Below are 70,545 nucleotides of genomic sequence, written 5' to 3' on the forward strand. Positions count from 1 at the left end.
GGTAAGCATTTTATGAGACGGGAGATGTATATCAAGCTGACCATTGAAACCCGAAAGGGCTGATTGTAGCTCTAAGCTATTCTGGAGGCACCAATCAAGGTAGTCTTTAACTATCGGAATGATAATGGATTTTGGCTCTTCTCCGGCCATTTCTATAATTCGTTCTCTACCCTTCCTAATCAAATCCGAAAACATTTCAATGCGGGTAGCAAGTGTCTTTGTCGGTTGGTGAGGTAGAAACACCCATTCTAATAGCAGCAACAGGTCTGTTGTGTTGGAGTCCCATTGTGCAATAATAGCTAAAGGTTGTGGATTCTGGTTGCATATGTAGAGCTGAATGGGTAAATTTTCTGCTCGCCGCTGGCATTGTTGGGCAGAGATCTTCTCCTCTATACGGTTTAGTGCCGCCCTGGCTTCATTAGTCAGCCGGTGGGGCGCATTAATATCAGTGTCCCCTTTTAACAACTCGAACAGGGGTGCTACTGTATGGTTGTCAATTCTGCATTGCGTTCTTATCCAATTTATATTGCCTATAAGCTTCTGGACATCATGGAGCATGCGAATTTCCATTGCAATGGCTACATTTTGGGGTTGAATACTTTGCTGCAGTATCTTCCAGCCTAAATATCTCCAAGGCGCCTCCATTTGAATTTTCTCTGGTGCAATTTGTAATCCCCATGTCTGGAACTCCTGCCGTAGAACAGGCAGTACTTCTTGCGTTGTCTGTCGGACTGGAGAGAAATATGTCATCCATATAATGATAGATGTATACGTGCGGGAATCGTTTGCGTACGGGGCGTAGTGCTCCTGCTATGTATGTTTGGCAAATTGTTGGGGAATTTTTCATCCCTTGGGGCAGCACAATCCAATGATACCTATCCATTGGTTCGGTCTTATTGATTTTTGGGACCGAGAACGCGAATTGAGGAGCATCAGCAGGGTGAAGCGGAATAGTAAAGAAGCAGTCCTTTAAATCGATAATCACTATATTCCAATTTCGAGGGATCATAGCAGCAGAATGTAATCCGGGCTGGGGAGCTCCCATGTCTTCCATTGCATTGTTTATTTTATGTAAATCATGAAGTAATCGCACCCTGGGGCCAGGGTCAGGGATGTGGCCAGAAAGCTTCCCAACCTGGTTCGCCCCTCTGACTACTACCCTCTTTTGATAGTCCAGGCTGGCAGTGATGATATTGAAGAGAGAAGCCTAAAGGCTATCAAACGGGACTTTAGGGGACTGGGACGGTTAGTGGATGGAGCGGGAGTACAGGTGGTGTTTTCGTCCATCCCTACAGTGGCAGGGAGGGGTACAGAGAGGACACGGAAAGCCCACCTGATTAACACGTGGCTCAGAGGCTGGTGCCAACACAGAAATTTTGGGTTTTTTGACCATGGGGCACTTTACTCGGCACCCAGCCTGGTGACCGCAGACGGGTCCCTATCTCCAAGGGGAAAACGAATCCTAGCCCAGGAGCTGGCAGGGCTCATTGAGAGGGCTTTAAACTAGGTAAGAAGGGGGACGGGGATGAAATAAGGCTTGTTGGAGCTGTGCCAGGGGGAACAATGGCAAGGCCTGGGGAGAAGGCAATGGCCCAATTGAAGTGCATCTACACTAATGCACGCAGCATGGGTAACAAACAGGAGGGGCTGGAAGCCATCGTGCAGCAGGCAAGCTATGACTTGGTTGCCATCACGGAAACGTGGTGGGACCACTCTCATGACTGGAGTGCTGCAATGACTGGCTATAGGCTCTTCAGAAGGGACAGGCAGCACAGAAGGGGTGGTGGTGTGGCTCTCTATATTAGAGAGTGCTTTGATGTTGAGGAACTTGAGGCTGGGAATGATAAGGTTGAGTCTCTGTGGATTAGGATCAGCGGGAAGGCCAACAAGGCAAGCGTCCTGGTGGGGGTCTGTTATACACCTCCGAACCAGGATGAGGAGATAGATGAGGAGTTCTACAGGCAGCTGGCAGAAGCCGCGAAATCGTCAGCGCTTGTTCTCGTGGGGGACTTCAACTTCCCAGACATATCCTGGAAGCACAACACAGCCCAGAGAAAGCAGTCTAAGAGGTTTCTGGAGAGCGTGGAAGATAGCTTCCTGACGCAACTGGTTAGAGAGCCTACCAGGGGAGGTGCCCTGCTAGACCTTCTCTTCACAAACAGAGAAGGACTGGTGGGAGATGTGGTGGTCGAGAGCTGTCTTGGGCAGAGTGACCACGAAATGGTAGAGTTCTCTATTCTTGGCGAAGTCAGGAAGGGGACCAGTAAAACCACTGTCTTGGACTTCCGGAGGGCTGACTTTGAGCTGTTCAGGACACTGGTTGGCAGAGTCCCTTGGGAGGAGGTTCTGAAGGGCAGAGGAGTCCAGGAAGGCTGGGCACTCTTCAAGAAGGAAATCTTAATGGCTCAGGAGCGGTCTGTCCCCATGTGGGGGACAGAACTAGACCGGCCTGGCTGAACAGAGAGTTGTGGCTCGAGCTTAGGAGAAAAAGGAGGGTTTATAATCTTTGGAAAAGAGGGTGGGCTACTCAAGAGGACTATAAGGATGTTGCAAGGCTGTGCAGGGACAAAATTAGAAAGGCCAAAGCTCATCTGGAGCTCAATCTGGCTACTGCCGTTAAAGATAACAGAAAATGTTTTTACAAATACATCAACACAAAAAGGAGGACTAAGGAGAATCTCCATCCTTTACTGGATACGGGGGGAAACTTAGTTACAAAAGATGAGGAAAAGGCTGAGGTACTCAATGCCTTCTTTGCCTCAGTCTTTAGCGGCAAGACCAGTTGTTCTCTGGATACCTGGTACCCTGAGCTGGTGGAAGGGGATGGGGAGCAGGATGTGGCCCTCACTATCCACGAGGAAATGGTTGGCGACCTGCTACAGCACTTGGATGTACGCAAGTCGATGGGGCCGGATGGGATCCACCTGAGGGTCCTGAGCGAACTGGCGGAGGAGCTGGCCAAGCCGCTTTCCATCATTTATTGGCAGTCCTGGCTATCAGGAGAGGTCCCAGTCGACTGGCAGCTAGCAAATGTGACGCCCATCTACAAGAAGGGCCGGAGGGTAGACCCGGGAACTATAGGCCTGTTAGTTTGACCTCAGTGCCAGGGAAGCTCATGGAGCAGATTATCTTGAATGTCGTCACGCGGCACTTGAAGGGCAACCAGGCGATCAGGCCCAGTCAGCATGGGTTTATGAAAGGTAGGTCCTGCTTGACGAACCTGATCTCCTTCTATGACCAAGTGACGCGCCTGGTGGATGAGGGAAAGGCTGTGGATGTGGTCTACCTTGACTTCGGTAAGGCTTTTGACACCGTTTCCCACAGCATTCTCCTCAAGAAACTGGCTGCTCGTGGCTTGGACTGGCGTACGCTTCGTTGGGTTAAAAACTGGCTGGATGGCCGGGCCCAAAGAGTTGTGGTGAATGGAATCAAATCCAGTTGGAGGCCGGTTACTAGTGGAGTCCCCCAGGGCTCAGTGCTGGGGCGGGTCCTCTTTAATATCTTTATCGATGACCTGGATGAGGGGATCGAGTGCACCCTCAGTAAGTTTGCAGATGACACCAAGTTAGGTGCGTGTGTCGATCTGCTCGAGGGAAGGAAGGCTCTGCAGGAGGATCTGGATAGGCTGGAGCGATGGGCTGAGGTCAACTGTATGAAGTTCAACAAGGCCAAGTGCCGGGTCCTGCACCTGGGGCGCAACAACCCCAAGCAGAGCTACAGGCTGGGAGATGAGTGGTTGGAAAGCTGCCTGGCAGAGAAGGACCTGGGAATGCTGGTTGATAGTCGGCTGAATATGAGCCAGCAGGGTGCTCAGGTGGCCAAGAAGGCCAACAGCATCCTGGCTTGTATAAGAAGCAGCGTGGCCAGCAGGGCTAGGGAGGTGATTGTCCCCCTGTACTCGGCTCTGGTGAGGCCGCACCTCGAGTACTGTGTTCAGTTTTGGGCCCCTCGCTACAGGAAGGACATGGAGGTGCTCGAGAGAGTCCAGAGAAGGGCAACGAGGCTGGTGTGGGGTCTGGAGAACAAGTCTTATGAGGAGCGGCTGTTCAGCCTGGAGAAGAGGAGGCTCAGGGGCGACCTCATCGCTCTCTATAGGTACCTTAAAGGAGGCTGTAGAGAGGTGGGGGTTGGTCTATTCTCCCATGTGCCTGGTGACAGGACGAGGGGGAATGGGCTAAAGTTGCGCCAGGGGAGGTTTAGGTTGGATATTAGGAAGAACTTCTTTACCGAAAGGGTTGTTAGGCATTGGAATGGACTGCCCAGGGAAGTGGTTGAGTCACCATCCCTGGAGGTCTTTAAAAGACGTTTAGATGTAGCCCTTAGTGATATGGTTTAGTGGAGGTCTTGTTAGTGTTAGGACAGAGGTTGGACTAGATGATCTTGGAGGTTTCTTCCAACCTAGACGATTCTGTGATTCTGTGATTCTGTGATTTTCTGCTTTTCTTTTTGATAACATACATGGGTGAATTCCAGGGGCTGGTTGTGGGGGTAATGTGTCCCAATTGTAACTGTTCTTGGAAAGCAGCGACCTTTTCCGCAGGGAGTGGCCATTGATTCACCCGCACAGGATTATTAGTCCTCCAGGTGAGTCTCATGCGCGGTCATTCATCAATGGCCGCTATCGAAAATTTTCCGGAAAGCTCAGGGTGAACTCGCCCTGTCCCATCACATCCCTACCCAGGAGACCGACAGGTATGAGGGCAGCATACGGCCGGATGTTATACAGCGCGCCTTCATGAGTCTTAATGGCAAGCATATACTGGCTCTGAAAAGTACCAGAGACACCACTGACTCCCACAAGGCCTTTTGTGGTGGAATCTAACGGCCAATCTGCGGGCCAATCCTGAAGAGCAATTACTGTGACATCTGCCCCGGTATCCATTAATACGGTTATTTGTGCGCTCGAGGGGTCGGCCTTTGGGTGATAAAGTGTTAGGGTCAGTGTAGGTCTCTTGATGGCGATGGCCAAGGCCCAAAAAACTGATGGGGGTCCCGTTGATCCAAACCCCGCGCCGTGTCGTTCACGTGTCTCTGCTTGTGGAACTATGGCTTTACATAGTATTAACTGTGCAATTGTAGTCCTCTTGGGTATGAGCATTGGAGGAGAGGGAGTCCATGCCATTGCTTGTATTATTCGTTCATAATCAGCGTTGATTACTCCAGGCAGTACAAAAAGACCCGTTAGTGTGGTGCTAGACCGCCCTAGCAAGAGGGCGCTGCATCCCTTCCCTATTGGTCCCTGTACATTCAGAGGTATTTTGCGGACCCGAGTGTCCCAAAGGGTGCAGCTCGTTACTGTGGAGACATCCAATCCGGCGCTTCCTCGGGTTTTGGCTGTGAGGGAATCCATGGTGACGTAGTCGGTGGGATCGCTGGAGCAGTGGGCGGCTGCGGTCGCAGCCCGGTAGTCATCATCGCCCGGGGCGGTGACTTCCGCGAGGACGGCCCGCCCACGACGGAGGGCTGGGGCACTTGTGTCGTCGCGCGGCCCCGCCCTCCGCTTCCCGTTTCCCTGCCACGGTTGTAAAGGTCGTCCCTCTGCATTATGCGTCGAACGGCACTGGCTAGTCCAGTGCCATCCCTTGCCGCACCGTGGGCAAATAGTGGGAGGGGCAGAGTTACCGCGTTCCCCCCCCGCTCCTCGCTGTGGGCATTCAGTGGCAAAATGCCCCGTGGCTCGACAGCGAAAACACCGTTTACGCCCGATTTTAAGCGCAGTAGCAAAAGCTCCGGCCAAAGCGGCAGCGTGATGTTCTATGGATCCAACTCGATTGCAAGCCTCTATCATTTGTACCAATGTAGTATTAGCAGGCAGGGCTTGGAGTATTTTCTTACAGTCTGTGTTTGCATTTTCCACTGCCAGTTTTAGTATAAGGGCCTCTTTGGCCTCGCGGATGTCAATTTGTTTGTCCAAAGCGTCTCGCAATCTATCAGTGAATTGCATATAAGGCTCGGTAACTTGTTGCCTAATGCTGGTAAATGATGGCTCGACTTTTCCAACTTCAGGCAACTTCAACATAGCCTGGAAGGCCAGAGACGCGGACTGCCGCAGGATGGCATCGTTGAGCCTAGCCTGCAATCTCGGATCAAGTAACGGACGGCTCAGTCCCCATCAACTGTGGGATCCCGGCTCCCCGGAGGGGGTCGCCAGGCTGCCGGTCCATGTTACCCAGGGTGGCTAATTCGCATGCTTCTTTCCATTTTTGCTCCCAGAGTAATTTTTGTGTTGGTGTTAAAATCATCGCGGCTATCTGATGGCAATCGTACGGCACCAGCAATTGACCAGTCATAACATTTTCTACCGGTGACTGAGTAAATGGTGCGTGTAATCCATATGTAGTCACAGTCTTTCTTAATTCTTTAATTAGGTCCCATTGGAAGGCATTATATTCATTTGGACCGTTGGGTCGCACCTGCACCGGGAAAGCCATTCCTACCGGGTCCCCGTCCTTTAGCGCTTCCCGGCGCACCAGCTCCCATCGTTCCCGCGGGTCGAAAGCTCGGGCCCCCAGGGAGGCATTATTGGGGGCAGGCAAGGCGGGAGCCAAGGGGGTCAGCGGGGAGGGGTTCTGCGGCGGCAGCAGGGAGGGGCTCTGCGGCGGCGGTCCGCGGCCCTCTTCCTTGTCATCCCCCAGGTCTATGAAATTGCACTGCTCTGGTGACCTTGCAGGCTCTGATCTCGGTTCGGCTGCTGTTATTGCCTGGGCAGCGGCGTTCTGTACTTCCTTTTCTGCCTGCCACGATCTTAAAGTCTCAGTCACCAGCCGCCATGTAGTCATCACCTCAGCAGCATTAGTATCCCCACTGGACGCTGCTTCCCATATTTTTTCCCCCGCTTGTTCCCAAGGTTTTACATCAAATACTGTAGAAGCCATTGAGGGGAGCCCTTGTTTTCACAAAATTTTCAATAATAGCTTTATCTTAAACGAATCATATTTTACTCCCCTTTCTATTAGGAGTTGCTTTAGTAATTTCACTATAGCCTCTTCCTCTGCCGAAAGGCTAGCTCCCATGATTAATGCCCAGCCTCTCACCTGACCTCCAGGTGATGTCCCAGGGTTGAAGCTGCAGTCCAGCTGCGAGCTTGATCCGTTCGGCTGGGTTCCGTTCAGACTCTCGTACAGCGCTGCTCCTTCCTGATCACGTCGAGGTCACCAACTGAAGGCACGCATGACATGGACTCCTGATGGCTCTTGAACAGGAGAACCTTTATTGCCATTTTTCACCATTACATATACTTTCCCCGTAGCCCCACGCGCTGTCCATGCGCCCGAATCTGTCTTACAATTGGTTAGAGACCCTCAGACAAGCGCCTTGAGCCAGCCAGCAATTGGCCACTGCCCAAAAACTCATCTTTAACACTGTAGCCAATTTACTTTATCTCGACCTCGCTCAAGTTTTTGGTTCTACCGCTGTTTTCCTCATTATCTCTAATTCAGGGACATGTGAAACAGCGCGAAGCTACCTGCGAATTCCTTTCCCACAAAACAGCACAAAGCTCCCTGCGAATTCCTTTCCCACACTGAACCGTTCCCGGAGCTGGGGCAGCCGGGGCTTGCCGAAGGGAAGGGGCCACAGTGCTGCACAGCTGCAAGAGCCCCCAGGTCTGGAGCAGGGCCACTGTGCCATGGAGCCCCCCTTGCCCTGTGTGCTGTCAGCAGCTGTGCTGTGCCCCAAGGCCAGGTCAGAGTCGGGTACCCCCCTCCTGCCCCATCCCAGCTGGCCCCAAACCCTCATGCTGCAGGGTTGGTTTGGAGCCAAATTGGGGGGGAGAAGTCCCAACAGCCCCGTCTGCGAGCATCCCCGAGAGGAACACACCATGGCAGAGCCCTCCTGGGACAAAAGGCCCCTGACCCTTTTGTGTGTCCCCCCCCCCCCCCCATTCCCAGCATGCTGGCATGGGCTTGAGCTGGAGCAGTGGTTGTGCAGCCCGGCGCGGCAGGGCAGGCCGGTACTTACAGCTCTCTGGCTTGTCCTTCGCACGCTGCAGCAGTGGAGCCAGCAGTGTGGCCAGGGACTCTGCAGAAGCATGGGTGCAGTGAGCAGAGAAGAGCTTCAGTAAGTGAACCCTGAGGGGTGCCGGCCACCTCTTGGCCAGGACAAGCCCCCCTCTGGCTGCCCCAGCCTGCAGGTACCTGGCAAAGCTGGCAAGGACGGAGAGCAGGTGGTGAGGGCTGACCTGCACCTCCCGGGGGGTGGCTTCACCACGTCTGGAAGAAGAGGAAAAGGCTCAGGCCAGGGAGCGACGGACCCTGGGCAGCACCTGTGGAGCCCATCCGGCTCTGGCACCCACCCAGCAGCCGCTGCTTGCCAAAGACGGGCCGCCCAGCCACCTTCCAGATGCTCTTCATGGTGCAGTAGTGTGGGGGCAGGCAGGGCGAGTGGTGGCTGGCCTGGTGGCGTCTCCCGCTCTGAGTGGAAAGCCTGCTTGAGCGCCTTCCATTTGGAGCGGCACTGGGCCACGCTGCAGCCATAGCTGACTGCTGCCAGCCCCTGGGAGATCTCCCGCCACAGCACCTTGTTGGGCCGCGATGTGGAGACCATCAGCAGGGCGGCCTCCCCTGAGCCTCCCACCAGCACCAGGAGGCTGCCGACCTCTGCCTGTGTCCAGGCTCACCCACAGGGCATGCTGTGGAGGGGGCTGGGAGGGTGGGCGCCGGACAGGGCTCTGCCCCGGGGTTTGGCTGCGTGCTCCCAAGGGAGCCCCCTGTGCCCGTGCTGGATCCGCACCTGGGGCTGCACCGGGGACCACCAGGAGCTGCACAGGGAGCTGCTGGGAGCAGCCGGGAGCCACAAGGAGCATGTGCAGCCCCAGGAGGAGCTGCTGGGAAACGTAGTCCTGGATGTGCCTGCTCTGCCTGGTGGTGGGGCAGGATGAGCATCCCTTGGGGGGGCTGGGGGATGCTGCCCCCCAGCCCCGAGGGTATGGCAGGTGTGCCCATCAGGATGGCTTCCCATCAAGGCTCAGGGAGGGGACAGAGTGCCCCAGCTCCCCGGCTTTCTAGGGCTGAGATGCAGCTGCAGCCCCATGCAAAAGAGGTGGCAGGAACCACCTCTGCACACACACCCCGCTGCCCTGCTGCTTGAGAGCATACAGAGGCTGAGGATGCAGAGACAGTCCCCCTGTACCCTGATGGTGCCAGGGTCCCCTCAACCTGGTATCAGCCTCAACGCAGCTGCCCAGCCCTGATCCACGCCTGAGCCAGCAGCCGGCACTGGGAGGCATGGGGTCCCCCCATGCTGGGGGTCCCGCCTGGCTGGGGCTCCCCTTCTCCCTGTGTGCCACCAGTGCCGCGGCCCCCCAGGGCTGTGACCCAGCTGGTGTCCCGGGGGCCCCTCCAGGAAGTGACGCTTTCCATTTCGTGTCCCACTCAGCTGCCAAAGGGGGCTGGGAGGGGGTTGCTGCTCCCCCCTACCTGCGGGGCACACAACCAGAGACCAAGGGAAGGATGGAAGAGGAGGTGACTTACGCAGATCTGTGCTTGCTCCCTGTATGAGGTAATGGCACACTGTACCACCCCCTGACCCCCCCACCCCCACCCCGAGACAAGGGGTTAGAAATTAGAGGGCGATTGATTAAGAATGAATATGTAGGCAACACTCATTGCTTAATGTGTGCTATGTTTGCGATGTACTGTGCTTGTGCTGCACTTAGGCCTTGAGATAACAGGAGCCCCTGGGACCCCGAGAACCAGATCAAACCAACATTATGGTTAGACTGTGACCAAGGGCTCAGAGATAAAGAGGACTGTTTGTAAAAGGGCAAGATAAAGAATGCCAAACTTGCAAGGCCTCGAGATAACAGGAGCCCCTCGGACCCCGAGAACCGGATCAAACCAACCTTATGGTTCGGACTGTGACCAAGGGCTCAGAGAGCATGCTCAGGGAGATGAGGTGAAAAGTTCAACTCTAATGAAGACGTCTTATTTCATCCCAATGACCACCTGGACGACCACCAGAGAGTACTACGCAAGCGCAGAAGGACTGATAAGATAATCCACCATGTGGCAAAGCACTGGGAAATGGTCTAGGAGAGATATCCGTATTTTAAAGCAAGACTTATGGAATATAGACCTTATTCCCCTCTCTCTCACGCACATGCATGCACTTGTACCACCCTGCTCCTGCTCCCCCCCCCCCAGACCCACGCTTGTGTCCCCATGTGCCCTGGCCAGTATCCCATCAGGGTCCCTGGGGAAGGTGTAGCATCAGCTTGAGAAACAGCTCGGAAGCCCTGAGATGTCAGGGGAAATGAGGGTGCAGTGGGGAGCCCTGTGGCCATGGGGGACTGTCGTGGTTTGACCCGGCCGGCAGCTAAGCACCACACAGCCGTTCGCTCACCCTCCCTCCTCCCTCTCTGGGATGGGGGAGAGAATTAGAAAAAAATGAAAGCCTGTGGGTTGAGATAAAGACAGTTCATTAGGACAGAAAAGAAAGGAAAATAATAATAATAATGATAATAGTACTACTAATAATAATGTGTACTAACAAGTGATGCACAATGCAATTGCTCACCACCCGTTGACCGATGCCCAGCCTATCCCCGAGCAGCTGGTCCCCCCACCCCGGCCAGCCACCCCATATTAATTGTTCAGCATGACGTCAGATGATATGGAATACCCTTTTGGCCAGTTTGGGTCAGCACCCCCAGCCTGCCCGCTGGCAGGACAGAGTGAGAAGCTGAAAAGTCCTTGGCTTAGTGTAAGCACTGCTCTGCAACAATTAAAACATCAGTGTGTTATCAACATTATTCTCATCCTAAATCCCAAACACAGCACCCTACCAGCTACTAGGAGGAAAATTAACTCTATCCTAGCCAAAACCAGGACAGGGGGAAATGGGGGAGCCCTGAGGCCATGAGAGGAAACGGGGGTACAGTGAGGATTCTGAAAACCGTGGGAGAGATTGGGGAGGCTTGGGAACATGGGGGAAATGGGAGAGCTATGACACCAGGGAAGGAAGATCTCGAAGACCGTGGTGAGACCAGCAAGTGGGGTGCCTGTGTGCTTCCCTTGAGCTTCAGCCACCACTGCACAGTGCCCTTGGGCGCTGTCACCACAAGGAGTCCTGCCCAGCCTCCTGCTCACGGGTCCCCTGGGCCATCCATCACGGCTGCTTGCTCTCCTGTTCCCACCAGATGATTTCTCTGTGTCCCAGAGAAATGATGATTTCTCATGTCCCACAGATGGTTTCTCTGTGTCCCATTTCTCTGTGGCTGGTGGGAACAAGAGAGCAAGTGGCTGTGCTGGACGGGCCAGGGGGGACCTGGGACAAATGTCCTTGGACAAATGCCCATCTCTGCCTGGGGGTCCCAGCTCTTCTCAGAGAGCCCCTGGGATGCGATGAGGTGCAGGATCTCAAGGTGCAGCCTGGAAACCCCCTCCAGGCGTCATCAGGGCAAACAGTTCCACCCCCCCGGGATGCTCAACCCTGCACACTTGGGGGCATTGCCCAGCTGGGACAGGGTCAGCCCCACACTGACCTGTTCCTGCCTCGCTCAGTCCTGCTTAGGGGATTTGGGTCTTTGCCCTCGCTCTGCTGTGCCCCATGGCTCAGCCCCATGCTGCCGTGCACCCAGGGTGCTCTCGGGGCATGGGAGGGGACGTGCTGGTAGTGCTGGGGCCACTGGGAGGGGGCTGGATCCTGCAGCTGTGCCTCGCTGGTCCCATCTACCATGGCTCAGAGCCAACTTCTGCTTCTGCAAGCACCGGCATCACTTTGCACCCCGAGACAGGCGACCACTGTGAGAAACCAAGTTGTGTTTTTGCAGTACAATGTGTTTTTGCAGTGGAAAATCCACTAACCTTGCATATTCAAAAGTGATTGTGCAGGCATGACAGTGGCATAGCAGTGGGGAGGAGTATGCTAAGCAGATAAGGGGAAGGTCCCACTGTCCCAAAATAAGGAGGATAGCTAAGAAAAACAGGATGAGCAGTATGAAATCAGTAAAAACAAAAATCACGGGCCCTCTAGTCATGAGAGAAGAAGGAAAAAAAGGAAAAAGAAATTAACGGTTGGTCAAATAAAACTGTACATATATGGTATTGTAATAAGGGTCGAGTAGGTTGTGAACCTGTAGTACTCAGCCAATGAGGAAATGGGAGGAATCAGGTGTCAGGTAATAGGGAATATAAGGTTATGATATACTTTTGTTGTGCGCTCCTGCTTGCAGGACGCCTGCCATTGCAACTGCGAATAAAATAGCTTCACAGAAGATCCTGTCTGAAAAAAATTATTGAGATTTTTCTCACACTGCTGGGCAGTGGGAGCACCCCAGAGAGCTGGGTGGGAGCCAGCAGGGCTCAGGACTTGCCCAGCACCTGCCCGCATGGCCCAGAGTGTGCTCTACACCAACCTGAGGTTCACCAACAGGCCAGGGGGCCATGGCATGGCCAGCCAGGCACTGGAGGCAGGTGAGAGCTATGGAGCTATGGGACCCCCGCATTGCCCTGTGCTGTGCCCAGCCTCATTGATTCCATGCTCCCTGCCTTCCTCCTGCAGCCCTTGGCATGGATGAAGCTGAGAGCCCCTACGAAAACATGGCACCGGGGCCGGCACCTGTGGGGCTGGCTGGGAAAGGGACCTGGAACAACCCAGGTAAGTGCCTGGACAGGGACGGGGCACCTGGGGAGGTCCTGGTGTTGGTGGTGGGTGGTGCTTCAGGGTGCTCCCCATCCCCTCCTTGGCGAGAGGAAGCACCCATGCTGTGCCACTTGTGCCACCCTGCTGCCACCACAGGGCTGGACCAGGGAAGCGAGAGGTAGCGGTGGGTGATGCTCGCGGCCATTTGTGTCTTGCAGGGTGCTGCATCTCCGTGGGGCTGCTGGTAACCTGCCTGCTGCTGCTGGTGGCTGCTGTGGTCCTGGGGGCCTGCTGTGAGTGGGGACAGGATGGCACCAATGTACGAGGACGGGGGGAGGAGGGCCAGGGTGGGTGCCCCAGGCAGATGCCCGTGTACGTGGCTGTAGGTCCCTCTGCCCTGTCTGCCCCAAGCTGGCCAATGTCCCTCTTGCATCATGGGCTTCTCCCTCACCTGCCATCAACCATCTTCTTGTTCTTCCTTTCTGCTCCTGCCCTTGCCCTGCTCTCCCTGCTCCCTCCCCATCCCACCCTGTCCTGCTCTCCCCTGCCAGGCCCATGCTTCCCTGCCTTCCTCATCCCTTCCCACTCAGCAGGGACACCTCCCTGCCCTGCCTGCCCAACACACGGGCTGTCCTGTCACCACACCCTGGCTCACCCCGCCTCATCCCCAGACTGGCAGGTGACCCTCTGGCTGCGGGACACATCCCTAGAGCAGGCGTACGAGCGTGGCCACTTCTCGCAGGAGGCACAGGTGTGGGAGCAGAGCCTGGAGCAGATGCAGTGGGAGCTGGTGCAGGCACGAGTGGAGCTGCAGCAAGCGTGGCAGGAGGGCAATGGCAGCCGGCTGGAGCTGGGCAGACAGGAAGCTGAGCTGGCGTGTGTCTCGTGAGCCCTGGCCAGTGCCAAGAGGGAGCTGCAGGACGTGCAGGGGAAGCTCAGCGCCAGGGAGAGCACCATGACCCTGCTGCGCTCCTGCATGGCTATGCAGGAGCGATGGATCAGCCCCAGCACCTCTAGGCAGCCACAGCATTGAGGCACAGACACTGTTTTTTGGGGACAGGGTGGTTTGAAGGCTGAAGCTCTGCCAGGAGATGCAGGCCCCCACCCCCCGCCCCCAGCATCTGCAGCCTGGCAGACGCCTGAGCTGTGCCCCCATCCCCAGACTGCTACCCCTCAGGCTGGCTGCTTTACCGCGGCAAGTGCCTCTTTGTCTCGTTGGAGAAGAAGATGTGGGATGACAGCAGAGCAGAGTGTGAGAAATACTTTCAGCTCCTGGTTACCAAATCCTGGAGTCGCTGGACCGTGCCGGTACAGAGTGGTAGCCGAGGGCCCCACTCGGAGGGGCCAGACCTGCTGAGGCATTGGATGGTGCAGGGTCATCCCCGGAGCGTGGCGTGGTGGCACAGGGTGCTGGCACCCCTGGGTTGGAACAGGGCACCAGAGCTACTCAGCTTTGGTGGGGAGATGAAGATACAACAGCCTCTAAATGCCATGGAAAAGCTGCAAAAAAAAACCCTTTTGCTCCTTCTCCAGAGCTTCCTGAAGAATGTGGACACTGTGTACTGGATCGGGCTGCAGAAGAGCAGCCTGGTATGGCTCTCTGGAGGAAGGGGAGCCAGGCAGCAATGGGATCACAGATGCCTGGTTCTGGGTGGATGGCTCACTTTACGAACAGTACCCATGGCATGGCCGGGCTAACACCTCCTGCCCAAATCCCTTCTCCTCCAGCGAGGCATTAAGAAACATTTTAAATCGCACCAGTACCCAGTGCCTGGTGTGAGCACTGGGCAGTGGTGTGCTGACATGCTCAGAGGCCATGCAGAAGGAAAGCCGAGCTTCAGAGGGCTCATGCAAGCAAGAGGCAGCAAGAGAGGACAAAGGGAACTACAGGTTTTATTTGGGATCTAGACAAAGTGTTTGAGCACCACCCCTATCTCCCACACGCCTCCCTGGTCCTCCTGGAGGGGGGAAATCAGAGCTTCCCACCCGTGGGGGTATGGGGCTCCTCCCCGCCACATGCGTCACCTCCCTGGCACGCCACCGCTTCCTCTTGCGGTGTCTGAAATCGATGGGGAGGAACAGCTCTGTCTGGCCGGGTGCCCAGCCCCTGCTTGCCGTGTCCTCGGGGAGCAGGGGGCTCTCTCTGCCACCCCAAAATGTTGCTGGCTCCAGCTGTCGGCAGCTTCAGCAGGGGCTGGATGGGGCAGTGACAGCCCCGACGTGGTGTTTTGCCATACAGGCCATGGTACTCGAAGCTGAACAAGTCCTGTGCCATAATAAGCCGTGGGAACATCAAACCAGCGCCACGTGAAGGTCCGGATGACCTGCACCTCTGGATCTGCGAGAAGGCGGCAGGGCTGAGCTCCCCTTTCGAGTGACAGTGGCCGCTGGCCCTGGCAGCGCTGCGGTGAGCTCAGCCCGAGTCTGCCCAGCCCTGGGGTGTGCAAGGAGGGGCAGCAAAGGTGGAAAAAATGTGGGAAACACCATCCCTGGGAGCTGGCCTGGCCCCACTGAGCATATACCCCTCTGCTTTCCCTCACAGAACCTGCAACCCCCTCTGCTTCAGCCCTGCTGCGCCCCAAGCCGGAGCCTGCCCCATGCGCATCAGCCCCCTCCTGTGCTGCAGAGCCCTGCCCCAACCCCGGCTGAGGCGCTCCAGCGGAGCAGCATGTCCCCACAGCTCAGCCCCATGCCCGCATGAGCGAGCCCCCACAGCCAATGCTGCCGCCCTGCAGCAGCCCCAGCCTGGAGGCAGAAGCAGGGGCTGGCATGCCTCAAGCCTGCCTCTGCCAAGGTGCCCACTACACAGACTTTTAGGCTGGAGCCATCCTGGCAGCAGCTCGGCGCCAGGTTTCAGGCAGTCCAGGCAAAGCCTCGGAGCCCAAGGAGGGAGCCAGCACTGGCACCAGCATTTATTTTTTTTTGATTTTTTGCTAATTAGGGAGTAGAGCAGTGACCTTTAGGATTGCATTGTTTCAGTAGCAAAAACAGTGCCAGCACTTGCAGTGAACGTGAGACAAGTCACCAGGACTTTAAATAGTTGCTACACGTGCAAAATGGCCCTGATTTACGTTCAGCCTGGCAAGAGCAGAGGAAGTCATGTTCAGCTAGGCAAAGATGCTCTCAGCTTATTGTCGGGTCGTGTGTGCCATACTGACGCAGTGAAAACTCAATAACCAAAGTTATTAAGCAGGTATTCTTTATTACGGCGCTGGGTGTGTGTGGGATTGCTCTGCCTAACACACACACCTTAAGGGTTACTGGCAGTGTGCTTATATTAGTGGGACAAATACATATTCATTTCATTTCCCGTAAGTCTCTTGCGTATTCATCAGGTCTCTGAAGAATCATTAACATTGGTTCCTGACCCTATTCGCATGTGTACTGGAGTCCTTGGGTAGGTTCCTGACCCTATTCACATGTGTACTGGAGTCCTTGGGTGGTCGTCCGGTATACTCTGGTGGTCTTTTGATGAAGGCCATAAGTCTTCCTCACTGCTAATCTTCTGGCCTTTCCTGTCTTTGACAGACTTCAGCAGTCAAGCCAGTTCTTGCTGGTTCCCTTATCTATGCATACAGTCTTTTACTCCCCTATCTTTGGGGTCGTTAACATACAATTGTGCTAGCTAAGACCTAGGAATCAACATCCTTTATCTTGTTCCCTGTCTCAAGTTCCCCCTTTTCTTTATCCTAAGGCAAATTATTTTGCTTATAGCACTCCTCCTTGATTCAAAGTTTTCATAAAATTCTTATCAGTTTCTACATGGTGCTTGATTCGGTTACACTTCCAGGTTTCATAATCATTTAGTCCTTTTATACAGCACCAAAATGCACACTGTACTAATACACAGGTTAAGAATACTAGTATAAGCAAGATCAATATTCCTACAAACAATTGCTTAAGCCAATAAAAGTTGGGTAACCAAGAGGTCAGTTTGTTCCATAATTCTCAAAAACCCCACGAGGTGTCATCTTGAACTACCTTATGTAAGATCTTGGTCTTTTCCAAATATTTTTTGAGATCAGTCTCAATTCGTCCTGCCTCATTTACATACATACAGCAACAAATATTTATTAAAGTGCATACTCCCCCTTGGGAGGCTAATAAAAGGTCTAGTGCCTAAAATGTTCTTATTGATTTGTTCTAGTTGCTTGCCCAAAACTATAATATGTTGTCATAAATACTGGTTTCCTACTTGTGTTAGATCTTCTCCTTTGTATGGCATTTGGTAAGGCCTGCCATACAATATCCCAAAGGGGCTTAGTTTTTCCTTGGTCCTAGGCCTTGTTCTAATTCTAAGAAGTGCCATGGGTAGTGCCTGATACCAATACATATTGGTTTCTTGACAGATTTTAGCAATCTGTTGTTTTATCAAATGATTCATTTTTTCAACTTGGCCACTCCCCTGTGGCCTATACAGAGTGTATAATTGCCAATCAATCCCCAGCACTTTGCTGACTTGTTGGGTCAGTTCTGCAGTGAACTGCGGTCCCCTGTCAGATGACATTACTGAGGGTACACCAAATCTTGGTATAATTTTATTCAACAATACTTTGGACACTTCTCTGGCTTTGTTAGTTCTACATGGGAATGCTCCTGGCCATCTGGAAAAGGTGTCTGTTAGTACCAACATCCCTTTTCTTGGGAGTTTGAAAAAAATCAATTTGCCACTGTTTCCCAGGAACATTTCCCTTCTCTTTTGTTCCCATTTGGGGTTTGATTTCTGTCTGTGGGTTATTTTTAAGACATACGACGCATTGTTTCGATACCTGTCTGACAATGGTATACAAATTAGGTCCTATCCATTTTCTACTTAAAAACTGTTGTAATATTTCAGCTCCCCAGTATGTTTTATTATGTTCTCCAATTACCATCTAATATAATATGGTATCACGATTCTCCCACCATTTATTTGTGCTAAACCTGTAGGTAACATTTTCCATTTACATCTTCAATTAATTGCTTATCGATCTTAGAATATTCTACTTCATTTTCTAAGGCTTTTGTTAATGCCTGGTTTTCTCTTCCTGGTACTAGTGCCAAAATTTGACTCTCAGATGCCCGTTCTGCCACCCCTTTGGCTCCTGCATCAGCCAATCTATTTCCTCTTCCAATATCAGTATCCCTTGTTTGATGCCATTTACAGCGCATAATGGCAACTTTAATAGGCAGGTATACTGCTTGAAGTAACTTCAGTATCTCTTCTGCATGTTTAATCGAGGATGATAAGAGTCCTCTCCTTCCAAATTGCCCCGTGTGCACGCACCACACCAAAGGCATATTTCAAATCTGTCCAAATGTTAATTCTTTTCCCCTTTGCCAGCTCAAGAGCTCTTATCAAGGCGATGATTTCTGCTTTTTGGGCTGATGTTCCAGGGGAAAGAGGCTTTGCCTCAACTGCCTTATTAAGCGTTGTTACCGCATACCCTGCGAGGCGAACTCCCTGGCAGATGAAGCTGCTGCCATCTATATACCAATCCTCCGCATCTTCTAGGGGTGTATCCTTTAAGTCTGGTCGGCTGGAGACTGTTTCCATGGTCTTGATGCAATCATGAATGGGTGATCTGGAAACTCTGTTACTTAAGGAAAGAGGCTGGGTTCACAGTATTAGTGCCGAAAAAATTTATTAAACTAATAGTCCATTCTACACATTCCTTTTCTTCTTTGGTAGCTATCAACAGGTCATCTACATATTGCAGCAGTGTCCCCTTTTCCTGAAGGGGTTTTCCAAGCTTCAAGATCACAGGCTAGTTGTTTCCCGAATATGGTGGGGCTATTCTTGAACCCCTGTGGTAACACAGTCCAAGTAAGCTGAGTTTTTCATCCTGTATTGGGATTTTCCCATTCAAAGGCAAAGAGTTTCTGGCTTTCAGTTGCCGCGGGCAGGCAAAAAAAGGCATCCTTTAAATCTAGTACCGTGGACCAAACTTGACTCTTTTCTAATTTTGTCAAAAGGTTATAGGGGTTGGCTACTACAGGGTATAAATCTTTTGTGATCCTATTGATGGCCCTTAAATCCTGGACTATACGGTAGGTTCCATCTGCCTTTCTAATTGGGCCTATATGGAGTATCATAGTCTGACTCACATTCTACTAATTGTCCATATTTAAGAAAGTTATTAATTATTCCTTCCATTCCCCTTCTGTCTCCCACCTTTAGTGGGTATTGCTTTTGGCATATCTTGGGAGCATTTTCCTTTAAATCATTTTTTTTCCAAGTACTCTCCCAGGTACTCCTGTAGCCCAAACTCCCAGATACACTTGGTTCAGTTCTTGCTGGTTCCATTATCTATGCATAGTCTTTTACTCCCTTATCTTTGGGGTCGTTAACATACAATTGTGCTAGCTAAGACCTAGGAATCAACATCCTTTATCTTGTTCTCTGTCTCAATACCGATTAATTAGTATGTAAACCACTTTGCTTGAAGAGCACAGGGCTGTTAAAGGCAGGTGTTTTGGAGGTGCACCACTCCTCTGTCTTGTCCACTGGCTGAACCTCCTTTGTAGCAAATAAAGAGACAGCTTGTCTGCTGTTTGCTTCTGCCTTTACCACCCCGACACAGACCTCAGGACACAAAGCCAACGATCCCAAACCAGAAACTGGAATTTCACTAAAGCTGCCTTAATTGAGGTTGCCACTTGGGAGGCACTGAGCCAGAGCTGACTCACGGTCCCCAGGGGACACAGCCAGACCAAGTCCCTGTCACCCTCGGGGTCTGGACTCCCCACCCTGCTCAGCGCATTCGAGAGACACATGTGGCAACCTAGCTCGCTGGGACATTCATTTTTATTGAACACTTTAAATAAGCTGGGTATATATTACTAGCAATTATTACTAACAATAATAAAAAACGCAAGAATTTTACATTCACCAGTGCATTATGCGGGAGGGAGGAAAGCTGGCTCCCATCCTTGCTGGGTGTATCCCCCCTTGTCCCCCTGGCTACCCAGGAGGCACTGGGAGGGGCACGGGGTGCCCGCTGCTGGTGGGGGGCAACACAGATGTGTCCCCGCAACCCTGGTGTGGTGTTGGGGCAGGAGGGTGCCCTGCGTGCCAGAGGGCTCAGCGTCCAGGGAAACCCAAGCGGTGGCACCCTCCCCCCGTGCTGCACCCCCCCTAACATCACTACTCCGCATGCCCCTGTGGGGGACTAGGAATGTTCCCCACACTTGTGGGGAGGCAGTGGGACATCCCCCCCATCCCCTGTCCCAGGGGGCTGCAAGAGCCCACTGAGGGGTGAGCCCTTGGGGATAGGGGATGGGCCCTGCCGCCTAGGGCAGCGGTGTTATTGCACTTCAGCCCAGCCCCACTGGGACCCCTGCAAGAAGCCAGCCTGCCCGGGTGCTGCCTGCAGCCCCCCCCCCCCCCCCCCCCCCCCCCGAGGCCAATCCCATTGGAACAGGCACCTCAGCATTGCCATCATGGCCACCAGGTGAGCAAGGACAGACTCATTGGAGGGGGGAACAGGACACAAAACCCCAGGCTCACAAAGCCACCCCACATGCAAGGGGAGCTCCCAGGAGCACCTGGCTGCAGTTGTAGTCCCCAGCACTAGGACTGCGCTCCTGGCAGCTTCAGGCTGGGCTCTGCCAGCATCAGCCCCCGGGGTTTCTGGAGGCGGCCATGGTCGTGGCAGAGGAGGCTCTTGGCCTCGCAGTTCAGGTTCTGGTAGTGGGGAGGGCTGGGCGCAGGCCGGTGGCAAACAGAGGTGAAGCTGAAAGGCCCCAAGCAGCAGCCGGGGCAGGACAGCACCTCGTCCTGCTCCAACGCAGTGCCAGTGCTGTGCCCGGGCAGCATGGCCACGTGCTCCGTCTGCTCCAGCGCTGCTGCCGCACAGGGAATGCTGAGCTGGGAGAAGCCACTCTCCAACCTGCTGCCCCCGGCCAGTGGCTTGCTGACCACCACATGGTTGTTGTTGATGAGCAGCCCATTGGGCACCCACAGCTTCATTTGCCAGGGCCGGGCACCTGAGGCCGCCGTGTGGATGAATTTGCTGGTGGCATGTGCCAGAGCACAGACCTGCAGCAGCTTGGGACTGTGGTCCATCTGCTCCTCCGCTGTGGGACTGGGGGGGAGGCGTGAGTCCCACTTCCCGGCTCCCCAGCATCCTCCCGGCTCCACTTCGGGCTGGGGGGCTGGGCAGGAGACTCCACGCCCAGTGCCAGGCCCCCGTGGCAGGGCAGCTCAGGGGAGGTGGGCAGCGAGTGGCACTTGTGGGGGGCTGAGACAGGCACCAAGAAGTCACACTGCACCTCTACGGCTGGCTCGGGCGTCATGGGGGAGCAGAGCTGCAACGAGGCCGGGGGCGGGCAGGTCAAAAGTAAGCGAGATGACAGACTTGCTGGGCGTATCAAAAAGCTTGATCTTCCCCCCCTTCAGGTCCTCACGCTGGGAGAAGGGGTTGATGTGCAGCGGCGTCTCCTTTGTCCTGGCCCCGCCACAGGGCTCAGGCAGCTGCGGCAAGGTGGGCAATTTGGAGGGGAACATGTCGGACTGGCTGCGGGACAGGTGCTGGTCCGGCTGCAGGTGCTGCGTCCCCAACTCGTGCAGGGGCGACTGCTTGGCGTGGCTGGCAACCCTCCCGGCTACCCCTGGGCAGGGGCACAGGACCGTGTGTGTGTGTGTGTCACTGGCGCCCTGGGTGTGCCCAGGCACCATGGGGCAAAACAGGGAGCAGCCCAGGCAGTGAGAAGTGGGGCTGCTTCCTACAGACCTTCTACCCCAGCCTGCTCCCCAATAGCTGGTGGGGTGGTAAAGGGGCACCCCCCCGCCCCCGGGACACCCACATACCATTGAGAATGGGTGCCATGCTGGGCACGGGCAGGCTGTCCCTGGTGCTGAAGAGGGGGGCCCCAAAACCCTCGGTGCCTAGCTGGTGCTGCAGGATGCCCTCCAGGCACTGTGTGATTTCCAGGAATGAGGGGCGGGAGGTCTGCTCCATCTGCAGGCAGGATGGGTCCCCATTGAGGTCTGCAGCCCACCCCCCCAGCCCTTGGGGTGCACCACCTGGAAGCAGCTCCAGTAGGCAGGGAAAGGCATCCCCGATGGGACACCAGGATTTGGGCATCCCCGCAGCAGGGGCTCACACTGCAGCAGTGGAACGCCATCTGGAGGAAGGCCGCTGGGCAGTCAAGTCCCACCATGGTGTGGAAAGCAGTGACATCCAGGCCAAAATCCTGTGCCAGGGAGATGGGGAAGAGTGAGGCCAGGTGCCACAGGGCAACACGCCATGGTTGCATAAAGGAAGGAGGGACCCTGGGGTAACCCAAGCAGGGGGAAGGTTGCAGGGTGCTGGGACACAGATCCCTCCTGCTCTCTGCCTGAAGGCACCCACCCTCCTGCCTGGGCTGATTCTGGGCTCCGAGGACAGGTTACGGGCAGAGAGAATCCCTCTTGCTGCCAGGAGACATTGGGGATGTGGTACCCCCACCCCAAGATGTGGGGTAGCTCTCCATAGCCTCTGCCACAGGCAGGGAGCTCTGCTCATGTTGGTCCCCCTCGTTTGGTGACATGTCCCCAGCCCCAGGTCCCACCGCGTGTCTTCCTTGCTCCCTGTCCCAGCGAGTCACCTCGGTGCGGGGCAGGTAGTCGGGGTCCGCGGGGACACGAGCAATGGTCTCACACAGGATGATGCCATATGCAAACACATCAGCCTGCAAAGAGAGGGGAGTCATGGGGGGTCCTGCAGCCCAAGGTGATGTGCCCCTGCTTCTGTGAGCTCTCCCTGCAGAGCGGCACTGGGTCCCCACCTCTTCGGCACCCTGGGGATGCCTGTTCCCATCCCTCCATGCCCCTCTGTGTGCCCAGCTGACCCCAGGGCTGCAAACCCTGCAGACGGCCCCATGCAGCATCACCTTCTCATTGTAGATCTCCCCTCGCAGCACCTCAGGCGCCATCCAGTACGGGGAACCCACCACAGCCAGCGGCTCCTTCTCACTGCCCTCGCTGGGGGACACAGCAGGATGTCAGGGGCCCCCATCCCCTTGCCCATTCCCCCCAAACCTCCCTCTCCCTTCCTGCGCCAGCAGTCCTCCATGCACCCCGTGACTCATCTCTCCCTGCCACCAGGCCACCCACACCATGCCCTTTCCCCATCCCCAGACATATTCATCTGTCCCATGGGTCCCCAGCACACGGGAATCACCCCACTGCCCCCATCCCTGCCCTTCTAGCTGGACCCCAAAAGTCCATCCCTCCCCAGCTCCTGCTGGGGAGCTCCTCCCCATCAAGCTGGAACCCCTTGCTCCGAAGATGGGGACGGACAGGCAGACACCACCCATGCACCTGTAGGTGGGGATCTTCTCCGCCAAGCCGAAGTCGCCCACCACAGCTGTGTAGCCACTGGCCTCGCAGCGCACCAGGCAGTTCTGGGGGGACAGGAGGACCCTGTCACACCGCCAGCCCCCACCTCACCAGCCGCCACTCCTGGGATGCCCTGGGCACCGTGCAGCTCCTCAATGTGTACGGGGAAGCTGGGGCAGCAGGATGGACCATACCTTGGAGGTGAGGTCACGGTGGAAGATGCCCTTGGAGTGCAGGTAGTGCAGCCCACGGGCAATGTCGAGGGCCAGCTGGACGCGTGTGGACCAGGAAAGGGGCACAGGGCTGTCCAGCAGCTGCTCCAGGTTGCCGCCGTTGATATACTGGTGGAACAGCCATTGCCTCGCTGCACTCCCCCTCTCCATCCCTTAAAGTTGGGTCCCCACCTCTCCACCTCTCTTCCCACCCCATGGCACAGCCACCCTGTCCCCACGGAAACCCCCAGACTCGCGGCCGCCATCCCGCTCTCACCTCCGTCAGTGCGTGCAGCTGCCCCTGGTGCACACACACCCCCATAAACCTGCAAGACAGAGAAGGGCTGAGAGTGGCCCGGGGGGGGGGGGGGAGGACAGACGGGACACAAGCCCCAGGAGCTTGTCCAGCCCCCCAGGCTCCAGGGAGTGGGACCTACCTGAGTATGTTGGGGTGTGAGAGGCGGTTCATCAGCTGCACCTCCCGCAGCATGTTGCCCCGGTTGCTTGTCAGCTTGTTCATCTTCAGCACCATGATCTGCCCAGACTGGTGGTGCCGCACCTGCAGGGGGGTACAAGGGAGGGCTCAGTACCCCACACATGGAGCACCCCAGGGACCGACAGAGTTTGGGGGGGGAGGCTCTCACAGCCCAACAGCACCCCAAAGCCCATGACACACAACCCCACCTTCCCTGAGGCACCCCACTTGTTGTGCTCCCCCCAACACATGCCCAGACCCCCAGAGACATGCTGGCAGTTACTGCAAGTTGAAAGCTCAGCCCCAGAGGTGCAGGACTGGGGCACAGTCAGGTGTGCAGCACAGTCTGGCTTTTTTGGCTCAGCATCACAAGCCCAGCCAGACCCCAAACAGCTGGTGGGGGGTGAGGGCAGAGGGGATGCATCCTGCCCAAATCAGCCCCGCAGGGCACAGTGCTTGGCCGAGGCCATATATTTAGCTGGCTCCAGCCCAATGCTGTTGCATGAACCAGGAGTTGGCCCCCTGCCAGGAACAGCAGCTGGGAAGGCAGCCAAGCCTGGACACCCCTGGCCCCCCCACCCCACATGGGGGGCAAGGGACAGGCACGGGGGCCCCAGCTCTGGATAGGGGACAGTACTGGGGATCCCCTCCTGAGCGGGTGCAGGGGGTGGGATGGGACCCTGGTAGCAGCTGCCCCCCTGGCACGCAGGGAGCTGCACACGGAGGCGCAGGCATTCTTCGGCGCTGCTGTCAGCTCGACGCTCTTCTCCTTTTTAGTCGATGCTGGTTGAAGCTGCTGTGCCTGTGCCAGCCCCTGGCCTTCCGCATGCTCCTTCCTGCCCCCCTCCCTCTGGCAAAACACAAAGGGCATCTGCAAAACAACAGGCTCCCCAAGCACGTGCTGCAGAGATGGGGACAGGAGGGACACGTGTGCCAGGGATGAGACGTGTTTCACTGACAACCCCAGCCCCATGAGCTCCTGGTGGTGGGCACCAGCACCTGGCACATCCCAGCATGCAGAGCCAGCTCGTCCGGCAGGCAGTGCTGCCCTCCCACGTGGCATGGGGCTGGCGGGACCAGCTGGGTCACTCCAGCTTGGCACTAGCAGCTGCCGGGTGCCGACACCTGGCTCAGCCCCACAGTGCTGCCTGGCACAGGGTTGCCGCGCAGCTGCAATTGGAACGCCCAGTGGCATGCACTGTGGCACTCCCCAGTTGCCGTCCACTGTGGGAAGGGCATATCCAGGCCAACAGCAGTGGGGAGCATCTCCTGGTGGGTGGTGACTCACTCCAAGTGGCTGAGTTGTGCCCACAGCCCAATTCCTCACCAATAAACCTCCTGCCATTGCAATAGCCAAGGTCAGGCCTGAGCGCACCATGTGGCATCTAATGTAATCCTGGAGGATCCTGTGGGAGGGAAGCTCTGGGGAACCCCCCCCACCACCACCATGGGATCTCTCCCAGGTATCCCAGTGAGTCCCCCGGCAGTGCAGCCCGGCCTTGGTGCTCGGAGGGTCCCAGCACAGCCCCACCCGCAAGCCCACGGGGTCATCCATCACCCTGAGCTCATTCACAAGCTGTCCTGCCATCTGTCCTGCCCACTCCACGGCTGGAGGACACCCCTGGTCACGCAGGAGAAGGGGTGATGGTCCTCTGGCCTGGCAGGTGGCTTCCCACACACACTGGCCTCTTCACCCAGCACCGTCAGGGGCTGGCACCATCCCAGCACCTTGAATGCCTTCCAGAAGCAGTGACAGCCCCTAGACGTAGCAAGCCACAACCCCAGGTGACGCAAGCCCACGCTGAGGGGGTTTCCATCCCCTTCCCGTCGTGTCCGTCTCCCCCCCCCCAATGTCGGCATTGAAGGGAGTGGGCAGCAGAGCCTCCCCAGGTAGCATGGGTTCCCCCCTCGCCTCTCCACACTCTGGCCTTGCACACAGGAATTCCAGCACATTCCCCGGAGCTGAGCTCAGCCTGGCACTGGGGGAGGCAGCAGCCCACCAATCCCTACCTGGGAGCCAACCCTCACCCCCCGCCAATGCCCCCCAGCCCCCTGTGGAGCCCCCACACCATGCACCTAGCGGGGGGCACCCCACCCGACCTGCAGCCCCCTGCTCCCCATCCCCATCCCATCTGCTGCTAGCGCTGCCCACATGGGCTGGGGGAAGGGATGGGACTGGCTGCAGCCCCAGCCTGGGCACAAGGGATACAGGCCCTTTTAACAGCAGAAATTAGAGTTTTGTTTAAAGAGCATGCTAATCAGAGTGAGCAGAAGGCCTGGGTCCTCCCTGCAGCCGGCACTCCCATCTAAACGCAGGACAAAGCCCCCAGAGGGGCTCGGTACCCACCGCCCCCCCTCAGCACTCCTCTCCTGTGTCCCAGCCCGGAGCTGTCTTGCAGGGACAGTATCCTGCACCCCTGCTCCCCGTTGGGCAGCATGGGAAGGTGCCGAGGGCAGGTAAAGGAACACACAATGCTGCAGGCAACTCCATAGCAGCTGTGCCTAAGCTCCCGGGTATCCCAGTAGTGCAACAGGTCTTTTACTGGGCAGGACTGGAAAAGCTGCTCATCATGCGGAAAAGGCGGATCATTCAAGAAAAACTGAATTGCTGCTCCTGGGCCTGCCTCAGCGAATTTGCTTCCTCCCTGCCTGCCCTGGTTCCCCCATCGGTGCCACCTGTGCCATGCCACTCCATCCTGCTTTGTGAAACAAGGCAAGGTCCATCGATGAAGGGCACCAGATGGCAAGCATGCCATTAGGAGTAAATAGAAAATCTCAAAGGTTTGCAGGGAAGCTGACAGAGACAGGCGGGCAGGTGCCATGTCACAGCCCTTGTGCACGGTCTAGGCATGCCGAAGGGCCGCATTCCGGAGCCAGCATCTCCATGAGGACAGTGATGTCCAGGCACAGCCCCCGGGGGGGGTGAAGCCAGGATGCTGCCTGCAGCCTCCATGCCTGCTGTGGATGGCACACGGAGAAGCAAGCAAGGGATCTGGGGAAAAGATGCAACAGTGGTTTAAGGGATGGAGAAAATGTCTGGCACAAACACACCAGGCTCAATCTGCTCCATCTATCATAGAGATGGAGAGGCGGCTTGCTGCAATGTCCGCGCACCCTAGAGAATGGGTGGGCCTGGCGCCTCCAAAATCACACTGGGGAAAGAGAAGAAAACCAGCTGCTGGGGAGAGAAACCAGGCCCAGCTTTGCAACAGTGCGGGGCCCAGCAGGAAGCAGCCCCCGGGGACAAGGGCAGCTTTCCATCGTCAGTGCTCCCGTCTGCTCTGTGCGGCCTCTCCAAGAGATGCGCTCAGGCTCTGGCTGCACCAGGAGTGATCCTGGGAATGCTGTCAGATGGCTGTGCTGGCACCCACTGCCCTGGGCCAGCTGTGTGCCAGGGCATGGGTTCAGGTCCCCTCCTCACCCCCCTTCACCCACCCACCCCAGCTGAAATGAGTCAGGACCTGGTGGCTGTATGGAGGAGGGAACCGCAAGCACTCACGGCCATGGAAAGCGCTGTGGGAACAAGGGAGGTGGGAGAAAAGGGGGTCCTGTGCTGCCCTGCCAAGCTGCATCCTCCTCGCGAGCCTCGCCAGCCCCAAGCTCAGAGGCTGGGCCTGCCCCATCATCCTGCTGAGATCTTGGCCTCAACCCACCATGCAGCACATAACCCCATCTGGCCTCCTCCTGGCCCTGCCTCCCACTGCTGCCTGCTCTAGGCCCCAGCCCCAGCCCCTCCGCAGGCACGGCCCCACCAGGGGGAGCAGTGCTGGAGCGCAAGGAGCACACTGCGGCTCCTGGGGGGAGGGTGAGCCAGGGGAGCAGGGACGGTGAACAAGGAGACACCTTAGCCTGGCAGAGACAGGGCAGCATCCATTATTAAAGAGCTGTATCCACACCTGGCATTATTAAATCCCTCTGCTCCCAGGTGCCGCCACATGCTTCCAGCCAGGGATCGATAACAGGAGCCTGGCCAGTGGAGAGGCCATGGCCTCGTGGGAGCGACCGTGAATGAGTGTTCCCCCTGCGTCCCCACCCTGGATCCCCGCTCCCCACAGGCTGCTTCTCCCACAGGCAGGATCCCAGTGATGGCAGCGGGGTCCTGGCTGGGCAGAGCTGCTCTCGAAGCTGCTCAAAGTGTAAGGGCGGCACTTGCCCAGTGGTTTGCGGCATGCTGAGTGATGACACTGAGGACAAAAACAACACGTGCATGCACCTCCCCTCAGCTGGGGCACAGCGGCAGTAGGTGGGTGCCACTGCTGGGACCCCAACCTGTGCATAGCCACACGCAAAGCGTCCCTGCTCCGGCAGACTGTGCCCGCCCACCCTGAGCATCAGATGGCTGTGGCACGAAGGCAGCTGCGGGGTGACAGCCGGGGGGGCTCTGCAGCATCACCCCACTCTTCCCACCCCTCTCACCTTCAGCGGGCTCCCTGTGTACCTAACCAGGGATTGCCCTAGAGCGACTGCACCTCCTGCCACCGGCACACCTAGACCCCACAGCGGGCTCTGGGCACCCCCCCGGGGCTGTCTCCCCCGGTAACCCCGGTGCAGAACAGATCTGCCGCTACCCTCATCCCTCTGATGGAGGGACAACAGCACCGGCGGCTGCGGGGCTCCCCCAGCATCTCCACCAGACCCCCCCCCCCCCAACCCCATCGCGGCGGTACCGGGGACGCCCGGACACCTCTCCAAAGTCCCCCGGCGAGCCCCTGGGGGCGGCGCATACCTTGAAGACCTCGGAGAAGAAGCCGGCCCCGATCTTCTCGCAGTAGAAATCGTCGATGCGCGCCAGGGTGGAGACGGCGCTGCGCAGCGCCCGGTACGAGGAGGGCCGCAGCCTCCCGCAGCCCGGCCACGGCCCCGCCGCCTCCCCCTCTCCTTCCTCGACCCGTTCCCCCCTCAGTGCCATCCCAAGCCTTCGCGGCAGCTTCTCCCGCTCCATATCGGCCCCGCCGAGCACCCCCAGCGCCGTTCACATCCCCCCAGAGCACGGCGCTGGGGGGGCTCCGCCGCCACCCGGTCCGGCTCGGCCCGGCGCTGCTAGCGACGGGGACGAGAGGCCGGTGGGGTGCGCAGTGCTCATGGCCCGGTGGCGAAGCCCCAACCCCCGCCACGACCCGGCGCTGCGCCTCCGCCGCCCCCGAGCGCAGGCGCCGGCGGGGCAGAGCCGGGGCGGGTTCAGCCCTTAACTCCTTGGCGGTCGCCGGGACGGGCTCTGGTCCCTGATTACAGCCAGCCAGGCTCGGATGGAGGCGGTGGGCGTGTGGGGCTCTTGCCTCTCCCTGTGCGCCCACCCCTGCCCGGCTGGTGCCCCTGGGGAAGTGGGAAGCGCAGCCAAAACGCCCCGTGCCTCTTGCACCCTGCCACGTTTCTCTCTTTCCCGTGAGAGAGGGAGTTAGGAGAATCTTATCAAGTAGAGATAGAGCGCTGACGGCATTAAACTAGGATGCTACTTAGTGTCTTTGCTAACTATGGTGCATTGTGCAAATTAACTAAAGCAAGAAGCCTTGGGCCCCTTACCAAGGTCAGTCTCTTAATAAGAGTGTGAGCCTATCTTAAGAAACTGGTAGAAACCAGTCCTGCGGATGGACAAGAGCCAAGGAGCAACTGAGTCTGCGCAAAGACAAGAGGTCAACTAGCGGTGACGAGGAAGAGTCATCAACCTTCATCCCCACGACCCCCGACGACCACCACCAGGAGACACTGCGCAAGCGCAGATGGGAGGAGTTTATGGAAATGACTCCTTGGAACTAATTTTAATATGAAGCGGGGACAGGCGTATGTATAGGCGTATTGTGAAACTTCATGCATATGTAACTCTTTGCTGCATATAACCATGGCAAATTGCCGCATCAGGTGCGCATGACTTTGGCGGGACTACCCCCCTGTGCTGCCCAGCACTGAATAAACATACCTACTTTACAGTCTTACTGATTGTGGATTCCGTTTTCCGCAAGTCAGTTTGGCGAGCCAGGCAGGAGACGCTCTGCTCGGCTGCGGGATCGACTGCGGAGCAGACGCCCCTAGGTGCACCCCGAGTATTTTCCTCGGAGGAGCCTCCACTCTCAGCTGCTCACCGCAGGAGCAGACAAAGACCTCCTGAAGCCGTGGACAAATGGTATGTTTTACAGTACAGGAAGGGCCTGTAAGTTGTACGCGTGGCCGGGGCAGCTGGTAAATCGCGCAGAGACATCTGGCGTGTAGCATAGTCCCCATATGGGAGGAGGGTACCTTACAGACAGACCGATAGAGCGGTCAAGGGAGATTTGGTGACCGACAGAGTGCTCAAGGGGTATTTGCTGACTGATAGAGTCAAGGGGGATTTGCTGACTGATAGAGCGGCTGCTAGCGATCTTGGGAACAGATCAAGCAAATCCGAGGTTACCGCTGCATCCCAGTTTTGGGAGCCAGGACGGACCTGCTAATGACTGTATAAGAAGCAGGAGAAGGGTAAGCGGGCCTCTCAAAATTGTGACAAGGTTACTTGGGTAATATTTGCAGCTGCTGGAGGGATATTAATTGGAGTGTTGATAATTGTATGTCTTATTTGTGGATGTCTGGGTATCTCATGTTGAAAGCATTTGTGTAAGTGTATGTATTTGAGGCAAAGTATTGTTGTGAAGTGAGTTACTCCACGAGGAACACGGCCGGAGACCATACAAACAAGCTTGGTTATTGTTTTAAGTGATATATTCTTGTGGTATGAGCGAGAAGTGCAAGGGGACTCTGTGATTGCGTGATTGCATTGTGTGAGTGAGACGCAGCATCGCTGCGAAGAGAGTGAGAAGTTCTGATCTGCGGTTCCATATTCTCCGCGAGGGGAATGGCCGGAGACGAACAAAGCGCATGACAGATTGAAAGGAAGTGCTGTTTTATCCAAGTGTTGACTGCTGGTGCCCAATATACGGGCCTGGTGGTGCATCTTGTAATCCTATTTTGTTCTTAAATGTTTTGAGTGTGACAAGGAGGAAGGTGGGAGCATTATCTAAGTAACAGTTTAGAAGTTTTGGTATATTTGCTGTGGTGTTTGGTCAGTTTCCCAAGTATCGGGGGAGGGGGGGGGTCTGACTGATTATCAAAGCGGTAGAACACAGAGAGTCACTTCTTTGGTGGTTCGGGCTTGAGTCCTGGGAATTTGGTAAGAAGGGGGAGAGCAAATTTATTTAGGCCTCAATACCTTTTTAAACCCCCATATTGATGGATCCGTAGGAGTGATTCCTTGTTTTGTGTGGGCTTACTAACAAAGTGCATGAGAAAAATTAGCTTTTGGCTTGAAATTCGGTCTTGTTGAAATGTAAATTTTGTGTAGAAGAAGGCTGAGTGCTTCTGGTGTTTTCCTGAAGCCCTGTGGATTTATGATTGGAACGGGGCTCATTAATAATCTGAAATAGTAAAGTTTGCATGTGGAAAGAAGAGTTTAATCCCAGAGAATTGGGACATTTGGGAAGAAGATTAGGGAAAGCTAGTAAAAACCTGCAATAAAAAGGTTTGTGTGGAAATTGAAACAAGGGACAGTAACTAATATAAATAAATAAAAGGGAATGGGAAATCAAGGACATGGGTAATATCCAAAACAAAGACGTTTTAAAGAAAGCCTCCTTGGGTGCATATTGGCACATTGGAAGGATATTGTTAGAAATGGGGGGCACAGAAAGCAAGAGGACTTCCACTAAGTATTGCAATCAATGGTGGCCACTATATAAGCTAAATGGCCACTTTATGGATCAATCGACTATAACAGTGTCTTGCAATTAATGTTGTTTTTGCGGAGAGAAGGAAAATAGGATGAAATGTTGTATACTGATACTTTGTTTCAGCATCTTGGAGGGAAAAGGTATGGAATTAAATTGGCCCCTGACTGAGTCTTTGGTGTTGGCATTAGAAAAGTACAGGCTGGAGAAAGATAAAAGAAGTGTTAAAAGGGTTGTTGAAGGTGTTAAAGGTTGTGTGGCATGTAGTATTTGACAGAGCTGTTTGAAGTTGAATGAGCAGGGAAAGAGGATGTAGGAATGTTAGTAGTTCCGCCTCAACCCGAGGCTGAGATCTCTAAATCACGGGTGTGAGTCCTCTGGGGCAGAGGGACCATGATGGGTCCGAGAGAGTTGTCATGGAAACAGGAAAAGGCGTTTTTATTTGCAATGCTTGAAATCTAAATTGGGAAAAATGATTGGAATTCATCAATTTTTATACTTACCCAATTTGCCAAGGTCCTTGTTAGGAAGGGACTTGCTGGAAAAATGGATGCAAAAATTTCTTTTGAACAAGGAAAAAATGGAAATAACCTTTTGACAAAATTAGAAAACAGACAAGTTTGGTTCACGATACTAAATTGAAAGGATGCCTTTTTTTGCCTGCTCGTGGCAACTGAAAGCCAGAAACTCTTTGCCTTTGAATGGGAAAATCCTAATAGAGGATGGAAAACTCAGCTTACTTGGACTGTGTTACCACAGGGGTTCAAGAATAGCCCCACCATATTCGGGAAACAACTAGCCTATGATCTTGAAGCTGGAAAGACCCCTTCGGGAAAAGGGGACACTGTTGCAATATGCAAATGATAGCTACTGAAGAAGAAAAGGAGTGGGTATAATGGACTTCCTAAAGTTTTTCAGCACTAATTCTGTGAACCCAGCCTCTTTCCTTAGTCATGATTGCATCAAGACTATGGACACGGTATACTCCAGCCGACCAGACTTAAAGGATACACCCCTAGAAGATGCGGAGGATTGGTATATAGATGGCAGCAGCTTCGTCCGCCAGGGACTTCGCCTCACAGGATATGCGGTAACAAACATCAGCCCAAAAGGTGGAAATCATCGCCTTGATAAGAGCTTTTGAACTGGCAAACATGTGGACAAATTTGAAATATGCCTTTGGTGTGGTGCATGCACACGGGGCAATTTGGAAGGAGAGAGGAGTTTTATCTTCCTCAATTAAAGATGCAGAAGAAGCTGATAGCAGTTATTAGGGAAGAAGGAAAAAGGAGGTCTAGACAGCAACAGCCCCGGCTAGGCAAGGATCAATATGCCCTATGTAAGAAATTTGGGCATTGGAAAAACAAATGCCCGGAACAGAAAAGAAATGGAAAAGGGAACCGGGGAAGGGAGGTGGTGGTCATGCGTGCAAAAGACAACTGAGGAAAACCAGGGGAATCAACCCCAGCAGGTCTGCTGGTTATAAAAATGAAGCTGGGGAAGGAGGGAAAAGAGGTGGAACTTATGGTGGATACGGGGGCAACATACTCAGTTTTAAATAAAACATTAGTATCAGTGGGGAATGATTACATTGTGAAGGGGGCAACTGGCCAATCTGAAATAGCATATTTCTGCAAACCATTGAAATATAAATATGGGAAACCGTGGGGCATTCACAAGTTCCTATACATGCCCAACTCTCCGGAGTCACTCCTAGGGAGAGATTTATTGGAAAAATTACAAGCAACCATTTCATTTTAAAATGGGGAGATGATTCTGGAGGTAGATGATCAAAGATATGTGGAAGTTTTGAGTTTGATGATGATGGCTACTGAAACTAAAAAGGAAATTAGTGAAGAAGGAATTAGCCTGATAACTGAAAATTTTCTGCAGTCAGGATTATTAAAAGAGTGTCAATCTGACTTTAACACTCCTATTTTGCCCGTATAACTGAGGACCTTTACCCTGTGGTGGCGAACCCATATACTTTATTAACATGCTTAACACCAGAGCCAACTTGGTTTGCCGTTTTAGACCTGAAGGATGCCTTCTTTTGCCTCCCTCTCCATGAAGCTGTTATAAATGACTGAGTCCCAAATAGGACGGCAATCAAAGTTTACAATTAAATGAACAGAGGCAAGCAAAGAGCGCTGGGTGCGCCGGGAGTCTCTGCTCCACCAGGACACACACCCATTACATAAGATGGCTGATTTTTATGCTCCTAGGCTAATACATATTCATTACTACTTCTAGAAGAGGCAGGGTTATTATAATTGGTTTCCCGAATCCGAAGTCCTCCCAGGTGCGCCTGCTTATCAGTCTCTGTTAGTCTCTTGGGGGCCGCTTGGACAGGGAGGCTCATATTCTTCCTCCTTATCTGGTGGTCTCTTGGCCGGATGTCAGAAGTTACTGCACGTCCGTGCAGAGTCAGCAGTTTTTCTCTGAAGAAATCCCTTTGTTCTCTTATCACCTAAACCCAGGTCTCAATGTTAACCCTTCAAATCCCTTAGTGGCACGAATTGCTGGACCATTCCTTACAATTCCTCACCCTCTTTTTAATATCATCAATTCGTGTCTCTTCTTCAACCTTTGTTAGTAACAATTGGATTTCATCAGTCAGTTCTCGGGGTGTCCATTTCTTAAGCATCGTTATTGACACATCACCTTTTCTCTCCCGAAGTCATCACAAATTGGGTGCTATTTATTATTCGCAGAACCAACAACGTAAAGCAAGGTATCATACAAGGTATAAACAATAATGTCATTACACCACATAAAAATAAAAATAGCATCCTTTTAACCCATGGTCCACTGGGCAACCACGAAAAGAAATCCCAATCCATACCCTTCCAAGTTTGTACTGGGACGTGGGCTAACTTCCTAATTTCCTTTGTTATCTGTTTAACCACTTTTCCATTGTCATCAATTTGTAAACAACAATTAGAATCGTTCAGTTTTCCACACACTCCCCCTTCTTCTGCTAGTAAATAGTCTAAGACCATTCTATGTTGAAAGATAGCATTCCTCATCTGAGTGGATTGATCAGCCAGAAGATCCAAGGTCATCGCTGCTTGATTGGTTACAACTTCGAGGATAGCTTGCAACCTAATTATTTGGTTCAAATTATAAATAGGTTCTCGGGATCCTGATACCAACTCATTCGGGTTCCAGGTAGCTGGCCCATAATGCTGTATGATTCTTTCAGGAGGCCATTCATCCTTTCCCCATTTTTGGGCACTACCCCCGGCTAAGGAAGTATCAATAGATCGTTTCATTCTGTTCAGGTCATCATATAATCTTATTCCTAAATGATTTCCTTGTGTTTGTGACAATAAAAAGAACAAGGGTCTTATGTACCCCACATAGCATATTCCCGACCAGTTTCCGGGTAGCCTCTTGTAAGCATGTTTGCCACACACCCAATAATGTCCCTTTAGGGCCCACGTCCCTTTTGGAAAAGGACCATCCCATCCCTTTTCAACCCTTTGGGGCGTGATAATACAGAGTGTCCTTGTTACCGAGTGGTCCTGTTACAATGTCTGTCCCATTTGTACTCGTATATGCGCACTTCCAAGCTCCCACATCGGGTTTCCACTTACAGTCACAATTCAGTTCTCTTTAGTGGCCTGTCATATTATAAGCTGACCAGAAATGTTTAAAGAACACTCGCCTCCCATTCTCATTCTGCCATTTCCAACGATAGACCCGCACCACATGCTGTTCCTTAGTGGTGTAATCACGCTGACAGCTCAAGATTTGACCATCGAATTGTCCCCCTGCTTGTGCTCTTGCCACAGTTTTACATCCGGATCCAAAAAATTCTCTATATGAGCATTTCAGCCAAGTCCCATTTCTCAGCTGAACATGTGTGGCGTTCCATTTCCCACTACGTGCTGTACAGCTTATAGGACTACATCCAGGATCGGTACAATCATATCCGGGGGACAGAGTCCAATTGCAAATGCTTTTTCCCACCGCCACTGTTCCTGTCCTGTTCAAGCAGTATACACCCCGAGCTGACGAGTGCAACTGCCATGGGCCTCCTTCCTCTTTCCAAAGTTGCGTCCCTGTTGTGGTTTAGCCCGGCTGGCAGTCAAACACCACACAGCCGTTCGCTCACCCTCCCCCCTCCCTCTCCGGGATGGGGGAGAGAAACGGGAAAGTGAAGCCTGTGAGTTGAGATAAAGACAGTTTATTAAGACAGGGAAAAGAATAACAACAATAATAATAATAATAATAGTATTAATAGTAATAATGTGTACGAAATAAGTGATGCACAATGCAATTGCTCACCACCCGTTGACCGATGCCCAGCCTATCCCCGAGCAGCCGCCCCCCCTCCACCCCGGCTAGCCACCCCTATATATTTGTCAGCATGACGTCAGATGGTATGGAATACCCCTTTGGCCAGTTTGGGTCAGCTGTCCTGGGTCTGTCCCCTCCCAGCTCCTGCTGCATCCCTAGCCTGCTCGCTAGCAGGACAGAGAGAGGCTGAAAAGTCCTTGGCTTGGTGTAAGCACTGCTCTACAACAATTAAAACATCAGCATGTTATCAGCGCTCTTCTCATTCTAATCCAAAACATAGCACCCTGCCAGCTACTAGGAGGAAAATTAACTCTGTCCTAACTGAAACCAGGACAGTCCCATTATGAACTTCGCTCAAATTACTGACCCACCACTTGGGTTCGACCAGGCCTGCTACCCGGGGCCAACTTTCAGTCCCCCCCCAGTCCTCCACAAATCCAGCAGTTACTAAGGTTAAAGGCCTTGGCCACTTCCTCCCCCAAAGTGAAAAAGTTATTCCTCCATTCTTGCCCATGACCCAATTGACCCTGTAAAAACAATACCAGGAAGTATAGCATTTTTTATCCTTTTTCACCGTCCAATCTTGAGAGTGTGGGAAACGCCTTCAATCATGGGGTTGGGCCCGCTTTCAGAGCTTGTGTTACCATTCAGCCCTTCGGGGTGATCCAGCTCCTGGAAAAACTAATCACAATTTTATTATGGGTTTAAAAGGTTCTCATGTTATTTTTCTCAGGACAACCTGATCTTAGCGCGGGAGAAGTCCGGTCGAGGCACTCTCACTCGGCGGTCAATACCCATAGGGGTTGCCTCCCTCGGTAGGCCATACACACCGCAGTGGAGGGTCCTACCCCGGTCTTGCCTTCTCCCTTTCCTCCCTTCAGCCTTGTCCTCTTTATCCAGTGCCCTTAATTCATGCAGAACCTCATTGCTAGGATATTAGTTCCTCTTTAGTCTCAGTTTCAGTTCCCCAGGAGTGGACTCAACCCTCCAGGCTTCGGTAGTTATTGGTCCTTTTATTCTGGATGCGTGGGTCCAACCCCTTTCTGCTGTTCTCACAGCTGTTTCAGTAGTAAGTAAAACAAGGTACGGTCCCTCCCATCGGGGGTTCAATGATTCTTCTCTCCAGGTTTTTATTAAGACCTTGTCTCCTGGTTGTATTTTATGAATAGCAAATCCTAAAGGTGGTGTTTGAGTCATCATCCCAATTTCTCTTAGCTCCTGTAATCTCCTTGCAATGGTAATTATATATTTCTGGATACTATGATCCTCAACTACATTGTTCCCTAGGGGCATCCCTTGAGAATAAGGCATACCATATAACATTTCATATGATGATAATCCAGTCTCACTGTGTGGTTTAGTTCTTATGTTTAAAAGTGCCAATGGTAAGCATTTCGTCCAGGGCAGCTGTGTCTCGATCATTAACTTAGCCAATTGTTGTTTTATTGTTTGATTCATCCTTTCTACTTTCCCTGAGCTTTGTGGGTGCCACGGAGTGTGGTATTCCCACTGAATACCTTTCAAGGGGTACATCCTTCGAATTTTTGCGGCTAGCGTATGTTCGATTATTTCCACACAATTGTGTTCCAACGGTCCTTCTTCTGGAACAGTTCCTAGAAATACTGCTGGATTAACAGGTTAGTCGTTTTCAAGGTTACATCATCTTGTCCAGTTAGTATTTCATCATCCGGCTGGGTGATAACCAGTGGCCCCCCCTTTTGTTCTAAAACGGTTGTTACCATATGTGGTCCAAAAACTTCAATATGTTTTCCCATTCGAAGGCAAATAATTTTCTACTATCTTTATCAAGAGGTATGCAAAAGAAGGCATCCTTTAAATCTATCACGGTAAACCATTTATATTTCTCTCTCACAGATGTTAACAATGTGTAAGGATTAGCTACTACCGGGTGAATGTCCTTTGTTATTTCATTTATTGCTCTAAGATCTTGTACTAATCTATACTCGCCATTCGGCTTCTTTACTGGAAAAATTGGAGTATTGTATTCCGATTTACATTCTTCCAGAATCTGATATTTGAGAAATTTGTCAATAATTTTCACTATCCCCTGCCTAGCTTCTATCTTGAGTGGATATTGTTTGATTCGAACAGGTTTGGCTCCTTCCTTTAATTCCACCTTTACCGGTTGTGCCAGTTTCGACTTCCCTGGTACATCTGTTTCCCATACTGCTGGTATAACTGCATTTTCTACTTCTCTTGGAATATTAACAAAGGGTTTATCTTTGATCATTAGGATTTGTCCTACTTTGGACTCAGGTACCTTCATTATTAATTCTCCATCCTCAAAGGTTATTGTCGCATCTAAGTTGGCTAATAGATCCCGTCCCAAGAGTGGAATCGGGCATTCTGGTACATACAAAAATTCATGGGTTAGTTCCTTACCCCCAAAACGCAAATCAAGGGGTTGTAAGAATGGCCGTTCCTCCTCCTTCCCTGTGGCTCCAATTATTGTAGTTGTCTTAGTTCCTAATCGTCCTTTTAAACTATTTAACACTGATTATGTTGCTCCTATTACATTTACAGACTTATTAACACAGAGAAAGAAGCTCCCGTAACCAACAAAAAATTCAAGCCTCTGTCTTCGTTTCCTAGCTTTATTTCAACTAGTGGACCTGCTAGGGTAGATGCCCCAGGCCCCCAGATGCCGCCTGCTTATCAGTCTCTGTTAGTCTCTTGGGGGCCGCTCGGACGGGGAGGCTCATATTCTTCCTCCTTATCTGGTGGTCTCTTGGCCGGATGTCAGAAGTTACTGCACGTCCGTGCAGAGTCAGCAGTTTTTCTCTAAAGCAATCCCTTTGTTCTCTTATCACCTAAACCCAGGCCTCAATGTTAACCCTTCAAATCCCTTAGTGGCACGAATTGCTGGACCATTCCTTACAAAGCCAGCCAGAAAATTTTTGCATTTGAATGGGAAAGCCCTAAAAGCGGGCTCAAAACACAGCTCACATGGACAAGGTTGCCTCAGGTCTTTAAAAATTCACCCACCTTATTCGGAGAACAACTCGTGAAAAACTTGGAGATGTGGGAAGCCCCACCCGGGGAAGGAAGACTGTTGCAATATGTAGATGACATCCTAATAGCCACCCAGACAAAAGAAGCCTGTGTGGCCTGGACGGTAAGCCTTTTAAACTTTCTGGGACCCCAGGGGTACCGGGTATCGAAGAAGGCTCAGGTGGTAAAGCAGAAGGTTATCTACCTGAGTTATGAGGTTAGTGCCAGGCAGCGGACTTTGGGGGAGGACCGCAAAGAAGCGATATGTCAAACCCTGAAACCTGAGACGATAAAGGAACTGTGAACCTTTTTGGGAATTTGCTTTGAGCTGTAGAATTCTTCCACGAATCAGCGGGACATTTAAATCGGGCGTCGCCACCATTCTGCAGCCACTCACCGAGGGGATCGGCTCCGGGGCAGACGCGTTCTGCAGCGGAGCGGGGGATCGAGACAGGCAGGGTTTTTTTTTCCAGCATCGAGGCCACTGGAGGCAGCCAAGGCAGCCGCCAGGACCCGGCAGCCCTCGCGAGGGAGGCTGACAAGGCGTTAGCGGAGTCAGCAGCGCCCCCTCCCCTGCCGTTCAAAAGCAGCCCCTAGGGAACGTGAGTGACCAGGAGCGCGGCGAACAGGATGGGCAAACAGGGCGTTGCGTGTCAGTCAGGGCGTGGCGCAGCAGTTTGTGCAGGCAGGGCGCGCTCAGGTAAGGCAGAGCATCCCTCCCTGCTCAGGAGAACAACTCATCTACCAGCTGTCTACCTATAGCTAAACCGCCGTGGTCTGCTCTGGGCAGAAAGCTCTTTCCAGAAAGTCTGTGGTTACCCAGACTGAGTGCCCGCTCAGAAATGCGGCAGATCAGGTCTCTGGATGCAGGGAGTGCCTGAGCCTGTTGCTGCCATCTGAGGGTGGCAGAGACACTATGTGTGTGAGGTGTGAGCAGGTGGATGACCTGGTCAGCCTGGTGGCAGAGCTCAAGGAGGAGGTTCAGAGGTTAAGGGCTATCAGGGAGTGTGAGCAGGAGATAGACTGGTGGAGCAACTCCCTGCAAGGCCTGAAGGAAAGGCACCAGAGTGAGACACCCCAAACAGTGGTGGACCCTCTACCTTGGCGCTGTTGAGCAGAGGGAGGGAACCTAGGAGATGAAGAGGAATGGAAACAGGTCCCTGCTCGGCGTCGCAGGCAACCCCCCTCCCTACCGGTCTCGCCTTCTCAGGTGCCCTTACTCAACAGGTTTGAGGCCTTGGAGCTTGAGAGACCGGTGGGTGAGGATGAGGTCAAAAGTCCACCCAGGAGGATGCCTAGGGTGAGGAAGTCGACTCCACGCCTCAAGACTGCCTCCACTAAGAAAGAAAGAAGTGTAATCGTTGTAGGCGACGCCCTTCTCAGGGGAACAGCGAGCCCTATTTGTCGGCCTGACCCTACCCATAGGGAAGTCTGCTGCCTCCCTGGGGCCAGGGTCAGGGATGCTGCTGGAAAGCTTCCCAACCTAGTTCGCCCTTCTGATTACTATCCTCTATTGATAGTCCAGGCTGGCAGCAATGAAATCTCTGAGAAAAGCCTAAAGGCTATCAAAAGGGACTTTAGGGGACTGGGACGATTAATAGATGGAGCGGGAGTACAGGTGGTGTTTTCGTCCATCCCTACAGTGGCAGGGAGGGGTACAGAGAGGACACGGAAAGCCCACCTGATAAATATGTGGCTCAGAGGCTGGTGCCAACACAGAAATTTTGTTTTTTTTTTTGACCACTGGGCGCTTTACTCGGCACCCAGCCTGATAACTGCATATGGGTCCCACCTATCTCTAAGGGGAAAATGGATCCTAGCCCAGGAGCTGGCAGGGCTCATTGAGAGGGCTTTAAACTAGGTAAGAAGGGGGACGGGGATGAAATAAGGATTGTTGAGAGGTATGCCGGGGGCAGCAGTGTCAGGGCCGGGGGAGAAGACAATGGCCCAACTGAAATGCATCTACACTAATGCACGCAGCATGGGCAACAAACAGGAGGGGCTGGAAGCCATCGTGCAGCAGGCAAGCTATGACTTGGTTGCCATCACGGAAACGTGGTGGGACCACTCCCATGACTGGAGTGCTGCAATGACTGGCTATAGGCTCTTCAGAAGGGACAGGCAGCACAGAAGGGGTGGTGGTGTGGCTCTCTATATTAGAGAGTGTTTTGATGTTGTGGAACTCGAGGCTGGGAATGATAAGGTTGAGTCCCTATGGGTTAGGATCAGCGGGAAGGCCAACAAGGCAAGCATCCTGGTGGGGGTCTGTTATAGACCTCCGAACCAGGATGAGGAGACAGATGAGGAGTTCTACAGGCAGGTGGCAGAAGTTGCGAAATCGCCAGCACTTGTTCTCGTGGGGGACTTTACCTTCCCAGACATATCCTGGAAATACAATACATCTCAGAGGAAGCAGTCTAGGAGGTTTCTGGAGAGCGTGGAAGATAGCTTCCTGACGCAGCTGGTTAGAGAGCCTACCAGGGGAGGTGCCCCGCTAGACCTTCTGTTCACAAACAGAGAAGGACTGGTGGGAGATGTGGTGGTCGGGAGCTGTCTTGGGCAGAGTGACCACGAAATGGTAGAGTTCTCTATTCTTGGCGAAGTCAGGAAGGGGACCAGTAAAACCACTGTCTTGGACTTCTGGAGGGCTGACTTTGAGCTGTTCAGGACACTGGTTGGCAGAGTCCCTTGGGAGGAGGTTCTGAAGGGCAGAGGAGTCCAGGAAGGCTGGGCACTCTTCAAGAAGGAAATCTTAATGGCTCAGGAGCGGTCTGTCCCCATGTGCCCAAAGACAAGCCGGCGCGGAACTAGACCGGCCTGGCTGAACAGAGAGTTGTGGCTCGAGCTTAGGAGAAAAAGGAGGGTTTATAATCTTTGGAAAAGAGGGTGGGCTACTCAAGAGGACTATAAGGATGTTGCAAGGCTGTGCAGGGATAAAATTAGAAAGGCCAAAGCTCATCTGGAGCTCAATCTGGCTACTGCTGTTAAAGATAACAGAAAATGTTTCTATAAATACATGAACACGAAAAGGAGGACTAAGGAGAATCTCCGTCCTTTACTGGATGCGGGGGGAAACTTAGTGACAAGAGATGAGGAAAAGGCTGAGGTGCTTAATGCCTTCTTTGCCTCAGTCTTCAGAGGCAAGACCAGTTGTTCTCTGGATACCTGGTACCCTGAGCTGGTGGAAGGGGATGGGGAGCAGAATGTGGCCCTCACTATCCACAAGGAAATCTTTGTCGACCTCCTACAGCACTTGGATGTACGCAAGTCGATGGGGCCGGATGGGATCCACCCGAGGGTATTGAGAGAACTGGCAGAAGAGCTGACCAAGCTGCTTTCCATCATTTATTGGCAGTCCTGGCTATCGGGGGAGGTCCCAGTCGACTGGCGGCTAGCAAATGTGACGCCCATCTATAAGAAGGGCCGGAGGGTAGACCTGGGAAACTATAGGCCTGTTAGTTTGACTTCAGTGCCAGGGAAGCTCATGGAGCAGATTATCTTGAGTGTTGTCACGTGGCACTTGCAGGGCAACCAGGCGATCAGGCCCAGTCAGCATGGTTTTATGAAAGGCAGGTCCTGCTTGACGAACCTGATCTCCTTCTATGACCAAGTGACGCGCTTGGTGGATGAGGGGAAGGCTGTGGATGTGGTCTACCGTGACTTTGGTAAGGCTTTTGACACCGTTTCCCACAGCATTCTCCTCAAGAAACTGGCTGCTCGTGGCTTGGACTGGCGTACGCTTCGTTGGGTTAAAAACTGGCTGGATAGCCGGGCCCAAAGAGTCATGGTGAATGGAGTCAAATCCAGTTGGAGGCCGGTCACTAGTGGAGTCCCCCAGGGCTCAGTACTACGGCCAGTCCTCTTTAATATCTTTATCGATGATCTGGATGAGGGGATCGAGTGCACCCTCAGTAAGTTTGCAGACGACACCAAGTTAGGTGCGTGTGTCGATCTGCTCGAGGGTAGGAAGGCTCTGCAGGAGGATCTGGATAGGCTGGACCGATGGGCTGAGGCCAACTGTATGAAGTTCAACAAGGCCAAGTGCCGGGTCCTGCACCTGGGGAGCAACAACCCCAAGCAGAGCTACAGGCTGGGAGATGAGTGGTTGGAAAGCTGCCTGGCAGAGAAGGACCTGGGAGTACTGGTTGATAGTCGGCTGAATATGAGCCAGCAGTGTGCTCAGGTGGCCAAGAAGGCCAACAGCATCCTGGCTTGTATAAGAAGCAGCGTGGCCAGCAGGGCTAGGGAAGTGATTGTGCCCCTGTACTTGGCTCTGGTGAGGCCGCACCTCGAGTACTGTGTTCAGTTTTGGGCCCCTCGCTACAGGAAGGACATGGAGGTGCTCGAGCGAGTCCAGAGAAGGGCGATGAAGCTGGTGAGGGGTCTGGAGAACAAGTCTTATGAGGAGCGGCTGAGGGAGCTGGGCTTGTTCAGCCTGGAGAAGAGGAGGTTCAGGGGCGACCTTATCGCTCTCTATAGGTACCTGAAAGGAGGCTGTAGCGAGGTGGGGGTTGGTCTACTCTCCCACGTGCCTGGTGACAGGACGAGGGGGAATGGGCTAAAGTTGCGACAGGGGAGGTTTTGGTTGGATATTAGGAAGAACTTCTTTACCGAAAGGGTTGTTAGGCATTGGAATGGGCTGCCCAGGGAAGTGGTTGAGTCGCCATCCCTGGAGGTCTTTAAAAGACATTTAGATGTAGAGCTTAGTTGTGGGAAAGGAATTTGCAGGTGGATTTGCGCTGTTTCACACCTCCCTGAATTAGAGATAATGTGGAAATAAGCGGTAGAAACAGAAACTTGAGCAAGGTCTAGATAAATTAACTTGGCTGCAGTGTTAAAGATGAGCTTTGGGCAGCGGCCAGTTACTGGCTGGCTTGAGGCGCGTGTCTGAGGGTCTCTAACCAATTGTATGACTGATTCCAGTGCGTGGACAGCGCATGGGGTTACGGGGAAAGTATATGTAGTGGTGAAAAATGGCAATAAAGGCCTTCTGTTCAAGAGCCATCAGGAGTCCATGTCTTTTATCCCTTCAAATGGTGACCCCGATGTGATTGGAAGAGAGCAACACTGAGAGAAGCATCTGAAGGGACCCCAGCCAAACAACTCAAGCTGGCGGCCAGACCGCGGCTTTAATCCTGGGACCTCACCTCAAGAAGCAGGTGAGCGGCTGGGGCATCAAATATGGGAGCTAATCTATCGGCCAAGGAGGAGGCGATAGCTAAGCTACTGACTCAACTCCTGGTAAAAAGAGGAGTGAAATATGACCCGTATAAAGTGAAACTATTGCTGAAGTTCTTACAAAAGAATGGGGCCCTGTCGACAGTTTCAGTGGTGTTTGATTAAAAAACTTGGGAAAATGCTGGGACAACTATAAGGGACGCTGCCTCGCGGGGAGATACAACAGCTGCTGAGGTGACGATGACCTGGCGCTTAGCAACTGAGACACCGAGATCATGGCAAGCGGAAAAAAGGGTACCGACAGCGGCCACTCAGGCTACGGAGGCGGGTGAGATAAAAAGCGGTGAACGCGTACCGCCAGAGGAAGTAAACCTGACAGACTTGGGAACAGAGGCAGAGACTTTATATCCCAACCCATGGCGGCCACTCTGCGCTCGATACCATTGCGGCCATCAGCGCCGCCATCGCTGCTGTCATCTCCGGGCACCCGCCCGCTCACCCTGTCGTCAGCTGCTGCGTTTCTCAGGTTTGAGCGCCCGCCCGCCCGCACTGGGCGCTGCCATGTTCCGCCTGCTGCTGTGCCCGGGCCCGCCGCCCAGCGGGCCCCTGCTCGCCGCCGCCCGCCGCCGCCGCCAAGCGGGAAATGGAGATTACTGCATGATTTGTGACGAATCAATGCAGTGATCGAGGAGGACATGGGCTCCTTGCAGCCAGAAAAAGAAAAAAAAAAAGAGAAAAAAAAGGAAAAAAAAAAGAAAAAAAGAAAGAAAAAAGGAAAAAAAGGAGAAAAAAGGAAAAAAAAAACAAAAACAACCCAGTACCTTTGAATATTGTGTCGGACTCGCAATATGCTGTAGCTGTCGCTCAGCGCATTGAGAGGGCACATTTGAGACATATCCCAAAGGAAAACTTGTTTCTAAAATTTAAGGAGCTGTTATTTTTGGTAGAGCTGTGAGTGCACCCATATTGTATTATTCACATGCGGAGCCACACCATGTTACCCAGTATTTTTGCAGAGGGTAATGCACGCGCTGGCCAGCTAACTAATATGACCCTGACTGCCCCGGTGCGTAAGGTGCTGGAGCAAGCAAGGTTATCCCATGCCTTTTTCCATCAATCTGCCAAAGTCTTGGCGAAACAATTCACTATATCGATCACTGATGCCAAATTGATCGTCTAAACATGTCCTGACTGTTAACAACATGTTTCGACCTCGTCTTTAACGGTAAACCCTAGAGGTCTACGGTCCCTACAGTTATGGCAGACCGACGTAACGCATATTCCAGAATTTGGTCGCTTGAAATATGTTCATGTATCGGTATATACTTTCTCTCATGCTATTTGGGCGACAGCTGCGGCAGGTGAAACTAGCCGCCATGTCCAGGCTCACTTCCGCGTCACTTTCGCAGTGCTAGGCATCCCAAAGGAAATAAAAACCGACAATGGCCCCGCCTATGGTAGTCACTCCCTTCAAACCTTTTTTCGAACTTGGGGTATCCGACACATCACAGGCATTCCTCATTCCCCCACGGGTCAAGCCATTGTTGAGCGCACACATCGCACCTTGAAAGCACTGCTAAATAAACAAAAAGGGGGAGACACCCAGGAAACACCACAGAACAGGTTGGGAAAGGCGCTTCACGTAATGAATCACCTATCATTACCCTTTCCTCACAAAGAGGTACCGCCCATAGTAAAACATTACAAAAGTATGAATTCCGCACTGTCGCAGGTGCCACAATCAGAGCAGGCCTTAGTGATGGTAAAAAAATTAAATACAGGTCTTTGGGAGGGACCCCATCCTCTAATAACCTGGGGTCGAGGGTATGCTTGTGTCTCCACAGGTCACGGACCAAGATGGGTACCAGCAAGGGGGGTAAGGCCATGGTTGGCCTCCTCCCCACAATCGCCGCTGTCATCGGTTATTGCCAGCCCTGGGTCTCCATCCAACCACGCCGCAACATCTGGGTCACCCTCGCCAACATGACAGGACATGAAGCGATGTGCCTGTCCCGGGCTAGTGCTAACAACCCATTCACGACATGTCTGGTGGGGAACCCGGCAGATAACAAAGACTGGACTGTCTACTTGCTGCAAGCGCCCCTAGAGCCACAGGAATTAGATATCCTGGGAAGTGTAACAGCAACAGCATGTGTAAGGTTCAATTACACCGGCAAAAACCAAACCATGAAACAAATGGTCAACGCCACACTTGCTCCGTATCACAATGCATCTCTTTGGTGTAATTATACAAAACTATAATAGCATCATTCCTTGCGCCAGGAGCCGCTCTGCTCGGCTGCAGGATTGACTGTGGAACGGATGCCCCTAGGTGCACCCCGAGCATTTTCCTTGGAGGGGCCTCCACTCCCAGCCACTCACCATGGGAGTAGACAAGGACCTCCTGAAGCCGTGGACAAATTATTTTGTGATGTTTTCTTGTGGTATGAATGAGAAGTGCAAGAGGCCTCTTTGCGTGATTGTGTGATTGTGCTGTGCGAGTGAGACGCAGCATCGCTGCAAAGCAACATCCCTAGCGCTTAGTGGCTTGTTGACTGATGAAGATTCTAGTAGGCACGCTACTTTACAATCGTAATTCTGCTTGTGATTTTCACCCTGTTGCTTGCTTATTGCAATGTCTGCGGTGCTTGATACAAAAATCTATAGAAAGCGTCTGGTTGGTTGAAAATAAAAAAGGGGGAATTGTGGGAAAGGAATTCGCAGGTGGCTTTGCGCTGTTTCATATGTCCCTGAATTAGAGATAATGAGGAATCAAGCGGTAGAAACAAAAACTTGAGCAAGGTCGAGATAAATTAACTTGGCTACAGTGTTAAGGATGAGCTTTGCGCAGTGGCCAATTGCTGGCTGGCTTGAGGCGTGTGTCTGAGGGTCTCTAACCAATTGTATGACCGATTCGGGCGCATGGGCAGCGCTTGGGGTTACAGGTAAAGTATAGTAGTGGAGAAAAAATGGCAATAAAGGCTTCTGTTCTAGAGCCATCAGGAGTCCATGTCTTTCACCCCTTCAAACATCCAATGTAACACAGGCAGCCATGGTGCCAAGAGGAGCTGTGCTTCTCTACCAACAACTTCTGAGGTGGCTCAAACCTCCTCATATGCTGTTAGTATCTCCTTTTCAGTTGGGGTGTAATTGGCTTTTGATCCTCGATAGTCCCGGCTCCAGAATCCCAGAGGTTGACCTTGAGTTTCTCCTGGGATTTTCTGCCAGAGGCTCCTGGGGAGGTCATGCTCCCCATGTGCAGTGTAAAGTATGTTTTGCACAGCTGGTCCTGTACAGACAGTCCCAAGGGCTACCGCATGAGCTATTTCCTGTTTAATCAGTTCAAAGGCTTGTTGTTGCTCAGGGCCCACTCGAAGAATCACAGAATCACAGAATGTTAGGGATTGGAAGGGACCTTGAAAGATCATCTAGTCCAATCCCCCTGCCGGAGCATTAACACCTAAATCATGTCACACAGGAATGTGTCCAGGCGGGTTTTGAATGTCTCCAGAGAAGGAGACTCCACAACCCCCCTGGGCAGCTTGTTCCAGTGTTCTGTCACCCTCACCGTGAAGAAGTTTTGTCTCATATTTAAGTGAAACCTCCTACGTTCCAGCTTGCACCCATTGCCCCTTGTCCTATCATTGGATGTCACTGGCCTGGCTCCATCCTCCTGACATTCACCCTTCACATATTTATAAATGTTAATAAGGTCACCCCTCAGTCTCCTCTTCTCCAAACTAATCTCCCCATCCTTATCTCAACCTTTTTTTATCTCAACCCTTTTGCATTGTACTTTCTCCCCCTTTCCCTTTGAGGAGGGGGACTGAGAGAACGGCTGAGGTGGAGCTCGGCTGCCCACCCGAGTAAAACCACCACAACTGGTCCCAGTACCGACCCTTGAGGGACTCCAATAGATACAGGATTCCAACTCGACTTTGTCCCGTTAACCAGAACCCTCCGGCTTCTTCCCTTCAGCCAGTTCACAGTCTACCTCACTACCCGATTGTCCAGACCACACTTCCTCAGTTTAGCTGTGAGGATGTTGTGGGAGATGGTGTCAAAGGCTTTACTGAAATCAAGATACACCACGTCCACTGCCTTTCCATCATCTATCCACCCAGTTATATCCTCATAAAAGGCTATCAGGTTGGTCAAGTACGACTTCCCCTTGGTGAAGCCTTGTTGACTGCCCCTAATGACCCTTTTATCCTTGATATGTCTAAAGACAATGCCAAGGATAAGATGTTCCATCACCTTACCAGGGATGGAGGTGAGGCTAACTAGTCTATAGTTACCCGGGTCCACTTCCTTGCCCTTTTTGAAGACCGGAGTGACATTTGCTTTCCTCCAGTCCTCAGGCACCTCTCCCTATGCCCATGACTTAGCAAAGATGATGGAGAGTGGCCTAGCAATGACTTCAGCCAGCTCCCTCAGGACCCGCGGATGCATCCCATCAGGACCCATGGACTTGTGGATGTCCAGCTTGCTTAATCGGTCCTTAACCCAGCCCTCATCAACCAAGGTAAACTCCTCCTTTATTCCAACTTTGCCTGGGGCCTCAGGGGTATGGGGCTCCTCAGGAGAGCCTCTGGCATTATAGACAAAGAAGTCATTCAGTAACTCTGCCTTCTCTTTATCTTCTGTCACCAGGGCACCCACCTCATTCATTAGTGGGCCTACATTACCTCTAGTGTTAGTTTTATCCACAATGTATTTGAAGAAGCCCTTTCTGTTGTCCCTGACTCCTCTTGCAAGGTTTAATTCTAAGGAGGCCTTAGCTTTCCTAGTTGCCTCCCTACATCCTCTGACAACAGCCTTATATTCCTCCCACGTGGCCAGCCCCTCCTTCCGTGATCTGTAAACTCTCCTCTTCCACTTGAGTTTGCCCAGCACTTCCCTGTTTAACCATGCAGGTCTCCTGGCTCTCTTTCTTGACTTCCTACCTGTTGGGATGCTCTGAGCTTGAGCTTGGAAGAAGCAGTCCTTGAACGCTAACCAGCTATCTTGGGCCCCTTTTCCTTCAAGTACCTTTTCCTTGGGATTTCCTCTAGCAAATGCTTGAAAAGGCCAAAGTTGGCCCTACTGAAGTCCAGGGTTCCAATTCTTCTCGGTACTCTGTTCCTGACACATGAGATCCTAAACTCCGCCATCTCATGGTCGCTGCAACCAAGGCTGCCCTCAACCTTCACTGCTTCAGCCAGACCCTCCTTGTTAGTGAGGACAAAATCCAGCAGCAATCCTCTCCTAGTTGGCACATCCACCATTTGCATCAGGAAGTTATCATCAATACACTGAAGGAACCTCCTGGACTGCGGATGGCTGACTGAGTAGGCCTTCCAGCAAATGTCAGGGTAGTTAAAATCCCCCACAATAACCAGGGCCTGTGATCGCGAGGCTGCTATCAGCTGCCTGTAGAAGGCCTCGTCAACTTCCTCATCCTGATCTGGTGACCTGTAATAGACACCCACAACAGTATCCCCCATGCCAGCCTGCCCCTTAATTCTCACCCACAGACTCTCAACTCGTTCCTCATCCGCCTCTGGACAGTACTCAAAATAGTTCCTCTTCTGAGTCACTCGATATAGAGAACTCACAAGCTGACTATAGCTTGGAAGAATCCCATAAGGCCTAGGAAAGCTTGTGTTTCCTTCTTGCTAGTTGGCAGAGACATAGCAGTTATTTTGTTGAATACATCCGTTGAGATGTAACAATGTTCATCCTGCCATTTTACTCCCAAGAACTGGATTTCCTGTGCAGGTCCCTTGACCTTACTCTGTTGAATGGCAAAAAAAAAAAAAAAAAAAAAAAACCTTTCAGGAGAATTTGGATTATTTTCTTCCCTTTCTCAAAAACTTCTGCTGCTATGTACTGGACACATCTCCAAGTGAAAGTAAACTGTGGCCTGCATGCTGCTGCCAGAGGGATGGAGAAAAATGCATTAGCGATATTAAATGTGGCATACCTTTGATTCCAGTTTGTATTGAAGTTCTAGCATGTCCGGTACCGCGGCACTCAGCAGTGGCATGACTTCATTCAGGCCACGATAGTTCACTGTTAGCCTCCACTCTCCTGTAGACTTTTGTACTGGCCATGTGGGACTATTAAAAGGTGAGTGAGTCTTGCTGATCACTTCTTGGCTCTTCAGATGATGAACCAACTCATGGATGGGAATCAGGGAGTCTCGGTTGGTGCGATATTGCCGTCGGTGCACTGTTGCAATTGGCACCTGCTATTCTTCGACCCTCCGCAACAGAAGGGTCTTCTGAGAGACCAGGAAGGGTAGACAGCTGCTTAATCATCTCTGTGCTCAAGGCAGCTATGCCAAAAGCCTACCAGTACCCTTTTGGGTCCTTGAAGTACCCTCTTCTGAGGTAGTCTCTGCCAAGGATGTACAGTGCCTCCAGGCAATTCACAGTCATGCAGGTGAGCACATTCTCACCTGGCTGCAGGGCCAGCAGCCTGGAATTAGAGGGCTAGGAAGCCAAGCAGCTGGGATCACTCTCTAGAGAAAGTGGCATTGACAAAGCTATTGGAAAAGGGACAGAAGACCTCAGGCTCTGGAGGCAACTCATATCAAGCATGAAAGAAAGGCATACCTTTAAGAAAGGTGTTATATGTCACCCAGGCAAGTGGACCACCATGGAGAGAGTACCCGAGAGAATTAGCTGTGCTGGAGGTGATTTACGATGATCTGGACAATGAACAGATATCCAAAGATCCAGATGAAGTCAAGTGCACACAATCCATGTGGTGGAAGTTTGTACGGAGTGCACCATTATCACATGCCAACTCACTGGCAGTAATGACCTGGAAAGATGGAGAGGGACTGTTGTAGTTTAACCTGGCAGGCAGCTAAGTACCACACAGCCATTTGCTCACCCACCCCCTTCCCCAAGTGGGATGGGGGAGAGAATCAGGAAGGAAAAAAAAAAAAGTAAAAGTCATGGTTTGAGATAAAGACAGTTTAATAGAACAGAAAAGGAAGAGTAAATAATAATAATGATAATAAGAAGAATATATACATGCACACAAAACAAGTGATTCACAATGTAATTGTTCACCACCCGCCAACTGATGTCCAGACAGTCCCTGAGCAGCGCCCCACCCCCAGCCAAATCCTCCCATATTATTTATTGTTCAGCATGACATCACATGGTATGGAATATCCCTTTGGCCAGTTTGGGTCAGCTATCCTGGTTGTGTCCCCTCCCAGCTTCTTGGGGACCCCCAGCCTTCTTGCTGACAGGGCAGTATGAGAAGCTGAAAAGTCCTTGGCTCTAAGAAGTGCTCAGCAGCAAATGTGTGTGTAACATCAGTGTGTTATCAGCATTATTTTTTTCTCCTAAATCCAAAACACAGCAACATACCAGACACTATGAAGAAAATTAACTCTATCTCAGCTGAAACTAGGACTTTGTAATTTATTTATTTATTTATATTGTAATTTATTATCACAAGCAGACTTTGTCATCCCCTTCTCACTCCCTTTTTCTACATCATTTATGAATACGTCAAAAAGTAGAGGCCCTAGGACAGATCCCCAGAGAACTCCATTGGTGACTTCCCTAAATTAAAAAAAAAAACACTTTTATTCCTACTCTTTATTTCTACCTGTAACCAGTTATTAATCCATGAAGAACCTTGCATTTTATTCTGTCACAGATTAGATATTTTTTGGGGCACTTCTATGAGAAACCTTGTGAAAAGTCTTCCAGAAATCAGCAAGTATTTAACATGATCACATAACCAAGAGCTTCTTCAGAGTTCCAACACATTCCTGAGGTGTTATTTAATACTTGATCAAAGGCTCTCAGCACTTCTCTTTGTAAAAATCTACATGTGCGCTATGGCAAGAATACTCAGTCAATAAATAGAGATCTGCAGGTTTAAAATAGTATCAGCCGAAATAGTAGGCTAACATCGTGTAAATGTTTTTGTGCTTTAAATTCTGATGTCAGGCATTTGGCCACTAACACAACCAACATTTTTTTCAAGCCACTTTTATAACACAGGATAAGCACTGGACTTAATCTAAAATGAGTTTGACAACCAAAAATCATTATGCTGAAGAAGGAAAAAGAGATGCGTAAGCAACTTTGTGCCCATCCGGGGGCAGATGGACGTGGAGTGTTCCTCTCTAACAGAGGGACCAAAACCATCGTAAGGTTCTCAGCCCTCAAATAACCGAGCAGAAGCATTTTGAGGTTGGGGTTCCCATTCGCATGATGTGTTTTCAGGCAGTTATAGTGCATGTAAAGCCAGCTCACGGCGCCGAGGCAAGGAATGCGACCGGGCTGTGCCCCGCCGGCGCTGCGGTAGCCGCCAGAGGGTGCCGCTGGCCCGCAGTCCCGGCCGGGGCTTGCAAAATCCTTGTTCGGCCAGGCCTCATCTCATTAGTGCGGTTTATTTTCCCCAAATCTCCTTTCCTGAGCATGTTTCCCTAACAACGAGGATCTGTTTGTGCGGCTTTCAAATGCTAGAGACGTTCCCTCTTAAAGACAGAAGGCTACATGAGGTGGGAGAAGCAATATAGAAAAGTCAGTATGAGAAGAGTGGAAAGGTAGACCCTGAAATAAAGCAGATAAAAGAGCAAGTCAGAGGCACACCCAGAGTGGGGATGGAGGGGTGAATGAGAATGACAACAGGTCTGAGTTTAACCTAGAGTGCTGTTTTCTCATCTCTCATTAGAAATAGAGACAAAAACTAGGAGAAAAAAAGAGCAGTATTATTTTATTATGGAATTTCTTAGGATGTCCGTTTTCAGCTACTTCTACCTTACAAAAATATTACCCTTTGATCTCATTTTTCTTACATTCATTAGGAGAGTATTTTTCCTAAGAATCTTATGAATTGCTGCTGACTGTTCGATGGGAGCACTTCAGATATTTTACATAAGACTGAATAATTTCAAGATGGTTTGGGGTTTGACTTCCCATGGTTGAAATTCTCATATTACCAACATTGGCTGTATTTTCATTATAACTTGTTTAAAATGAATGGAATTGTTCTAAATTAAAATGATTTTGTTCAGAAAGAAAATCAGGTCTTTAGGCTAGAAAAACAGAGTTAAAAATTATTAGCAGGATTTGTGTATTCTGTTCTATTGCTTATGGAATGATCTTAAGGGTTATAGAATTATGCCCTCCATGATCCAATGTTTTTTTAAATGTTATGTTAGAATTTTATTCTTTGCAATTCTCAGGATAAGATACTGAAGATCACAGTTGAATAATGCAAAGTTGTCTTCTGAAGTTTCTGAAGTTAAGGGCTTTTCCCCACAAATGAATTTAAAAGTTAGTGATCAAAGGTGTCAATTGTCCTATTTACTTCAACAGGCTGAGTCTGAAATCTGCTGTCAACACCTGATTTCGGGAACTAATTTCAGTGCTGGCTGTTTTAGCAGAAATACTCAACAACTCTGCTTACCTCACAGTATCTTGGCATAAATACCTGTAGCATAAATATCATGGCGTTTGAACCCTTGGGGGACCTGTGGAGTTTATAACTATGCTGTCAAGATCTCTTTGTTGGGATAGTCCTTGAAGTCCTGCCAAGACATAGGGGACTCCAGTGCTTTTATGTGCTCCCAAACACAGCTCTGGCACCAAGAGTCAACACTCTCATCAGGCTGAGTGATAGTGAGAATCTCAACCTGCAAGCTGAGATTCCAGAGGGGAGTGTGACAATGCATGCTTGCATGATGATACCAGAGAAGCAGGTGATGTTGGCTGATAGCTGCAAGGAACAGTAACTGTGTGGCTTCTTGTTACATGTCCTCAGAACTTCACAGGATGTAATTAGAGAGGGGCAGTTATAAAAGCAGTGGTCGAAGTCACTTGGTTTGTTCAGCCTGGAGAAGAAAAGACTGAGGGGAGACCTCATTGAGGTCTACAGATTCCTCACGAGGGGGACTGGAGGGGCAGGCACTGATTTCTCTCTGGTGACCAGCAATAGGACCCAAGGAAATGGCATGAAGCTGCAACAGGGGCAGTTCAGGTTGGATATCAGGAAAAGGTTCATCGAGAGGGTGGTTGAGCACTGGAACAGGCTCCCCAGGGAAGTGGTCAGCACTGAGCCTGCCGGAGTTCAAGAAGCATTTGGACAATGCTCTCAGACACATGATCTAATTTTTTGGGTGGTCCTTTGGGGACCCAGGAGATGGACTCAATGATCCTTGTTTCTTCCAACTCGGGATATTCTATGATTCTAAAAATGAGGTTACAAAATCCAGATGTTCTGATCAATTTGAGACAGTTGTAAGGTACCTAACACTGCATGCACAGACAAGAACAGCATTCAGCACTGGGTCAGGATCTGTTTGCATCATATTTTGACTAATCCAAGGATTAATCACATTACAAGTCATTGAGCTAATATGCTCTTCCAGGCACTCTAGAGACTGTCTGGAGAGAAAAGAAGGGGTTGGTATGTGTGAGAAACACTCCGTAGCCAATAACTTAGGCTCAGGCGAGGATCTCAGTGAAGTAGTAATTTATTCGCGATTGCAATGGCGGGCGTCCCACAAGCAGGAGAGCGCCCCTACTAGTTCCAAAACACAGTTTCTATACTTTTTGATGACAGGACCCTCCCGTTTCCCCACTGAGTGGGTAATCCAGGTTCACAATCTATCTGATGCTTCACAGACAATGCCTGGCCTTCAGTTGCCGGCCTGTTTTTGAGGCGGTAATGTTTTCTCCCCTTATCTGGCTTGACTTAACATAGTGATTTTCACCTGATTGCTCTAAGGAGTCTGGTTGTCTGCATTTACGAGGTCACCTGCTGAGCTTTCTTATCACTGTAAGCATATCTCAATACCACATTCCTTCCTTCTTAAACAATGTAATACTGCAAAAACAACATTTCTATTCCCACAATTCCCCCCTTTTCTCTTTTTATAATTTGTTGATTTTTGCAAAATTTTTCTCTAAGGTGTAATTTGGTAGATGTCTTCCTCTTCTTCACTTTCTTTGCTTTCCATTTCCTCTAATATCATCATCTTATCTGAGTAGGGTGGTGGATCCATGGTCATTTGTTTCAAAAGTGCAGTTTCAATTAACCGCTGGACAAGTCCCCTTACACAGGGGATAATGCAACAACCGATGGCTGTCAAAACTCCTGCTACTACGATCAAGGATGTAAATATGGACACTACCATCCCTTTCCATTTACCAAAACAAGATTCCAACCATCCTGCGATGGAAGTGTCTGCTCCTGAGTTTTCTGCCAATTCATTGGCAAGGGTGGTAAGCCCTTGCAATGCTCTAGTTACTGTGCCATCCGGGGCAGTATTGTTAGGGATAAAAGTACAACAACGGTTGCCCAGCATCACGCACACACCACCTTTCTCCACAAGAATCATATCTAATGCTATTCTGTTTTCCCAAGCCATTTTGCTGGTGGCATCTAGTTGTTCAGCGATTCCTCTTATTGCATCTCTTGTATAGTTTATGAATCTCTGCTGATTATAATAGATATAATTAATCCAATCCACATTTTTATTAATTGTTACCCACCAGAACAGTGACTCAAACCCTGCAGCAATTTGATTCCTGGCTTTATGTTCATCAGGAACTCCTCTAGGCACCCCAATAGAATCTATGTATACTCTATCATGGAATGATACTCCTAAGCTTCTTCTACTTCTTCTGGGTATTTGTGATGTTTCTCTTTCAAATGCCAGGGTGAAGGGTATAGCTAATTGAACAAGTGCACAAGTGCCTCCCCAGTTAGATGGTAGGGTGGACCGTAAGATCTTCCCTCCACAGTACCACCAGAGATCTGCCCTGGGGATCTCAAGTCTTGAGCAGTTTCCCATCAAGTCCTTGGTAACATTCAGGGTCCCAGTGCACAAGGCAAATTCTCCCAGATGCCGGGTAGCACTCACACCCTGCCGTGAGAGGCAAGCTGTATGGTTACCTATAGCTGTAGAGAATGCAGGGGGAACCCTGATATTGCTATCACGCAAGGAAGGGAACAGCAAAGAGAGAGACTTGCAGGCCTCATTTCCCCAGGCAGTCTTTTCTTGGTACAATGCAATTATACATCGCATCCCCTGGGAATCCTTGGTCCACCCCAATGGGAAGGGCACTATCTGGGCAATCGGTCGTCCCGAGGCACAAGCGTAGCAATTGCTATGGTTGAGACTCTGGACAGTATATTTGACCCATTCTATCCAGGCATTCACATCCCCATACCCTGTTTCAATCTCAAATGTTTGCCTAAGGTCTTTTATTTCTTTAACTGTGACAACTGCCGCATTTCGAAGAGGGTCTTCTGTTTTCTCTCCTGTTTTCTCCTTGAGTTTCTCTCTTTCTCTGATGGCAAGAGAGTATCGTTCCCTTACAGCTATTCTGAATCTGGCTCTTGGGTCTCTCCCAGTTACATCTGCTCCGAGACCATAAGTACGGTTTGTGAGGTAATCAGCCTAATTGTTATAGTTATTGGATTACATTGTAGATGCTGACAATTGGGCTGAACAGTTCCTTTAAATATGTTAATTTGTTTCTTTAACCTCATGAAGTAAACACTTGAGGTGGGTGTATGTGACCACCCTTTATGATTGGTCGTCCACCATACATCAGTCCATGCTGGGCAAGGGGGTCCTTCAAACATACTGCTAGTCTTAGGTTCAGGACAGAGATATTTGTGCTCTTTGCTCAATTGTCGTTGAGCATTTAAATCTCCACAAGTTAACGCTTCACAAGCATCAAACGTGATGGATTGTGGTTCATAACTCTCTGTCACATTCACCCATATTTTGACAGGATACCCTGTCTTTGCTATCATCTGGTCAAATCTTTTCCAAGTTTCCAATTGACCAAGGCCTTCTCTGAGGCCTACAATTATCAGAAACTAATAGCTAATTGAACAAGTGCACAAGTGCCTCCCCAGTTAGATGGTAGGGTGGACCTTAAGATCTTCCCTCCGCAGTACCACCAGAGATCTGCCCTGGGGATCTCAAGTCTTGAGCAGTTTCCCATCAAGTCCTTCGCAGCATTCAAGGTCCTCGTGCACAAGGCAAATTCTCCCAGATGACGGGTAGCACTCACACCCTGCCGTGAGAGGCAAGCTGTATGGTTACCTATAGCTGTAGAGAATGCAGGAGGAACCCTGATATTGCTATCACGCAAGGAAGGGAACAGCAAAGAGAGACACTTGCAGGCCTCATTTCCCCAGGCAGTCTTTTCTTGGTACAATGCAATTATACATCGCATCCCCTGGGAATCCTTGGTCCACCTCAATGGACAGGGCACTATCTGGGCAATCGGTTGTCCCAAGGCACAAGCATAGCAATTGCGATGGTTGAGACTCTGGACAGTATATTTGACCCATTCTATCCAGGCATTCACATCCCCATACCCTGTTTCAATCTCAAATGTTTGAACTGCTGCATTTCAAAGAGGGCCTCCTGTTTTCTCTCCTGTTTTCTCCTTGAGTTTCTTCCTTTCTCTGATGGCAATAGAGGATCGTTTCCATACAGCTATTCTCAATCTGGCTGTTGGGTCTCTCCCAGTTATTTGTTCTCTCTGCTCAGTTGTCGTTGGGCATTTAAATCTCCACAAGCTAACACCTCACAAGCATCAAACGTGACAGATTGTGGTACATAACCCTCTGTCACAGTCAGCCATATTTTGACGGGGTATCCCGTCTTACTATTATCTGGTCATGCCTTTTCCAAGTTGCCAATTGACCAAGGCCTTCTCTGAGGCCTACAATTATCAGAAACAAAATTAATAACTGATTTTTCCCTGTCATTATCTTTAAACCTTAGGTTTCCAAATAATTATCAGTACAAAGAATAAGATGTACACTACTACTATAACGAACCCCCCTCGGGAGCACTTCAATTTGCTATAGGTCTGTCCTTACAAGTCACACTCATTAGTTACCTGTGAAAATAAAAGGTTAGTTTACAATTGTAAGCTTTTATCCTGTTCAGAGTCTATTACAAAATTTTTCTTTTTGATTTTAACTTTCAGCAAGTCTTCTGTAGGAACAACTTCCCAGGTGCTAGGGCCGATGGATGCCTTCACTCGAGTATAGTGAGTCCAACCTTTTTCCGCAGTTCCTATGGCTGTTTCAGTGGTTAGTAGTACTTGGAATGGTCCTTCCCATTCAGGCTGGAGTTTTGATTCTCTCCAGGTGCGTATCAGGACCCAATCTCCTGCATGGAATGAATGTACTGGGAATTCCAAAGGTGGAGTTTGAGCCAACAGTCCACGAACCCTGAGAGATGCTAAGGAAGAAGATAATCCAAGTATATAATTTTTGAGAAAAATATCTTTAGTTTCAAAAATAGGTATCTCACCATTTCTCCCCAGGTACGGTAGTCCAAACAACATCTCATATGGTGAAACTCCTACATCTTTTCTAGAAGCAGTTCGAATTCTGAGAAGTGCTAAAGGTAAACATTTTGTCCAGGGAAGCTTAGTCTCTAAAACCAGTTTTGACAGATGCTTCTTTAATGTCTGATTCATTTGCTCCACTTTCCCCGATGAGGAAGGATGCCATGGAGTATGAAACTCCCATTTTATTCCCAAGGTTCTCATTAATCCTTGTAAAATAGATGAAGTAAAATGACTTCCTTGATCTGAGTCTATATTTTCAATAACCCCATATGTAGGGATTATTTGTTCCAGGATTATCTTTATCACCACACTAGCTGTTGCTGATGCTGAAGGAAAAGCTTCTACCCATCCTGACAAATGGTCAATTAATACCAGCAAGTACTTAAATCTACCTACTTCAGGTAATTCAGTAAAATCTACTTGGATGCTCTGAAAAGGTCGAAGCCCTGGCTCCCGTCCACCCAGAGGTTGTTTCCGTAGAGCCTTGTTATTCACTCGTTGGCATGTTATGCAACTATTACACACCTGTTTAGCTACAGTATACATGCCTACACATATATATTTTCTTAATACCGCATCACACATTGCCTGGACTCCCCAGTGGCTTCCTTGATGCAGAACAGCTAAAATTTCCCTCATTATTTGTTTATTTACCATTTCTCTCCCATCAGGGAGAATCCACCGTCCTTCAGACTCCTTCGCTCCTAATTCCCTAAAGATTTCTATCTCCTTTTCACTGAATATTTGCTTTTCAGGTGGAGGTTTTATTTCAGGTACAAGAAGCAGCTTTGCTTCCACTTCCAATTGCAAAGCTGATTCTTTAGCCTTTTCATCTGCAATTCTGTTTCCCCATTCAACTAGGGAGTTTCCTTTTTGATGTCCTTTCACATGCACCACAGCAATCTCTTCTGGTAGTAACAGATTTTCCAAAATCTGTCTAATTAATTCTTCGTGGACCAATTCCTTTCCCTTGCTGTTTACTAAGCCCCTTTCTTCCCAAATTTTTCCAAATGTATGTACCACCCCATATGCATATCGTGAGTCAGTATATATAGTTCCCTGTTTCCCTTTTAATAGCTTTAATGCTTGATTTAATGCATATAATTCACAAGTTTGGGCTGACCAATTACTAGGCAGTTTTCCCATTTCTTCGACGTTCCCATCTGTTCCTTCAGTGATGGCATAACCATTACATCTCCTCCCTTGTACCACCCTAGAAGATCCATCTATAAACAATATTTCCCCTTCCTCTAAGGGCAGCTCTTGTAAATCTAATCTTATCTTTGTCTGGTAATTTATTAGATCTAAGCAGTTATGTTCCATATTTATTGGATCTTCAATTCCCTTTGACAAGAAGGAGGCAGGATTCAAAACAGGTTCTGTAGTTATAGTTAAATCATCCTTTTCAATTAGTATAGCTTCATATTTTAGTATTCTGGAGTCTGTCAGCCACCTTCCTGCTTTCTGAGTGAGAATAGTCTTCACTTGGTGAGGGGTAACAACAATCAGTTGTCCTCCAAAGGTCAATTTCCTGCTCTCTTCTACTAATAAGGCAGTTGCTGCTACTGCCTGAATGCATTCTGGCCATCCCCATCCCCAGGACACGGGGTCTAATAATTTAGACAAATATGCTACAGGTTTCTTCTTATCTCCCCATTCTTGGGTTAACACACCCAAAGCAGCACCCTCACTGACAGTTATAAAAAGATAAAATGATTTCTTTAGGGCAGGAAGAGCCAAGACTGGTGCCGTAATAAGATCTTTTTTTAATTTTTCCGTTACTTCTTTTTCCTCTTTAGTCCAGTTCAGTATATTGGGTTCTTCCTCCAATAATTTGAGATATAATTTCTTTGTCTTCTGTGCATATGCCTCTATCCACAGTCTGCAATATCCAATTAAACCCCAAAATTTTCTCAACTCCTTCTTTGTTTTAGGGAGAGGAAGTTGCACAATTCCCTGAATCCTTTCAGGGTTTATTCTCCTTCTGCCCTCAGAGACTAGATGTCCCAAATACCTAACCTCTTTTTCTACATACTGTAATTTATCTTTAGATACCCTTAGCCCATGTTCTCCTAAAAAATTCAGGAGTTTGTTTGTGGCTCCTTTTACCTCTGATTTTTCTACCCCAGATATCAATAAATCATCTACATACTGTAACAACGTCACCCCTTCTGGAATCTGAAATGTTTCTAAAATCTTTTCCAATTCTTGCCCAAACAAATTAGGGGATTCAGTGAATCCCTGAGGCAAAACAGTCCATCTATATTGCTGTTTGTGGCCTGTTTCTGGGTCTTCCCATTCTTCAAATGCAAAAACATGCCGACTTTCAGGATCCAGTGGGCATGCCCAAAAGGCATCCTTTAAACCTATAACACTAAACCATTTGTGCTCATAAGGGATTTTACTCATCAGGGTATAAGGGTTAGGAACCACAGGGTGGCGCTTTCGTGTTATCTCATTAACTTTTCTCAGGTCTTGTACTAATCGGTACGAACCATCTGGCTTTCGTACTGGTAAAATTGGAGTGTTACATGGTGACATTCAAGGCTCCAAAAGACCATCTCTAATTAAAGTTTGCACTATAGGTTTCAGGCCCATTTTTCCTTCACAAGAGATAGGATACTGCCGTTGTCTACCTATTCCACTCCCTTCTTGAACAGTTATCTTTAAGGGAGTTATATTAAGCCCTCCTCGATTTCCTTCCCTTACCCATACCATGGGATTTATTTCTTTTTCATCATTTTCTGTTAATAATTTCATTGAGACTGTTATTCCTTTTTCGGAGGTCTTCAATTGTAATCCTAATTTGACTATTAAATCTCTCCCCAATAAATTGGTCCCCGCTTCAGGTACATATAACAATTGCCCAGTGACAATTTTAGTTCCCCAATATAATTCAGTAGTTTCAAAAAGTGACACTACCATACCAAATCCTTCTACCCCTGTTACTCGTAGAGTATTATTCGTTAAATTGAGTCCTGATATTTTATAAGCTAAAGAGGATCTGGCTGCTCCTGTATCTACTAAAAATACAACCTCTTCTTTATTAGGTCCCACTTCTAAATTTATCAAGGGCTCTTGGTGGGACCACTGTTCAAAGAACCCCTGACCCCCCTATTCAGAGTTTATGATGGTAAACAATCTTTCTTCCCTTTTCCATTCAGGACATTCTCGTTTAAAATGTCCTGTTTGCCCGCATTTATAACATCCTTCCTGTACCTGCCGTGGCTGAGAAGGAGGTGGCCACTTTGATTTCACATTCCTGTTCCCTTTTTCTTCTTGATTCCATCCCAATCCTTGTCTTTCTTGAAACTTCTTTTCCCGTCAGTTCCCCATTCTCTGCCCCACCACTTGATTCACTGTGGAGATCATCATTTTCGTCTTTTGCTTCTGCTTTTCAACTTCTCTCCTAACATACACTTTCTGCGCTTCCCTCAAAAGTTTTTCCAACGGCTCTTCATTCCACCCCTCCAATTTCTGAAGTTTCCTTTGTATGTCCGGCCACGCTTTCATCACAAAATTAATCTTCAAAAGCCCCTGCGCTACAGGGTCGTCAGGATTCATTCCTGAATACTTTTGCATCCAGTCCCTGAGCCTTTCCAAGAAATCACTTGGAGTTTCATCTTTACTCTGCTGAACCTCAAAGGCTTTAATAAAATTCTGAGACTTAGGTACTGCTTCCCTAATTCCTCTAATGACCATTTCTCTCAAGTCTCTCACGTTAACCCTATCCTGCACATTACTGTTGTTCCAATTAGGGTCCACATTTGGAAATTTTTGCTCTGCTGGAATCACTCCATCTCCTGGAGGATGATCCTTTTCCCATTCCCGCATTGCTGCTCTTGTAATCATTCCTCGTTCTTCCCCTGAGAATAGCAGATTCAGAATTGCCATCATTTCTCCCCAGCAATATAGATTGGGTCCCAAAAACTGATCTAACTGTTCTGCTAATCCAATGGGGTCCTCAATCAGAGATTTCATTTCGTTTTTAAAATTTCACACTTCTCCGCTAGAAAGGGGAGCATTCACATACCCTATCTGTCCAGGTCCCAGAGGAACTTCACGGAGAGGATACATAGCGGCTTCAATAGTGTTAGTATTATTAGTACCAGGGAGTGGAAAATTCTCAAGGTCTTTTTTACATTGTTCCAATTCTTTTACCAGTTTGGGGTACCTCCTGTTCCCAGAGCTAATGTTATCTATAGTTCCTGTCTCTTCTCTCGGAGAAACTGCTACAGCAGCCGCTGCTGCGGCTGCAACTCAGGGGTTATAAGGAGGAGGTAAGTTATCCAAAAGGTCCCATTTATCACTTGTCTCTTTCTTTCCCTCTTTATTCTGATTTTTGCTCAAAACCAAATTTATTCCTTGTATCCAACAAGCTGCATACTCCAATTCTTCTTCCGAAAATGGAAATTTGTTATTAACATCAAAATTTAAGGCCTGACATACCCAATCTTTGTCAGACCCGTATTTTGGCCAAAATACTGCAGTTCCTTTAATTGGTTCTTTTGTCCAGACTGATATACAATATTTAACCATTTTCTTCCTATCTTTTTCCTTAGTTTTGGGGTTATTCTTCCAATTTCTCAACATCCTTCCTAAAGGACAGTCGGTAGGCACTCCCCCAGGGATATCTCCCTGTCCCCTGGAACTCATATTTCCCATTTTTCCTATTCTGGAAAATGGGGGTGTACTGCCAAGCACTTCCCCGTGCAAGGGCTTACCGTACACCAAATTTCCCGAGACTCTTCCTTTCTCTCCCTTATCTCACGCTTCGTCCGTCTCCGGCCGCACCCCTCACGGAGTTACAGAACCGCGGATCAGGACTCCACACTCGCTTCGTACAAAAGTCTGTCTCAATCACACATCACACAGAGTCTCACCTGACCAAGGCAATACTTAATATTTCTTACCTTGGTCTGTGCACAGAGTTACCGGATCAATTCTTAAAACCCGGAGTGCCTACCTTCTTCCTTTCCCCAATACTTCATGGATCCTGCCTCTTTAATCAGTCTCGGGCCCTCTGTCAGCTCTCCGCAGAACCGCCACCGTTGATGCACAGGACCACTGAAATCAGCGGGGCATGCCTTCCTGCTGCTGAGGCGGTGGGGCTCCCCGGTAGGTGACTGGATCCCGGACGAGCCCCCAAATTGTGAGAAACACTCCGTAGCCAATAACTTAGGCTCAGGTGAGGATCTCAGTGTCCTGGTTTCAGTTAGGACAGAGTTAATTTTCCTCCTAGTAGCTGGCAGGGTGCTATGTTTTGGATTAGAATGAGAAGAGCGCTGATAACATGCTGATGTTTTAATTGTTGTAGAGCAGTGCTTACACCAAGCCAAGGACTTTTCAGCTTCTCGCTCTGTCCTGCTAGCGAGCAGGCTAGGGATGCAGCAGGAGCTGGGAGGGGACAGACCCAGGACAGCTGACCCAAACTGGCCAAAGGGGTATTCCATACCATCTGACGTCATGCTGAACAATATATAGGGGTGGCTAGCCGGGATGGGGGGGGGGGGCCGGCTGCTCGGGGATAGGCTGGACATCGGTCAACGGGTGGTGAGCAATTGCATTGTGCATCACTTATTTCGTACACATTATTACTATTAATACTATTATTATTATTGTTGTTGTTGTTATTCTTTTCCCTGTCTTAATAAACTGTCTTTATCTCAAGTCACAGACTTCACTTTCCCGTTTCTCTCCCCCATCCCGGAGAGGGAGGGGGGAGGGTGAGCGAACGGCTGTGTGGTGTTTGACTGCCAGCCGGGCTAAACCACAACACTCAGTGAAGTAGTAATTTATTCACGATTGCAATGGCGGGCGTCCCACAAGCAGGAGAGCGCCCCTACTAGTTCCAAAACACAGTTTATATACTTTTTGATGACAGGACCCTCCCGTTTCCCCACTGGAGTGGGTAATCCAGGTTCACAATCTATCTGATGCTTCACAGACAATGCCTGGCCTTCAGTTGCCGGCCTGTTTTTGAGGCGGTAATGTTTTCTCCCCTTATCTGGCTTGACTTAACATAGTGATTTTCACCTGATTGCTCTAAGGAGTCTGGTTGTCTGCATTTACGAGGTCACCTGCTGAGCTTTCTTATCACTGTAAGCATATCTCAATACCACATTCCTTCCTTCTAAACAATGTAATACTGCAAAAACAACATTTCTATTCCCACAGTATGTCAAAATGGTGACATGAAAAGTAGCAGAGAAAGTATGTTTTCCTTGTAATAAAAGAACCCAAGTATTTCAACACAGCTTGGAAAGAAAAACAAGAGTTAAAAGGGCAAAGTTTATCTCAGCCAAATCCCCCAAAATCAGGAGAGTTGCATCAGTTCTGAATTTGGCCCTCTGCATCTACAATAAAAGGAGAGCAAGAGCAGCAGTTTGGAGTCTGAAGTGCTTCACTGTTGGAAGTTCTCAGGAATCCCGAAAGCCTTCAAAATTAACATTACTCTTGCAATACATGGCATCAGTGACAGGTTTTGGTGCATTAGGTGTACTTCTGCTGCTGTTAAGCCATGAATACTGAGATAGCAGCATACCTGATTCTCACCTGGGCCAGAATTTAAAGGCAGGTTCAAAGAGAGCATTTAAATGCCTTAGTTCATTCTGTGTTTTGTAGTTATCCTTAGTTCTTCTACCTACCACAAATAAATGAGCTAAGGTCTTTTAACTTAACCATGGTAGCTCTGTTGAATGTCAAGTGGTTTTGCCACCCGCATGTCACTGTCTTTACATTTTAGACTATTTATCCAAGGGTAGCATTTAACCTTGTGATGATCTTTGCCTGTATCAGCACCAGCAAACAGCCTTGCAGCCCTACAAATGGCAAACTAGACCACTTGCTGATTTTGAAAAGCTTTTCTCTTATGGTTCACCACTAATACAAGGCACAGTATCAAGATGAGACAAAAGTCAACAGCAGAAACCATATCTGAGAGAGGTCATTAATGAATATATTGTTCCTTCCTGCGTACTGACTTTCAGGAAGGAATGAATTTAGGTAAGTGTTCATTTGAAACATATATATATATATATATATATTTCCAGTAAACAAGGCTGTTAAGTGTCACCAATCTCTTTTAAGACTCTATGAAATAAATCCATGTTCAGGGTCAGTTCTGCAATTTACTCAATACCCTTAACCACTGATAGAGAAAGACTGTGATAAAGAAACACTTTTAATGGGATTGCCCAGAATCTTCTTTAATTTTCAATAGTGGAAGGTGCTGAGCATCCTTCTGTTCCCTGAAAGCAGCAAAAACTCACATAAATTACAGATTCAGAGCCAACATGCTGTGTTCCCTGGTAAGATTCATTTTGAGCTCAATTCTGCAAGGTATTGCCAATTTGCTGGAAACCTATAATTAAAATACAGAGTTGATGGTATTCAGTAATGTGCCAGAGATTCTTGGTCCCTTGTAAAACGGAGCTACTAAGAAAAGCAATTTAAATGCTAATCTCTTTACAAAAATGGTATAAAGCAAAGCTGAATTCACCTGCTGAAGTGGTTCTTTCGTAATCACAGAACAGCTTGGGTTGGAAGGGACCTTAAAGATCATCTAGTTCCAACCCCCCTGCCATGGGTAGGGATGCCATCCACTAGATCAGGTTGCCCTGGGCCTCGTCCAACCTGGACTTGAACACCTCCAGGGATGGGGCATCCACAACTTCTCTGGGCAACCTGTTCCAGTGCCTCACCACCCTCTGAGTGAAGATTTTCCTCCTAACCTCAAATCTAAATCTCCCCTCTTTTAGTTTAAAACCATTCCCCCTTGTCCTATCACTACACTCCCTAATAAAGAGGCCCTCTCCATCTTTCTTGTAGGCCCTCTTTAATAGAATAGAAGACTGCACTGTGATGAAATATATGAAAAAAGAGCTCTGTTCTGCAGGAAAGATGTACTTAATTTGTTCTCTTCCACCTTTAAATAATTTTACATGAAAAATATTTTCAGGTTTGGTTTTCTTAAAAGATATTTGCAGAGCGATTTGTGCTGCCCCTGAAATTCCTTTTATTTCCTCTTGGGAATATATGTATTTATTAATATGTTAAAAGCATTTCCTTAAGTTTTTTGATCACTAGCTGCTTGTATTCTGCTGCATTGTGCTAAGTGAAGCATACTGAATACAAAATTAGAGAGGGAAGGCAAAACCAGCAGCCCATTTCCTAACAGTATCACTTGTGTGAGCCGTGACTGCTTATAGCCTCAGTTAGCTATGACCAGCAATCTGCTCTAATTCCATGCCTGTGTGGATCATAAGCCATTGTGCAGCAGACAAACTATGACCTAGTTGCCATCACTGAAATGTGGTGGGACCACTCCTACAGCTGGAGTGCTACAATGGATGGCTATAAGCTCTTCAGAAGGGACAGGCTGCCGAGCACCAAGCCTGCCCGAGTTCAAGAAGTGTTTGGACAATGTTCTCAGACACAAGGTCTGATTTTTTTGGGTGGTGTGGTGGTTTTACCTTGCTAGGCAGCTGAACTCCACCACAACTTCTCTCTCACTCCCCCTTCTCAGAAGAGGAGGGGAAGAAGAAGGGAAAAAAACAACTCAAGGGTTGAGATAAGGATAATTTAATTAAAGGGAAAATAATTATTAAGGTAAAACTATTATTAAGAGAAAATTAAGTAATTTAACTAAAGGGAAAAGGAAGAGGGGAGGAAAAAACACAAGCAAAGGCTGTGTGGAAGCACAGAGAGAGAGGAAAGAAATTACTCTCTACTTCCCATCAAGGAGAGATGCTGGACCACATTCCTGAAGCAGGGCCTCAATATGCATAGCCTTTGTGTGGGAGGACAGATGTTTTCATAATGAGGGCCTGCCCCTCCCCTCTCCTTCCCCTTTCCCACCTTTTATTGCTGAGTGTGACATCATATGGTATGGAATAGCCCTTAGGTTGGTTTAGGTCAGCTTCCCTGGTGGTGTCCCCTCCCCACCTCTTGCCCACCCCCAGCCTGCTGGCTCTTGGGGGGGTTGGAGGGAGTCCTGATGCTGTGCCAGTATTGCTCAGCAATAGACAAATCACTGGTGTGTGATACCAGTGCTGTTCTAGTTACAAGTGCAGAGCACAGCACTGTATGGGCTGCTGCAGGGAAAGTTAACTCCATCCCAGCCAGACCCAGTACGGGTGGTCCTTTGGGGACCCAGGAGTTGGACTCGATCCTTGTGGGTCCCTTCCAACTTGGGATATTCTATGATTCTAAAAATGAGTTTACAAAATCCAGATGTTCTGATCAATTTGAGACAGTTGTAAGGTACCTAACGCTGCATGCACAGGCAAGAACAACATGCAGCACTGAGTCAGGATCTGTTTGCATCATATTTTGACTAATCCAAGGATTAATCACATTACAAGTCATTGAGCTGATATGCTCTTCCAGGCACTTCCAGGGGTGGGGTGGGGGTGGGCGTGGGGGTGTCCAGGACACGACACGACACACATGAAAGCCGGGTGCAGCTCAGTGCCCTCCTCTCTGCTCCCCAGTGCACTCACAGCTGCTTCTAGCGGGACACATGGGACAGCTCCTGGCACCGCTCCCTCCCATGACAGTGGATCTGTGGGAGATGTGGAACAAGGAATGGAGCACGCCTGGCACACCAGGACACAGCACCTGCCGCTGCACGCGGGAGATGCTCGTGGTGCTCATCCAGTTTCTCACCCAGGAGCAACCCCACATCATGTGCTTTTGCTGCTGCTGCTGCTGAAGCACCTCAGACGGGGACCTTGTGTAGTCCTAAGCTGGGAAAAAGCAAGGAAACCTTGAAGAAAATACGGAGGCTTGTAGCTTGTGTAGTCTTTAGCTGAGAAAATAAGGAAACCTTAAAGAAAACAGAGAGACTGGTAGCCTATAACTAATAAAGCTAGGGAAGTCATAAAGGCTTTATTGTAAGAAATAATCCCACGCTTTGGAATACCAGAGGGACTTTCCTCGGACAATGGACCTCATTTTATATCACAAGTAGTTCAAGAAATATCAAGGGCATTACAGATTAAGTGGGATTTGCATACCGCTTGGAGACCACAATCAAGTGGGCAGGTAGAAAGAATGAATCAAACACTAAAAAGACAGTTGACTAAAATTTGCCAGGAAGCTCAGCTAATATGGTAAGAAGCCCTACCAATAGCTCTGATGAGAATTAGGATAGCCTCCAGAGCTAAAGAAAAAGTTAACCCATTTGAATTATTATATGGCAAACCATATCCAGTAAATGAATTGGTGACAGAAGGGAGTCAAATGTATGTCAGGGGGGAGGGTTGGGTCAGACAATATTTGCTGTCTTTGTCTGCCATGTTGTCCTCTCTCCATAGATATATACAGGACAGACTACCAATTCCATTGGATGTTCTGGTACATCCATTCCAACCTGGACATCAGGTACTGATTCGAACCTGGAAAGATGAGCTTCTAAAGGAGAAGTGGAAAGGACCCTACACCGTCTTGCTCCACACCTACACTGCAATCAAGGTGGAAGGGATCAAATTGTGGATTCACTACACTCGTGTGAAGGCAGCACCACCACCAGAAGAGAAGCAAGACCTACCATCAAAAGAAGCAAAAGAGACCTTGTGGCAAGTAGAACCGACCGAGGACTTGAAATTGCTGTTTAAAAGGACAAAATGATTTCTGTTCTGATTAGAATTTCCTTAACAGGGTCAACTTACAGTTCCAATACTTGGACACAGAACTCTATAGTTCAGTTAGCTTTAAATTTGACCTGCTTTGCAAATGCAAAACTCACCAAGTAATGTTAGTGAAACAAAATACAGATAATATAGAGTATTTCTTCAAATTAATAGAAATGGACAAGAACTATGCAGTGAGAACTATGAAGCCTAAAAGTGAAGTTCATAGTCTCAAAGGGGGGAAATTGTAGTCCCAAAGCTGGGAAAAAACAAGGAAACCTTGAAGAAAATAGGGAGGCCTGTAGCTTGTGTAGTCTTTCTATAGCTTGTGCAGTCTTTTGCCTGAGAAAATAAGGAAAGAGAGAGACAGGTAGCCTTGAGCTAGCAGAAGCAAGGAAGATAAGGGACAAAAGGTAAAAAAACAAGAAGGAGAAAAACAGCTCCAGACTGACCTATAGTAACCTTTTGCTCATTAAGGGTCATTAACATATTTAAAATCACACCCATAAAAATGCTAATGTATGCTAATGAGCGATTTGGTGTTGTCCCCCCGCCCCCCGCGCTGTTCCTCTGCAATGCGCAAACTCAGTAGAGGTAAGTTAGGTGAGCTGTAATAGTTAATGTAAGTAGCTAAAGAGATAGTTTTCACAAGTTTGCTGTGTGATTCGAATCAGAGGTGTGCTTGCTTTGTGAAAGATTGCCAAGCACCTGACTCTGCAGTTATATAATTAATTAATTAATTAAAAGACCTTCATGTGGATTCTGACTCGGTGTGCTTATTGGTGTGGCTCACCGGACATGAACCTATGGACAAAAACGAGTTCCTGAAAAAGCTCTCTGTTCAGACGGATTGGTCTTCTCCCCAGCCGGCTTGACTTTGGGCACGTTTATTAGGACAGAAAAGAAAGGAAAATAATAATAATAATAATAGTACTACTACTAATAATGTGTACAAAACAAGTAATGTGCAGTGCAATTGCTCACCACCCGCTGACCGATGCCCAGCCTATCCCTGAGCAGCTGGTCCCCCCACCCTGGCCCCTCACAAGAAGTACATTGAGGTGCTGGAGCGTGCCCAAAGAAAGGCAACGAAGCTGGGGAAGGGTCTAGAGAAAAAGTCTTATGAGGAGCAGCTGAGGGAGCTGAGGTTGTTTAGCTTGGAGAAAAGAAGGCTCAGGGGAGACCTTATTGTAATTTAGAATTACCTTAAAGGAGGCTGTAGCAAGGTGTGGTGGTTTTACTCAGGTGGGCAGCTGGGTTACACCACGGCTGCTCTCTCACTCCCCCTCCTCAAAGGGAAAGGGGAGAAAATGCGATGCAAAGGGCTCAAGGGTTGAGATAAGGATGGGGAGATTGCTCAACAATTATCCTGACGGGCAAAACAGACTCAGAGTAGGGAGATAGTAAGATTTAATGCCGTTTACTAACAAGATAGAGAAGTGAGGAACAAAGGAAAGAAAATAAAAACGCCTTCCCCCCATCCACCCACTTCCACCTCCTCCCCCTGAGCAGTGCAGGGGAATGGGGGAATGGGGGTTGTGGTCAGTCTATAGCGCTTTGTCTCCACTGTTCCTTCTCAGTCACTGTCTTCCCCTCTGCCGTGGGGTCCTTCCCACAGGATGCAGTCCTTCCTGAACTGATCCTGCGTGGGCTTCCCACAGGCAGCAGCTCTTCAAGAACTGCTCCAGATATGGGTCCGTACCACGGAGTCCATCCCTCAGGAGCAAACTGCTCCAACCTGGATCCCCCACGGGCAGCAGCTCCTGCCAGGTCACCTGCTCCTGCGTGGTCTCCTCTCCACG

General features: G+C 50.1%; 2 protein-coding genes, 1 long non-coding RNA gene and 1 pseudogene across 7 annotated transcripts; 2 read left to right on the plus strand and 2 right to left on the minus strand.

Annotated features, from left to right (window-relative positions):
* Positions 1-7,733: 7,733 nt before the first annotated feature.
* LOC121062905 lies at positions 7,734-9,975 on the minus strand. The gene is given in 2 exon segments (XM_040543207.1): positions 7,734-8,403; positions 8,405-9,975. Coding segments are annotated over 2 exon segments (756 nt in total). The 5' UTR covers positions 8,959-9,975; the 3' UTR covers positions 7,734-8,201.
* Positions 9,976-12,328: 2,353 nt separating this feature from the next.
* LOC121062883 lies at positions 12,329-14,960 on the plus strand (annotated as a pseudogene).
* An 817-nt stretch (positions 14,961-15,777) lies between these two features.
* Positions 15,778-28,970, minus strand: LOC121062903 (dual specificity testis-specific protein kinase 1-like). 5 transcript variants are annotated; one of them, XM_040543203.1, is made up of 10 exons: positions 28,299-28,960; positions 23,535-23,656; positions 23,375-23,423; positions 23,080-23,226; positions 22,868-22,950; positions 22,438-22,528; positions 22,153-22,236; positions 21,670-21,759; positions 21,374-21,524; positions 15,778-20,871 (listed from the first exon to the last, which is right to left on the minus strand). In XM_040543203.1, exons 1-10 carry the CDS (start codon positions 28,512-28,514, stop codon positions 20,825-20,827), a joined length of 1,080 nt encoding a protein of 359 aa, XP_040399137.1. In that variant the 5' UTR covers positions 28,515-28,960; the 3' UTR covers positions 15,778-20,824. The 5 variants fall into 5 exon arrangements, with proteins under 5 accessions (XP_040399137.1, XP_040399136.1, XP_040399135.1 ...); XM_040543202.1 differs by having other exon boundaries at positions 21,374-21,759; positions 28,299-28,970; XM_040543201.1 differs by having other exon boundaries at positions 22,153-22,528; positions 28,299-28,969.
* Positions 28,971-30,423: 1,453 nt separating this feature from the next.
* LOC121062907 lies at positions 30,424-50,375 on the plus strand. The gene is made up of 3 exons (XR_005815729.1): positions 30,424-30,877; positions 39,451-39,453; positions 50,365-50,375. It is a non-coding gene; the product is annotated as an uncharacterized LOC121062907 (long non-coding RNA).
* Positions 50,376-70,545: the final 20,170 nt, after the last annotated feature.

This window comes from Cygnus olor (genome assembly GCF_009769625.2).
Source record: "Cygnus olor isolate bCygOlo1 chromosome W unlocalized genomic scaffold, bCygOlo1.pri.v2 SUPER_W1, whole genome shotgun sequence".
NCBI classification, from domain to species: domain Eukaryota; kingdom Metazoa; phylum Chordata; class Aves; order Anseriformes; family Anatidae; genus Cygnus; species Cygnus olor.

What these genes read in the sequence shown, in the direction of transcription:
- LOC121062903 (XM_040543201.1), bottom strand. Translation starts at nt 28,514, where the DNA reads ATGGAGCGGGAGAAGCTGCCGCGAAGGCTTGGGATGGCACTGAGGGGG. An exon ending in ACCGTGACCTCACCTCCAAG is followed by an intron (nt 22,951 to 23,079) that starts GTATGGTCCATC and finishes CTGTCCCCCCAG; the next exon opens with AACTGCCTGGTGCGCTGCGA. An exon ending in CATGGCACCCATTCTCAATG is followed by an intron (nt 20,872 to 21,373) that starts GTATGTGGGTGT and finishes GCCTCGTTGCAG; the next exon opens with CTCTGCTCCCCCATGACGCC.